Here is a 62,927-nt window from a genome sequence, read left to right on the forward strand (position 1 = left end):
GCGGCAAAGGTGCCTAAGGACACAGGAAGCACCTTCCATCCCTAGTCCAGCTTCTCCATCCCCAGTCCAGCTCATCCACCCTCAGTCCAGCTCCTCTATCCCAGACCAGCTCCTCCACCCTCAGTCCAGCTTGTCCATCTTCAGACCAGCCCCTCCGTCCCAGTCCAGCTCCTCCACCCCAGACCAGCTCCTCCACCCTCAGTCCAGCTCTCCTTCCCAGTCCAGCCCCTCCATCCCAGTCTAGCTCCTCCATCCCAGACTAACTCCGCCCATCCCCATTCCAGCTCCTCCCTCCTCAGACCAGCCCCTCCATCCCAGTCCAGCTCCTCCATCCCCAGTCCAGCTCCTTGTAGACAGCCCTTCTGCACTCTATAGGGTGGAAAAGTCTGTGTCTCCATTGTACAGATTTGGTTTAGTTGAGACTGGTCTATGGTTTTGAGGATCAGCCGCAACCTGGAGTTCTTCCCAGTGCCTATACTGTATCGTCTGATGATTAGGAGCCAGGCCCAAGGTGGTTGGAGTTTGGGGGCAGAGCCTGGTGGGAAGGGACCCTGGCATTTCCTTGTCCAGATTCTGGAACCCTCCAGAGCCTTTCCCAGTGAGGAGAACCTCAGGGACCATATAAAATTGGACTACGAGGCTTGTGTGTGTGAGCTCAGAGCCCCGCCATGGCCTGGGGAAGGCTCAGGGAAGACTGGAGGTTTGGGGGCAGTGGGAAGAGCGGCAGGGAGTCCTAACCAGGGCCTGTCTGGGAGCCCACACCTTCAGCAGCCTTGGACAACACGACAGAAGATGGCCAGGGGTCCCCTGTGCACAGGCCACACTCCCCCAGGAGGACTCAAGTGGTGGTAGAGAGTCTGTGACACTTCCTGCTTTCATAGTCTTCTGGTCATTTCAGTATCTGTGAGAACATTCCTATAAGTAGCACATCTAGTGACTACAAATGGGTATTTAAGGTGAAGCTAAAACAGATCCTAATGTTTAAAAATGAGTCAATATAAAATGATTTCTAGGACACAGGGGTATGTGAAAAGTGAAAGTGTTAGTCGCTCCGTCGTGTCTGACTCTTTGTGACCCCATGGACTGTAACCCGCCAGGCTCTTGCATCCATGAGATTCTCCAGGCAAGAATACTGAAGTGGGTTGCCATGCCCTCCTCCAGGGGATCATCCCGACCCAGGGATCAAACCCAGGTCTCCCTCACTGCAGGCAGATTCTTTACCATCTGAGCCACCAGAGGAGCCCAAGAATACGGGGAGCCTATCCCTTCTCCAGGGGATCTTCCCAACCCAGGAATCGAATGGGGGTCTCCTGCATTCCAGGCGGATTCTTTACTAGCTGAGCTACCAGGGAAGAACTAATTTTTAGGACATAGGGATATGTAGTATTGTGAAAACCACAGAGGTTAGGCTGGGGAGGCTGATGAGACAGGCTTTCTGGGGTGTTTCCCTGGAAAGTAGACAAAATATGAGAGATTGAGAACAGAGGGTGGTTTGATAGGCCTGACGTAGGCTCAAGGGACCCCATACACCTTTCTCAGGGGGCCATGCCCACCAGCTGCCCTCCCACCCGACCTTTGGACTTCAACCTGCTGCTATTTTGCTTTCCTTTTACTTGTCAACATACACGCTCCCTCCCAGAGTCTAGTCGGATAGATCAGCGTGTGTTACAAAAACACCGTTTTGCTGAGGTCACCCCCTCTGCATGTCACCTGGTCCAGGTGCAGAGCAAGGTTGACCTTTGACTCATTCAGCTCTGCTGGGCATTTGCCCAGAGCTCATTGCAGGGCACTGACCACACCCTTCATGTGGCATCAGCCCTGCAGGGAATTCTGAGCAGGTCTGCAGGGATTGAGCACCTATTGTAGGCAGAGCATGTGGGGGCGCTAGGGGCCCTCCCCCCAGCACTGTGTGTGCGTGTGTGTGTGCGTCTGTGTTTGTGTGTGTGTGTGCTGTGTGTGTGTGTCTGTGTGTGTCTGTGTGTGTGTGTCTGTGTGTATGTGTGTGTGCTGTGTGTGCCCATGTGCACGTGACAGGGTGTTCTCCCAGGGAGTGGGAATAGGATTCTGGAAGCTTCTGAAGAGGGGGTGGCATCGCCAGGCTAGCTTGTCCTGGCTCCCCATGGAGTGAGACCCTGTGTGGTTCAGGATTGTCAATGAACCCACTCATTCATTTATTTTCAGTCAACGTCCTGGTGGCTCAGAGAATCTGCCTCCAAGGTGGGAGACTCAGGTTCGATCTCTGGGTCGGGAAAATCCCTGGACAAGGGAAGGGCAACTTAATCCAGTATTCTTGCCTGAAAAATCCCGTGGACAGAGGACCCTGGCAGACTACAGTCATTGGGGTCACAAACAGTCGAACAGGACTGAGTGACTTTCATTTTCACTTTTCACTCAACATCCCAGAAAGTGTACTAGGAACTTGAAACACGACTTCTAAATTTATGGAAAGGATGAAAGCTGGACAATGGTCAGGAAAAGGTGATGAGGAAAGGTTTTGAGGGGGTGAGTTTCCTTCTGGATACTACAGACCCCTGGCTGTCTCCCTCCCAGAGAGAACACGTTGCCCTTCCCACCAAGTCTCCTGGTTGCACTGGGCATTCGGTGATGATACCAGGTCTCCAGCAGGAGGCTCCCCCTCTCACCCAGTGATGGATCACTGCTCTCAGAGCACAGGCTTAGGTGGCATTCTTCCTTTGGTTCCCTGGGGGTGAGCCCTCCATGTGACCCTGAGGACACCTGCTTGCTCCAACCTTGGGGCCAGTGGGCAGGCCTCCCTGGGAACGTATTTTCAGCCTGGGGAGACTTGGCCTGCCTCCCTGTCAATGGGACACCCAGGCCCACGTTCGATGGGGAACAGGGGGGCAAAGGCTGTTCCGAGGTCAGTGGAAGCAGCAGAGTGGCTGGGGTCCGAGGGGAGACCTTGAGGAGACTGGAAACGCTGGGGGTCCTGCCCAAGGCTTCCTCCAGGACGGTCAGTGGCCCGAGATGAGCACACAAGATCAATCTCCTGCGTGCTCCGGCAGGCTCAGGGTAGGACATCCCTGGGCAAGGGTCTCCCTCCAGGCAGCCCCGAGGGCTCTGGCTAGGAGGCCAGGAGTCACTGTCGACCACCAGCAAGGATGCTTTGGGGCCCTATGGGTGGCTGAGCACCATTCTGTGCATGAGAACATTCCAATTTAAGAAAAGTTATTTTGTAAAAAATACTCAGGAAAAGAATTGAGCAGATCTTATCTGAGGTGCAAGGAAAAGCCTCAGCACAGGAAGCTGCAACCCCTATTTCTAGAACCTTCCATCACATGAGGTTTTCAGCAGTAAGTAATAATGATAAGCTATTTATGCCCCATCCTGGAAATTGCTGAAAAGCAGCTACTGGATTGTGTCCACCTGTGAAATCTCAGCCTCTCTTGTATTATGCTGAGCAGGTTGTGGCAGGATCAGGGCAGCTGTCTCTCTTCACTTAATCACCAGATTCTTGGTTCTAAGAAAAAAAAAAAAAATTAAAGCCGAGTTAATATTCTTGTGAAAAACGAATGTCCAAGGAAAGATAAACAGCCCTAGAGAGAGCCTGCCTTCCCGGGGTGAAAACGCATGATGGACAGCATAGTGGCTTGTGCCCCGTGGCTGGCAGGGCCTGGAGAGCCCCACGTGGGGCGGGTGCCTTGGCCAGGGCGACAGGGTGCTCACTCTCCCGTGCCTCAGGCACCACTGGTCCTCCTGGAAAGGAACCAAAATTAGGCCTGTGACATGCCACTTGCAAACACACCTTGAGGAATATTCAAGATCTGAGCATAAAAATAGACAAAATTTGACCGTGATGGATATTCCACCATCTGAGAAGCCTTTTAAAAAGGATACTCTACACAAACAAACGAAGACTGCTTTAAAACAAAACCCTGAAGCTTTGAAGGAAAGACAGACAGGACGACATGAACACGTGGGGTCTTTATTCCAAAGATCATCTGGGGAGAACTGATGATGGAAAGCTACTCACCCTGGAAGGCAGTTTGTTTCTTTAAGGGGTGAAAGTCTTAGAAAGCTGTAAGGAGAAGACAGACACTCCCAGGAGGAGGAGCAAAGGCTTTGCAAAGGCAGTGACCATGTGGAAATCCGAAGGGCCAGAAACAGGAGGAGCTGGTCAGCCCTCCACAGCAGCAGGTGTCACCAGGAAGAGGCGGAGCTAGAAGCCAAGGGGACCGGGCTGCTCACAAGCTAAGACAAAGGGACTCCTTGCAGCCACGGAAGTCAGGCTTCAGGATCCAGGGAGGCAGACCTCACCAGCAGCACACTCACTACACAGTGAGACCCAGACAGAGAAGTGGACAGAACATGACCCAGAATGCTCCCTCCAGTGTCTGTGGTTTGTGCCTGATATTTCCAGTGAGGGGAAAGCTGAGGTCTGGGGAAAGAGGGGGGCCAGTGTGAGTGTCCTGGGGCAGCCGTGACCAAGGACCCCAAACAAGGGATCAAAAAAACCAAGTTTATCCTCCTCCAGTTTGGACGCCGGAAGTCCACAAACAAGGCGTCAGCAGGGCTGCAGGGAAATATCCTCCCTTGTCTCTTCCAGCTTCTGGCGGCCCTGGCGGCCCCTCAGTTGTGGCCACATCCCTCCAGTCTGTGCCTCAGTCAGCTCTGGGCCTCTCCCTTGTCTGTTTCTGACAAAGTTCTCTCTTCTTACAAGAAACCAGGCACCTTACACAGGGGCCCACGCTGCTCTAACACGACCTCCTCTTTATTTGTGGCTGCAAGGCTCTATTTCCAAGGAAGGTCACCTTCACATGTTCCGGGTGGACGTGTATTTTGAGGCCACCTTTCACCCTTCCCTGATGGATCAGTGGTAAAGAAAGTGCCTGCCAATGTAGGAGAGGCGAGTTTGATCCCTGAGTCGGGAAGATCCCCTAGAGAAGGCAATGGCAACCCATTCCAATATTCTTGTAAGGGAAATCCCATGGACAGAAGAGCCTGGTGGGCTGCAGTACATGGGGTTGCAGAGAATCAGACATGGTTTAGCGACTAATGAACAACATTCACCCCAGTACATACAGTACAGAGGGTGAGAAGAGAGAGACAGGAGTGGGCTGTCTAAGCTGATTCCACGTATGTAAAATCACATCCATGTGTGTGCACAGAACATGTGTCTCTCCAGTGACTTCTTTCTTCCTCAACTACAAATACTGTACTTATGTGAGAAAAGAAGGCTGTCCTTCTGATGGTAAATTAGAATAGAAGCAAGTTCAGAAAATCAAGGGAAGCGGGAGACAGCAGCACCAGTCACAGGGGTCTGGGGGCTGAGACTGTCCCTTGCTATTTCAATCTCTTGTTTGACCCAGAGTCTCCTGGAGTCAGGACTGGGGCTGGTCACCAATGGCCCCCAGCTCCTGGAAGCGATTCCATCCACACTTTCCTTTGCTCCTGGCCCTTCTGCCCAGCACCCTGCAAAGTGAAAAAAAGAATCAGAGACACGGAATTCAAAACCAAAGGGTACCAACTCCATGGCCTTCTGGAAAAGGCAAAACTCTGGACACAGTAAAAAGATCAATGGTTGTCAGGAGCTGGGGGGAAGGATGGATGAATGGATGGAACACAGAGGATTTTTCAGGCAGTGAAGCTACTTTTTGTTGTTGTTCAGTTGCTGAGTCACATCCCATTCTTTGTAACTCCATGGATTGTAACCCACCAGGCTCCTCTGTCCTTCATGATTTCCTGTGTTTGCTCACATTCATGTCCCTTGTGTTGGTGATACTATCTAACCATCTCATCCTCTGTGTACTACCTAATGGTAGCTACATGTCATTATGAAAAGTGAAAGTATTAGTCGCTCAGTCATGTCTGAGTCTGTCCTTGGAATGTCCCAGGAAAGACTCCTGGAGTTAGTTGCAATTTCCTGCTCCAGAGGATCTCCCTGACCCAGGGACTGAACCCTCCTCTCTTGTGTCTCCTGCATTGGCAGGCAGATTCTTTACCACTGTGCCATCTGGGAAGCCCAAATGTCAGTTTTACTGGATGCCAAAGTCTGAGATGAGCATTTGTTTCAGAGGAAGTGGAAGTTCAGCTTTCCGGACTGTAACTCACGAGTTCCACAGGAAGATGCTTTTGTTGATAAAAGCCAATCTGGAGAGTGGACCAAGTGTCCCCAAATGCCTTCCTCAGAATGCAAGAGCAGAAGAGGGGCTGGGGGCATCCAAGGTGGTCTCAGGCTGGTGTCAGGTTCAAGTGGCCACACGAGATTCTGTGTGTCACGACCCGTCTCTACAGGACATATGGCTCAGGGCGTTTTGCATGTTTTATATAAAATTCAAGATAACCCCAGCAATATAACTGGACTTGTCTCCCAGGGACCCGTTTCCTGTCTCATCTGTGTTTCTCATCTGTCTGACAGTGATCCCACTGCAGACATTATAAAGGTGTCGAGAAGGGTCATGACACAGTTGGGTCAGGGAGGAGCTTGGGGACCCTCGCCCACCCTGGCCAGGGTGCAGCCCCTCTCACAGGCTTCTGAAGGAGCCTAAGGGAATTCTGACTCATCAGCTTTCCTTCCCTCCAGGGAGTGTGCCTGAAACCAGTAAGGAGGACAAGGGACCCCTTAAAACTCATCCACGTCCTGCTGGCCATGCTGACCTCAGCATCCCCTCTCCTCGCTCCCAGGATGCTCTGGGTCCTCTTGTTGTTGGCCGCCTTCAGGAGTGCTCAGAGTGGAGGTAAGTTGCATGGTCTCAACTCTGCTGTTGGCGGGGCTCGGGTGGGGTGGAGTAGGGTGGGAGGGAATGCAGCAGGGGCAAGATGGGTGTGGGAGGAGAGACCTAGAACAGGCCAGGAGGGGCCCAGGCTCCAGGTAGTGCCAGTGACCCCAGGAAGGGCAGTCAGTGGATGTCCTGAGGTCTTGTCATAACCCACACGTGTGACTGTCCCCCCACAGTCTGGGACAACCCCAACTGCACCAAGGGTGTGGTTGTTGTGTCGAAGGGCCAGCCAGCCACCATGAGCTGCAGCATCTCCAATGCCTTCTCCCACATCGACATCTCCCTGAAAGCGAACCCCACGGCACCCTGGGAGCTCATCTTCAGTGTAAAGGCCCCAGGAAACTACTGCCAGGATCGATGGCAGCTCTGGATTCAAGAGGGTGAGGCGCAATTGGTGATTCAAGAAGCCCAGGGCAGCCAGGCAGGGCGGTATAAGTGGAGTCTGAATGGGCGCCAGAGAAACATCAGAATCACCACCCTGGCCGTCTTAGGTGAGCAGGGCGGGGTGGGGGGGAATGACCCCCAAGCTTCTCTTTTTGGCGGGCAGGAGTGGGGAGCAGCTCAGGAGGAGTGATTCCTGCCCACCTGAGGTGCCCAGAGTCACGGAGATGAGGCCTGAAGAGAATTTCCACTATGCCCCACCCTCGCCGCATGTGTGCCCTCTCTGAGATTCTCAGGGCCGTCCCTGCACGAGTGCTGCTCACTGTCCCTATCTGCTCAGGGAGCTGGCGCCTTCCCTCCCTAAACACCACCTATTCTCCCACACCTTGATTGGCTGCAAGCTCCCCAAGTCACCGTCGTTCTCTCCCTTGCACCCTTCGCCTGTTCATATGCAGTCAGTGTCACCCTGAGCGCTGAGGACAGGAAGCAGGGGTCCTGCTTTGCCCCGGACCAGGAACAGTGGGAGGGGCAGAGAAGGCACCCCTCAGCCTAGCCGGTCCCTGGGCGGGGAACCCAGTGAGGCCTTCATGAACTCCTGTATCCAGGGCTCATCTGATACCTGGGGCGGAGGGGCTGTATCAGGGTAGGCCCTGGGCAGGCCCCCACCAACCTGCCCTCTGTCTCTTTGGCATACCCGCAAGACCTGCTCCTCACACCTTCTGCAGGTAGGTGTTCCTGTCTTCATCCTGGGCTACAGGAGGGGAGCCTCCAGAAAGCCCCCTCGGGGAGCCCTGCCCAGCCCATGCACCCATCCCCCTGTCACTCTCCCACCCATGGGATTCCCAACCACAGGCCATGTCCCCCTCGAGGGAGCCCCCTAGGTGGTGGGGCTCCTGCACAGGTGAACAAAGGAGGGAGGGCCCGGCCATTTATGCAGGTCAGCAGATGAGCATACCCCGTTCTGATCTTAATCCTGAACACACTGGGCCAGATGCTGGTAATATTCCCCATGCTTTCCCTGGTAGTCCTCCTCAGCCTGCTGATCTGCACGCTGGCCTGGTTCCGAAGGTGTGGCTTTCTAAACTTCAAGCTCCAGAATGTATTGGCCTCTGAGCCTGGTCTGTGGGTGGGGCAGGGGTGGGGTTGTCTCAGACCCGGCATAGACTCTCTGCCCCATGGTCTTGTACCCACCAAGACTAGTGAGAGAGTGGGGAGCATTTGAGGTCCCCGAGAGCCAGAACACCTGCCCCAGAGGACCCCAGCCAGCAAATGCAGTCCCAGTCCCAGAACACAGATGCCCCACCGCAGACAGGCCACGGAGTCCACACCATCCCTAGGACCCACTAGGGGATGGCATGGGGGCTTCCTGCTCCTTCCAGGAGACCTAAGATGTGCGGGTGGGGGATGTTCCTACAGGACGCACTTGTAGGCAAAGGTGTCTGCGCGTGGCCCTCGTCCCTCCCATCCTCCCCACTTCCCCAAGTAAGGAGGCTCTGAGCCTGGGCTGGACTGGACTCTGCCGAGGGGACGTGTGGGGAAGAACAGGTTGAGCACTAGGAAGCTTGGCAACTTCCTGGTCTCTTCCTGATGCACATGCCAGGGAGGGCTCCTTAGCAGGTTCTGGGGCCCAAAGTGTAAAAATCTCACATTCCATAGCACTTGATCTAACAGGACCCGCCCCCTCCACCACCCCACCCAGGCCTGGGCTCCTCCCCAGGGCAGGAGAGCCATGATGCGGTCACCTGGGAGACGCCCCAGTCTGGGGTCTGCAGCTGATCATGGACACTCTTGTCTTTAGAACATGAATAAGAACCAGTTTGAGGGACCTTCCAGGAAGCACCTGTGGAACCAAAATGAAGATATCAGTGGCCTGAGATGATGCATGAGGCCTCCTCCACCACCCCCAAAGGGTAGAGCAGCCCCTCTGGATGGGAGGCCAGACAGGTGGCTGCTGGTGGAATCTGTGTCCAACCTCCCTGGTCTTCCCCAGCCCTGGGGCTCCCCTCTCTGCCACCTGCCCCACATGCTGCCCCTTCCTGTTCCCAAACAGCATCCCAAATCATATATACCAGATGTCTTTATAAGCAAAACTGCACAACCCCACTGAGTGTATTCTTTGTTGTTGTTTTTTTGGAGGTGGGGTGGGACGTCTTTTTTTCTTCCTTTTCTCTTTTGTTCCCTTATGATTTGATGACTTTAGTGCTGCACTTGAATTCCTTTTTCTTCTGTGTGTCTATATCTATGATAACAGACTTTTGGTTTGTTGTGACCATGAGACTCTGATACAGCAGTCTACACATACGTGCATGATTGTTTTAAGTTGCTGATCTCTCCTTTCCAGTGCATTTCAAATATCCTGCCTGCGTACTCTCCTCCTCTCGTGATTACTGGTTTTGCTGTCTTGTCTGTGTGTGTGGATGGTTTCCTACTTTTACTCTATGTTTGCCTTTACGGGTGAGCCCCCTTATTTCATCCTTTGCCAGTTTCTCGTTGTGGCCTTTTCTTTTCAGCATAGGCAAGTTCCTTAAAGATAGAGCTGGTTGGTGGTTCATTGCATATGTTTGTAAAAGGTACATATAATGTGATAAAAAGGAGGACTTTCTAGAAGCGCTACCTTCAGTGCTTTGCGAAACGTCCACATTGCTAATCCTCAGGATGAGTACACTAAACCGACTAGCAAACCATCGAGTGAGCTGAGAAATGTATCTTTAATGAAGAAAATAAAACCTAAAAGGAGCTGCTGTGAGTTTTACAAGCTAAAAAGTCCCAACCAGGGCTTCCCTGGTGTCCAGTGGTTAAGAATTTCCCTTGCAATGCAGGGGACACGGGGTCAATCCCTGGTGAGGGAATTAAGATCCCAAGTGCTGTGAGGCAGCCAAGCTTACATGCCACAACTAGAGAGCCCAAGAAACCCGACACAGCCAAATAAATAAATATTTTTTAAAAAAAAGGAGTCCAAATACATGCAGAAGGCCAGATATCTGGGGGTCCTCACTCACCGTGAAGCATCTCGGATGGGACACGATGCACGGTGCCTGGCGACCGTCCCCACAGGAGGGTAAACACCCCGAACAGCTTCGCTGGCCCCCAGAGTCCAGGTCTAGAACTGACTGTATTTGCATCTCCCAAGTTAAAGAAAGGTTCATGCCAAAAATGCTGGGTTTGTTCCACCTCCTGGGCCAGGCCTCTAAGACACAGTGGGCACAGCACGTGGGACCGCCATGCTTTGGGGGCTGTGTTCCATTTTGCCTAAAATAGACCAAAGGTGTTTTTGCTTTGAAAGTCATTCAAAGGTCATTTTCATATTGCTATTAGGGTGGGATGGGCTCACATTAAGTCATTCAGCCCCTGCACACCCAAGGCAGGAAGCCTAGAAAGAAGTACTGTGTCTGGGTCTTTGACTAATTTTAATTTTCGACTTGTTGCTAATCTGGACATTCAAGGATTTCTCTAAAGGAAGTTTAGCTCTGAGTCCTTGCAGTGCCCTAGAGACCCTTCCCCCCAGACACCCCTTGCTCCTTCTCAGCCACACGGGCCCTCTTGCAGGCCCTCAGAAACCCCAGGCACTCTCTGGCCTTGGGGACCATGTGTGTTTTGATGCCCCTACTTGGAACCCTGTTCCCAGATATACCACCTAACTCTCTCCTACCTCGTCAGTCCTTTACTCCTATGGCCCCTGAGGTTCAGCACCTGCCGGGGTCCATCCCTGGTGGATCCAGGGAATTCGAAGGGTGGGTGGAGTCAGCAAGGAGAGATTTATTTAATTAGAAATATAAGATTAGATTAGGAAAGAATAGTGTAGTAGGAAAATTAGTGGAGAAAAGAGGCTGAATAACTTGGTTTACATGGAGAAATAATAAAACCTCGAGACAAGAGGTTTGCACCATCTACGTTAGGACACCGGCGCCCGTTTGAATAGTGGAGGGTTTCCCGCCTTGAGCTCCCTTTCACGTGGGTCTTAGAATCCAGGGCAAGTAAGTAGACATGGCGAGCCTCCACGCCCCAGATGGGAATTCAGCCAGAAAATAAAGAAGACACGGGGAGACCAAGCTGCTTCAGTGAGCGAGGCCCCAATAACTTTATTTTTTAAAAGGACTTTTATACCTTTCCCACAAATGATGTTGTGTACATTATCTTCTGGCCTTGGAGGCCTGTGAAACATTTTAAGACCCTCTTTTGATAAAGACTGCTCAACCGGAAAACTTATTTTCCCTTGAAATGTTTTTTCTTTATATTTCTAATCTATGTTAGCCTCAGAAAGTATCAAAGTTACATTTTCAGGAAGCAAAGGTGCAGTAAGTTACAACAAAGAGAGAACCAATTAGCTCAAAAGTCTGATGTGGTCAGTTTCAAGGCTACACTTGTTTTTTCTTACATTCTAACTATGTTAACTAATGCACTCCCAGGTGCACAGTCGATAAGAGATACGGGAACTTAGCAATAAGCATTGGCTCAGCAGTGAAATCTTACACCAGCACTATTCTAATAACTTTTAACTCTTTGAAAGGCTTTATGTTTTAGGCTTCCCGTGCCTCTCACAGTTGGGGGGCTGTAAACAATCACATGCGTAGTTGTAAAAGTCCGGGTAAGGCAAGTTAGAGACCCATCAGAGGGGTTTGAGCTGAAACACTCCTTTCAAATGCAGAAGACTGAAGCCCTAAGTTAACTTTTTTCCAGAGAGTGTCAGAAGAGTGGAAAAGCACATTACAATAAAATCAGGCCAACCTTGGTTTTTTGGAGTAGATGTTCAGGAAAACTCAGGGGGAACCCCTGAAGCCAGATCACGCCTTTGCGTTTTGTCAGGCTTCCTTCCTCGTGACCTTTGCCATGGACAGGATTCCTCACGCTGGCTCCCGGCAGGCGCCCCCTCCCACCAGGTGCTGTGTGTCCTGCCGCAGGTCTGCTTGTCCATCCCTGGAGTCGTCTCCAGGCCACGGGCCTCTAGTCCGTCTCACCCTCTGCCCTTGGCATGGGCACTGGCACGTGCGGGCACCCAGGGAGTCCTGGTGATGAACAAAGGCAGGACAAGGTTGGAATGGGACGTGTTTGACAAGCCTGATGCTTTTATTGTTTCCTGCCAACAATTTTGCTAGAATCCTCTGGAACTTTGACAAGATTCTCTGCCCGAAATAGATACCCCCTCATGCAAGAAGTATCTGTAGGTAGGTGGACAGCCCCTGCCAGGGGAGGTCAGCCCAGCAAACCTAATCTGCCCCCACCACAAACCCCACCCAGGACCCCGAACCATCAGCACAGGAGTGGCTAGCCAAAGAAGGGGCTCTCCAGGGAGGAAATATCTTAGAGCTGCCTGGCCACGTGTGAGTCACGCGCAAACACCCAGCACACGCATGTGTGGCTTTGAGCCAACACTGGAAGGTTGGCCCTCTAGCCCAAGGCTGCCAGGACAGAGAAATGTCTTCTTCGTCCTGGTTGCCCAGAGTCTGTCTCCTCTTCAAGGACCTCCAAGCCCTCGGGCTCAGGGTCCAGGCATGGGTCTCCCTCTGCCCTGGGGGCTGCTCACACCTGGTGCACCAACATACTGGATGGTAGCCAGGCTGAGCGGTCTCCAACCCTTGCACCCACAGGAAGGAGAATCATGAGCCACTTGGGCAGCCACAACCTGGGCACATGCCCCAGGCATTTCCCTATGACCACACCCAGCCCCCAGGCTGCAGTGGTGACTGACTTGATACTCCAAGTTTCTGGACATAAATCAGGTCCCAGCAGAAAGTGAACCAGAAGACTGGGGCATCTGGAAGCTGACCCCCATCCCCACCTGGGGACCCCCTCGTCTTTCTCCTGGTCCTGCCCCTGCCCTTTCTTGCCCTCCTTTCTCCTTTCCCTGGTGTGCAGGTGGGGCAGAGGAGCAGGATCACGGGGCTACCAGTGTTATGCTAACTAGATACCCCTGGGGAAGGTCAGTGCTGAGCTTCTGAGGGAGTAGGGGCAGCTTGTGAGTTATTCTGGATGGTCTGGAGGGGTCTCTGACAGGGACTCGACATGAAGGCCATGTGCCAGCCCCTAGCTCCTCCCCAGGCTCACCCTAGAGTGTGGCAGGAAGGCTCGCTCCAACCTGGAGCTCATGCACACCAAGAGGGGCTCTCTGAGGACATTAACACAAAATCACCTGTACAAGTCCTGGGACAGAAGCAAATGCTTATTTGGAACGAGAAAAGAAATTGTAAATTTTTTAAAGCACCCAAAATACCCAGGAGGTAACAATATTTTAAAATAAACGGACACCACAGACCATTGTTTGTTGTTTGTTTGTTTGTTTTTGCTGCATAATTTCACTGTCTCCGCTTTGGTGGCCTCTTCAGATGACCACAAAAGAGCACAGAGAAATACCATTTTTATGAAAGAACAAGCCTGGCTGGAACAAGATGTTTATGATGGACCAGGATGTACTTGGTTGGCTGGGGATGTGAAACAAGATCTTGGCTCCCTACAAACACAGGAATTTCAGAAAATTCTATTTTTCAAGTCTCACACAAAAAGAAAGATGGGTAGCAGCGTGGGGCGGGCGGGGGGGGGGGGGGGGTGCAGTTATAATTGTGTCTGACTGCATCGTGGAAAGCAGTCCTGGAAGTGACATGTGTGTGACCAGCATGGACGAGTGCCATGGCCTCTGCCAACAATCTCCCGGTTTATACACCTCCCTGACGCTGCCAGGCCCTGAGGATATGGGTCCCTTTTGTCCACCCCTTGATCCACACATCTCACACCTTCCTGTCATGAAGCCCGAGAGCCTGCCCAGAGCAGGGGGCATGCAGGGATGAAATCTGTACCTGGAGGCCAGATTGAATTGCAAATTTAGTGGTTTAAAACAACACCAATTAATTTTTTCACCGTTCTGGAGGCCAGAAGTTCAAAACCGAGGTAGGGCTGGTTCCTCCTGGAGGCTCCGGGGAGAATCTGCCCCAGGCTTCTTCCGGCTCCTGGTGGTTCCGGCGGTGAGTGCTTCCTGGGCTTGAGGCTGCATCCCTACACCCTCTGCCCCTGTCACCACACGGTCTCCTCCCCAGCATCCAAAATCGTCTCTCGTTATGAAGACATCAGTCATATCGGGATTAAGGCCAGACAGGATGGTCTCATCTTGACTACATCTGCAAAGACCCTGTCTCCCAATAAGGTTCCATTCACAGGTCCGGGTGGATATGAATTTGGGGGAGTACCATTCCCCCTTGAGCTTCCCTGGTGGCTCAGCTCTAAAGAACCTGCCTGCAACGCAGGAGCCACAGGAGCCGTGGGTTCGATCCCTGGGTCAGGAAAATCCCCTGGAGGAGAGCGTGGCAACCCATTCCAGGATTCTTGCCTGGAGAATCCCATGGACAGAGGAACCTGGTGGGCTACAGTCCATGGGGTCACAAAGAGTCAGACATGACTGAAGTGACTAAGCACATACGTCTTCAACCTCAGCTCACCATTCCTGTCCCAGATAGATAGCAAAACCTTCATCAATCTTAGAGCCACTGGCATACCTACCAATAGACCTATTAAATCAACTAAATGTATCATCAGGTCAATTTCCTCTTAGCCAGGCCTCCGAGATGCTCTGGGCCAGACAGGCAACCTCACGCACACGCAGGCTGGAGCAACACGGGGTCTGGATCACTGAGGTTACACATCTGCAACCAGCTTCACATCATACGCAGCGCTGCTCCAGGACTTGGGAGCATCTGAGGCCTGATTGTCAGACCACATAGGAAAACCACCAGGGCCCAGTGGATAGGAGGTTTCCAGGAGATGGTGTCCACCCTGTGTTCCAGCTCAAACCACCTACACACAACTTCTAGACACCATCGAGTGGATGGCTATTCATATATAGCAGGTGCGATGGGGCCCAGATGCTTGCAGGGCAGCACAGATCCCAGGTCAAAGACCCACCTCAGCTCCACATCCTGAAGCTTCCCCAAGAGTCTGCTGCCAGTCTCTCGACATTCAGAGCTGAGCCCACCCCAAATCTCTACCCCACAGTGGGACTTTCCAGCCTTGCCTCATACCACATGGCTGTGGGGTCAGCTCTGGGCTTGACAGGAGGGCACACCCAATTCAAGGTCAGTGGGTGCTCTGCCTGAAGAACACTCTGGGCTGTGCCCTACAGATGCCTGATTGATGTAACCTCGTTAAGATCCAAAGACCCACAGATACCCCAGACTCAGTCCTGCTTAAGAGGAGATTCACCATCCTATTTTATTCACCCTGGGCCAAGAGGAAGGCAGAGGAGGGGAACTCAGCCTCTAGGCCATAGTCCTCCACCCAAGGATGGGATGCCGGCACCAGTGGGCCCAGAAGGCCTGGGGAGATCCTGGCTGCTGTGGGAGCCTCGACCCTGGGAAGGTTGCCACGCTTCCAGCCCCTCAACCCAGGGTCCCAGAACTACAGACTGAGGCCCACGTGGTCACCATTGTCCCGGCCTCCCTACAACACCAGAGGCTGAGAAGGACTGACCTCTCCACAACAGCCCCGGTAGCCATTAACAATGAATGAGGTCTTGGGCCTGGAGAGGAAGAATGCTGAGCGGCCCGGAGACTCAGAAATGGGACCCCCTGCAGCATCAGGAGAAAGGGACACAAATACCTATAAGTGGGAGGGAAGTTTCTGTCAGACAGATTCTTTAGCATCTGAGCCTCCAGGGAAGCCACAGAGTGACCCTCGAAAATGCCTTTGCATCTGTCTGATCCTCCTCCACTGTTTGGGGTTCCCAGCCACATCCCATGGCCACACAGACCAGCTGGTTTTAACGCATTCAATTCCCTGGAATGTAGCAATATTGGTGTTTTTCTTTTTTCTTTCATAAAGTTTATGTGGGCAGCTAGCAGCTGAAACCAGATATATCAAAATGTCCATCTCCCCATCATGCCTGAAAGCCACCTATTCTTGCAAAGGGTTCTGGTTTCACAACATGCCCTCCCAGTTCATGGTGAGCATGCCCATCTCCCCATGTAGGAAGAGAGTGGCTGTGGGTTCACACCCCTTGTCTCATGGGTGCCTCAGGCAGGCAGGGTCACTGCAGGCTGGGTGTGGGAGGCAAGTGAGGGTGTGGAAGGGACTGGGCGCCTGTCAGCACTGTCACTGAGAGTTGTTTGCCATCGATGGCTCCCTGCTCCCACAACTGGCAGAAAGCTCAGTCTTGTCTCTTCCAGCAAGAGTCAGGCCGTTACCTCTGCCACCAGCCCAGTGTGCCCCTGGGCGTGGCCCTGTCGGTGCTCTCTGCCCTGCTGCCTAGAGACATGTGGAAGTCGGGGTGTCTTTGGAGTTGGGGCCACAGGCTCCCCTGCTGGAAGGTTCCCAAGGAGGGAAGGCCGCAGCACGCCTCTGCTCAGATTCCCTCTGACTCTCGCCCGCTGCCTCCCCAGTGCGCAGGGGCTGGGGGAGGCTCACCTTCCAGCCTTGTTTTCAGGTCTCCGCGTGTCCCCCTGCCACCACCTGCAGGAACGGATGCTGCCCTGTGAGCCAGGCTGGGGTTCCGCTGGTTCCCGTGAGGCACAGAGGGGGCCTGAGCCCGGTGACCTGGGCCCAGCAACCCCACCCCTGCCTACCAGGCCACCGAGGGGACTTAGGATTCACGCTTCTGGGGTGCAAGGATTAAGGAAAGTCTCTGATCCTAAAGGCCTGAGTGATACTGATCCGGCGAAACCGCCCACCCTGGCCCCACCTGTGAAATGGAGAGGCGGCCCCACGGACACGGAGCCCGTCAGCCCCAGACCTTCACTCAAACACGCCAGACACCACAGGCGCAAACCTGGGACGCTGCTGGGAGAACTTCCTTTTTTCTCTCACCACCCCGTAAAAATAGCATCTCCTTCAAAACACACTTCCTAGGAGGCTAGGACAAAATGCTGAGGATTAAACGTTCTGGGCAAACCATAGCAATGCGGCCTCAGCGCCCGGCCGCCTGCCCTCGTGGAGACCGGGCTCGTCACCGTCTCTCATCTGAGTGAATGGCTGAGGCGCTCCATGAATAACACATTTGTCAGTTAATAACCATCTCTAAGATTTATTTCAGTTTAATTTATTTGTTTTGAGGTCAGAGAAAACCCAAGCTTGTTTGGAGAATGAGCTGGAAGCTTCAGCCCCGGGACGCAGGCGCGGGTGGCACGCACTCGGCTTCCGCTCCGTGACGGCCCTGCCCGTGGGCTGTGGACCGGCCTGCGCTGGGGGATCCGCGGGACGCATGAGGGCCGCTCTCGTCACCGCCACCGACCCCGCTGCTGCACACGGTGCGGGACGCCATGAGGGCACACCCCGAAGGCCATCATGAGGGGACCCAAAGAGGAGACGCTCCGAAGGGAGAAGCGTGAGAGGAGGCCGCAAGGGGACACCATGAGGGAAACAGCATCCGGGGATGTCACGAGAGGACACCATGAGGGCAGCCGTGAAGGGAACCTCGTGAGGAGACGCCATGGGGGAAACCACTGGGCACCCTACGAGGGGAACAGGCTCAGGGGACGACACGAGGGGATAATAAGGAAGAGACCCCGCGAGGAAGGAAACATCATCTGGGGAAGACAGGAGGGAACGTCCTGAGGAGATGCCCTGAGGAGAATATCAAGGGAACAGCCATGTGAGGAACTTGAGGGGAACCGTGAGAGGACTCTGTGAGGGGATATCAGGGGGCTGTGCCCTGAGGGGACATTGACAGGCACACAAAGTGCCCAACAGAGGCATAGACACGCCTCCTGCTTTACCTAATGCCTCAGCTCGCAGCTCCATGTGGGAAGAATATGCCCACCCCTGGCCGAATGAGGACCCCGCCTGGAAGCAGGAGCATAGATATGGCGAGGACCCTGCTCAGGTGCCCCCGTTCCTGCTGTGCGTTGCACTTTTGTTTAAAGACCCACAACTAGACAAAACCAGCACATAAAGACAAGACTGAATCACAGCCATAAGTCTTTGGGTGGTGAAGGATTATGGAAACTGGGGGCTTCCAAGAGCCCTTGCCCTGCCCCGCAGGCCTGTGCAGGCCCCTCAGGTTTCCGGAGATCCCAACCACACTGGGGCGCGGCTTCTGCTCCCAGGCCTGCACCTCTGGTGCTGACTCACTGTTTCCTGATGGCGCCCCCTGGCGGTGACTTCAGGCTGCATGGCCTGTGTGTCCCCACCCCAAACAGCAGCCTCCAGAAAGGAGCCCCAGCCCAGTGCCAGCCTGGCTCTCATCAGAACCGAAACTAAGAGCCTGTCCCTGAAAACGTCCAAGCACTCCGACTCTGAGCTGTCTGGCCTCTGTTCTCTGGTCTGCGGAGTCAGGGGGCTGCACCCTCAGGGTCCTTTGCTCTCTCCCGGCAGAGCCCTGTCTGGGGGGCTGGGGGCATGAGGAAGCCATCCCCGGTGCAGCTCTGCTGCTACCTTAGCCCCACAGACCTACTGTGAGTGTGAGCTGGTCATGTGTGTGAGTGCGGGTGTGCAGTGTCTGAGTGTGCCTGCATGCACCCCTGGTGGTGTGTCTGTTCCCAGGGCCTTGGAGCAGGTACCTTGGTACCTAGGTCCCTCCTGCCTCGGGCAGGTCTAGTGAATTAAAGTCAATAGGAGACTTGACTAATAACCCCAGGACCCTGAGTTGCAGAGGGCTGGACCCCAAGGCACAAACCACAAACCTAGAGGACTGAGAACCAGATGTTGGCCAAGGCCCCTTTGGGGAAGGATTTTCTGCTTATCTGCGTTTTCCAAGGCTTCTAAAATGAATGTGAACTACTGTGCAAATAATAAACACACAGCGGTAACATTCTCACCCAGTTTGTAGCCTATGTCCACAGTCTGGGTGAAGCAGAGACACAGAGAAGCATCAAGAAGGGCAAAGGAGTGGCCCATCCAGCCTTCCCCTGCAGATGGAAACCCAGGCCATGCAGAAGCCTGTGAGTGGGGTGGAGGGGTGTGGGTGTTATGTCACTGAGCTGGGTTGAACAGCAAATGGGCAGAGGGCGGTGTTAGGAATTTAAAATGGAGGAAGTCTTGTTCAGGTTTCAGCTGCTGGAGAGAAGGCCTCTCACTCACTTTTGACCTTGCCGGGAGTGTGTGCCTACTTGCAAAGACACAAATTGTTACCAGCAAGTCAAGTGGCACTTTGAATAAGAAAGGGAACGGGGCTTGGATTTTCTTGAGCCCCTGGAGTTCTGGCCAACTCCCAGGGGTCCGGAAAATCTCGTGAGTCACAAGGTGAAACAAACAACATTGTAAAAGTTAAAAGAAAACCAGAGCTGAATTTTGCACACCCACAGATGATGATATCAGCTGGCATCCTGTGATTATAAGCAGGAGCCTCCAAAAGTGCAATTTGAAGTCTCACCTGCGTGATGCGGACCTTTTCCCAGTTGGGACTCCATATGGCAGTGGTCGAGGGACTTCCCAGCTCTGTCTAAGTCTGGATGTTGGTCGGCCCCATGTGGTGATGTAAGTGCTGTTACTTTTCTCTGTTGTTTCTATTTCTCTTCTTTTAATGGCTGTATATTGAAATTAAGCCAAATAATCTAGTAAATATTGAAATTGTTTATTGTGTGACAAGTGGTTTCTTTTGTTAATGAATCCTTCGAACCAAAAACAAAGGTAAAACTTCCAGCAAAATGGTGAGGGGAGGGCACCATGCTTGAGGACTGTTCTGCCTCTCTCTGTGACAGCTGAGATTCTCTGCAGTCTCAACACTGTCCTGGCAGCACAGGTGCCCATGAACACTGCCTGCGATGCCGGGAAAAGTGATACTGTGGCGGGCGGTGGTTTCCAAATTGGGTCTTGGAGCTCATCTTTGTACTAAGACTCCAGTAACAGTCATGCTTGTGTGGGGTTCATCCTGTGCCAGGCCGCATATGATATGTGTGTGCTTACCACAGGGCATCCAACCCTGAAACAGTGCGAGGCCAGTGCCGAGAAAATTTAAAACAGCCAAGTTCATGCCAGACGCATGGGCCTCAAGGCCCCCACAGCTGGTGTGGCCCCTCAGCTGGACTCTAGCCTGGCTCAGGCCCCCTGAGACCTGGAGAAACAGAAGGTGCCCTGTCAGAATCCAAGGCCCTGAATCTTCAGCCAAAGGTCACTCTCATGTGGAGAAACCTCTGCAGCCTGTTCAGGGTCTGGTGTTGACTGGTTCACACCCTGGGCCTCTTGCCCTGAATTTGACACTCTCTGCCATAGCTTTCTGGTCGCCACCAGACACATCCACGACTGAGCGTCATTTCCGCTGTGGCCCAGTGTCTTCATTCTTTCTGGAGCTCTTAGTAATTGCCCTCTGCTCGTCCTGCTCTTGCCCAGTATCATATTGGACACCTTCTGATCTGGGGTTGGGGTGGGGTGGGGCGCTTATCTGGTATCATATCTTTTTGCCTTTGAATACCGTTCAAGGGGTCCTCATGGCAAGAATACTGGGAGGAGTTACCATTTCCTCCTCCAGTGGACCAGATTTGTCAGAGCCCTTCACTGTGTCCTGTCTCTCTTGGGTGGCCCCCTGTGGCATGACTCACAGCTTCACTGAGTTACACAAGCCCCTTCACCACCACAAGGCTGTGATCCATGAAGGGGCTAGGAAGGTGTATGTGCCGTAATCATGATGTTGGAGATTCTTAAAGGTGGTTTCTCAAACACCTCAGTAGAGGCAGTGGCTGGTGTGTGTTCTTTGGGTGGACTTTGCTTCTTGGGATTTGGCGGCAATTCCTTTTCATTCCTTCCTGATTCTGCAGAAAGAGAAATTGTAGGAGCAAGTCCTCGGAACACTCCAGCTTCTAGAAGCATAGTCTTCAGTACCCCAGCTCGTCTATGCCGCAGTAGAAAGGAGGTCACCATAGCAGTGACTTGGGAGTGGGCTGGGTAATCGGGCCTGGTGTGTTGAGGTCACAACCTAAAACACAGTCCTTTATATCCAAGCTTTTCTAACAGGCCGAGTAATGGGGCAGAATGACATGCTGTCCCTGTGATTGGATGGCGCCTGCCTGGGGAGGAGGAAACGTGCCTTGTGCCTGCCACCCCACGCACGGCCCTTGGTTAAAGCTGCAAATTCTGCTTCTCTTTGCAAAGCAAGACTCTAGATGTTGGACTCTCAGGACATTTGGGCTAAAATATACTCACATACTCAGACCCAGACGCAGGAATTCTCTGTCAATTTAAATGCCATTCTCTCAGTAATCAAAGTTTAAAAGTCATTTATATCAATGGCTTGGGGATACAGGATTTGTGGGTCTTAGAAGATGTTTCCCCTTTCGCAACAGTTATAATTAGGAAAACCGCTACGAAAGAAGCTATTAAACCATGTACGTGGTCTCCAACTAAGTTGCAGGCAAATGAGACAAGGAAGCACATTGCCTAGGTGTTAGGAAACCAAGCCCGAAAGGGCCAGGAATGTCGTGCAGGAGGTAATAGAATCATTCACTAATTAAAGCCATTGCTTCCCCCCCTCCCCCCAGGCTTGGCTTCCAAGCCACTGCTGGAGGAAACAGGAGAGACAGTGTAGAAATGGCAAAAAGGGGCCGGGCTTGCTGCTGCCCTGATTCTGGTCACCTGTGTTTGAAGGAGGAGGAGGAACTTGCTGCTTTTGGAAAAGGTTGCCAAGCTCCACATTTCTTCCCTGTGATCTTGATTTCCAATGTATCGTGATCCCAACGTATCACGGTGGATCCCGGTGGAGTCTTTTAGACCCGCATCCTAAAGCCACCCTGTCTCTGGAAACCCTGCCACACCTGTGCAGTTGGCGCCCTCTGCAGGGCGGCTCAGCGACTTACAGGTCCATCATGCCTTCGCCCGGGGGACGCTTTCCAGGTGTGCTTTCCAGGCTCCCCTAAGGAAACTGGGCAAAGGAATGTCTCAAAATAAAGCCTGGCAGGGAAAGTGCATCAGATGTCGGGGGGTGAGTTGGAGGAGGAGAGAGAGATGAAGAAAGTTTGTGGGGTGATGGCCAAAGCAGGACGGTGGCAGCAGCCAGTCCGAGGAATCGCAGACCTTATGGAGGGTCCTCGGCCCTGACAACCCCTTTTCCCTGGCCAGCAGGTGGGGGCCTGTTCCTCCAGCTCTGGTTTCCTTTTGTGTGTCCTGAGGCTCTAGTATCTTCCATCCCTCCAACCACTGGGACTCAGAACTGAAATAGAAACCCAAATCCCACTTTTCCACCATGAGGACAGGTTAACCTGAAGTCTCTCAAAGGAAACAGGAATCAGAAAGTCAGAGGCTTTAGCGCTAATGAAAGAAAAGCGCGAGTCCTTTGGGCATCTCTGGCCTTGATCCGCCCAGCCCTGTGCCGTGAACTCCCTGACTCGTGTCCTGCAGGGGGATAGAGGGAGCTCTGGCCATGATCAGCCCCTGAAGCTGGGGCCCCTCTCCCTCTGGGCTCCAGCCACAGAGGAGGGTTCTGTCCCTGGGAGGGCTGGCCACAGTGCCCACCCCCTCGACGAGCATTTCAAGCAGCCCCTGAAGAAAGGCTTTGCCAGCTCCTGCCTCCCCCAGGAACAGCTGAGGAGTCTCCCTCTGTCCGCAGCGCTCTTTCTGAGATGCCTCTCCGAAACTCCCACGGAGGGAGGGCGTCTACCGGGATCAGAATAGCCACGTCCTGGGCTCTCGTTGGTCTGGGGTTAGAGTGTTCCCAGAGAAGGGTCCTGATTCTCGGGGAATTCTGGGAATGGAGGCAGAAAGTGGAAAAGAGAGAGCAGACTCTGTGTGTGAAGGTTCCTCCACCACCTTCTCTGGGGGTCACGCGGGGTGACTGGGGCAAGAGAGAGCCGGAAGCCGGGACTTGTGGGCCACTCTCACGCTCAGTGGGATGAAGGGAAGCCTCTTTGAAGGGCTCTAACTTTTATGTATGTTTTTGTAACTGCACTGTTCCTCCTGGGCCTGCTGGTCCAGGGACTTCCCGGGATTGGGGCATAAGCCTCACCCTTCCTGGCACTGGTTCCCACTCAGCCCTGCACAAATGTTTGTTGAATAAACAAGAGTTGATTTGGGAATGAATTCACATTGTTAGAACAGAGTACTTTAAACAAATCAATAAATAACAACACAAAATCAACCAATCAACACACAAATGGACTTATCCTGCCTCCAAAATTCCCTTCCTAGGGATGCCTACCACCTTCCAGGTGAGGATTCTGTGGGGAGCAGGTTTGAACACCCCAAGTCATCTGGCACCCTGGCAGTTTCTGAGGGTGCTCCCCCAGGGCCCAGAGTAACCAGGCCAGTGTCCCAGGAAGGTCTGAGTTGGCTCAGGGACTCACGTCTTGGATCCCCAGCTCCTGTGCCTGCAGCCCCACCAGTGACTTGCCTGATGCCAGGGAGCTCGTCACGCTTGCACAGGACTTGCCTTCGAAGGTAAACACCTTACTGGGCCCCACCGGGGGCAGGACACCCACTCTCAGCTCAGAAGCACTAGAACAAGGGGGAACTTGCTCTTTGGGGACCAGCGGGAAGCGCAGGTGGTAAGCCTGTGCAGAGGCAGGGGGGACAGTAGCAGGATGGTGTTTAACTGAGGAAAGCGGGCAGGTGGTGCCTCACTCAGGGCCACCGAGGGATGGGGCCCCCAACCCCCTCACCGCACTGTGCATCGTGTACGTACCCGCAGCACTTGTGAGCACACCAGGGGATCCCTCTAGGGACACCACCCCAGGAGACTTACTCTCCGTTTACCTCTTATTCCACTTCTATACAGAGTAAATCATGTACAATGCCAGGCTGGATGAAGCACAAGCTGAAATCAAGGCTGCTGGGAGAAATACCAACAACCTCATAGTTGCAGGTGACACCACTCTAAATGGCAGAAAGTGAAGAGGAACTAAAGAGCCTCCTGATGAGGGTGACAGAGGAGAGTGAAAAAGCTGGCTTAAAACTCAACATTCCTGAAACTAAGATCATAGTGTCTGAACCCATCTCTTCATGGCAAAGAAAGGGGAAAATGGAAGCAATGGCAGATTTTCTGATCTTGGGCTCCAAAATCACTGTGGACGTGACTGCAGCCGTGAAATTAAAAGACACTTGCTTCTTTCCAAAGGAAGGACAGCTGTGCCCAACCTAGACAGCATGTTAAAAAGCAGAGACATCACTTGCTGACAAAGTTCCATATAGTCAAAGCTATGGTTTTTTCAGTAGTCATGGACAGATGTGAGAGTTGGACCATAAAAAGGCTGAGTGCAGAAGAATTGATGCTTTTGAATGGTGGTGCTGGAGAAGACTCTTGAGAGTCCCGTGGACAGCAAGGAGATCAAACCAGCCAATCCTAAAGGAAATCAACCCTGAATATTTACTGGAAGGACTGATGCTGAGCTGAAGCTCCAATACATCGGCCCCCGGATGCGAAGAGCTGACTCACTGGAAAAGACCCTGATGCTGGGAAAGATGGAAGTCAAAAGGAGGAGGCAGCAGAGGATGCGCTGGTTGGACGGCATCACTGACTCAATGGACACAAATCTCAGCAAACCCTGGGAAACAGTGAAGGACGGGGAGCCCGGCATGCTGCTGCCCATGGGCTCACAGAGTCAGACACGACTTAGCAACCCAACAACAGCTTTTGTAAATGCTGGGCAATGAACATGTTGTCATGATCAGGGGGAAAGAGTGCTCTCATGTTTAAATCACCTAGTGAGCCCTTCCCCTTCCAGGCAGAGCTGCCTCCCCCTGGCTACTGTGGCCACTGAATCTCTATTCCTGTTGCCCCATTAGCAAGGTGACCTCAAGGTACACTGACAGGGCTCCTCCCCAGAGAGGAGAGAAGAGCATCCAGTCGGCGGTGGGCTGCGCACCAGGGTCTGGGCAGCCCGGAAGCATCAGGGACCCTGCAGGGAGCTGTGGCAGCCACGTGGCTCAGCCAGACTGGCGGAGCCCGCCTCCTCCCTGACTCTGAGAGGCCACTGCAGGTGTTACACCCTGAGGACCCAGTTATTCAATGCACGTCGGGGGCGGGGCCAGAGCCAGACCTACCTCACCTTCCCTGAAACAGCAACAAGCACCCCGGTTCATAAGCACTTCCATAAGTAAAATGTTATACTATTTTGAAGAAAATAAAAGAACGTTCAGATGAAGGGAAAGGCATATCTGGGTGTTGGTTGAGGAAGGAGTAATACTGAAAATGTGATTCTTTCAAAAAAGGAAGTGTAAAGACAAATTATTCCCAAGAGCACTGAAGGCTGGGGCAGCTTGGGACAAAATAAGCAGATGGTGGAGGAATGCAGCCATTTCAGAAAGCAAACATCATGCTTCCGGTGACTCCATCCGAAAGAGAAATATTAATGGGTCAAGAATTTTAGTCTTACATTTCAAAACTTAGAAATGTCTAAAACATGAAAGTTCCCTGGTCTCTAGTGATAAAGATTTTGCACTTTGAGTGCTGCGGCCTGGGTCCAATTGCTAGCTGAGGAATTGAGATCCCACATGCCACGCGGCACGGCCAGCTTGGCTGAAAACATTCTGGACCTGAGAGTGAAAGGACTGTGAGGTGAATGCTGACATCTGGACTGCAGAAGCCCCAGGGAGATCACTGAAAACGAAGAGGAAGGATGTGCACTTCCTGGAGTTTAGAAAAAAGAAGAAAAGAAAATGCAAGATTTCGGTTTGAAAGGGGATTTAGGCACTAGGGTGAGGAAGTAAGTAAAACACTCCCCTCCCCTAAGGAAAGGCTTCCCAGGTGGCTCAGTGGTAGAGAGTCTGCCTGACGAAGCAGGAGATGCAGGAGGCATGAGTTCAATGCCTGGGTCAGGAAGATCCGCTGGCCGAGGAAATGGCAAACCACTCCAGTGTTCTTGCCTGGAGAAGCGCATTGACAGAAGAGCCTGGTGGGCTGCAGTCCACGGGGTCGCAAAACTCCAGACACGACTTAGCAACTGAGCACAGCACAGCACTCCTACCCAAAGACAAGAGGAAACGTTTAAATCTTCCCCAAATGGATGATGGACACAGGAATGAGAACAATCGGGTTCTTCCTCAGCTGCTCGGGATAGAAGACGACCCTGGACCAGGGCTTTCGAAATATCGAGGAAACGAGAAGCCAGGATTCTGGGGCTGTGAACCCAAACACAAAGCCCTGTTTAAACACACTCTTAGGCCCCTGAGCCCTTGGAGTGTCTGCACCCCGAGACCTGCCCTGAAGTGGGGGTGCCGAGTGTCTGAGATGCCAGCAGACATGTGTTCATGAACGTGGTCACGTGCCTCGGGGAAGCTGCTCAACCAGAATGAGAGAATAGAAATCTACCCGTGTCAGCACAGGGTGGGTGAGGGCTGCTCCACAAGGATCCATAATCGGATGCATGGAAAGAGGACTCACCTATCAGAGACTGTCAGGATGGATGAAAGTCTAGAGAGCTGCTACTTACAAGAGATGCACCTACCATGTGGACACAAATGGCTGAAAGTAAAAGTCTTTAAAATGACCTACCATGAAGAGTCTAACAAGAGACAGTGTTGCTGTAGCGATCAGACAAAAGAGACTAAGAGAAATTGGATGGTTAGGGTGGAGCGGGTCACTGTCTGATGACAGAGGCTCAGTTTACCAAGAAGGTCCAGTAAGTCCCCTACATACGAACCTTCCAAATGAGAGCTTTCAAAAATGCTAACGTGTGTTCACGTGTCCATTCACGGAAGCTGATTCACATCTGGCGTGCATTGTCATAAGCGAGCATCCTCTGCGAGCAGCTCTACTGTCCTATATAGAGCACAGTATCTTTATTTCAGGCGAAGACCTGAACGTAGAACAGTACGTAACATTTGCAGCAGCCCTTCAAAGCGCAGTCCGGTGTCACCAAGTCATCAATCTAGTGTCCAGACATCACTGATTTGTTTTTCAAGAGGATAGATTGAATTGAATTCGGTGAGAAACTGGAACCTACGCCCATGGGTCATGAATGAAGTTGCAGCTTGCCCTCCGTCTCCCATTGCTGATCACCCTTCATCGCTACCATCTCCCACCTCCTCTCCTTCCTTTTCCAGTTAGTAACTCCTCTTGCCTGTTCACTTGATGCCAGACCCTGTGTGCCAGTACTCTACTCCTGCACTTTTCAGCAGACTGTACTTTGAGATTTAAACGTTTCACTTTTTGTGTTTGTTGGTTTGTTATGTATTATTTGTGTCAAAAGTACTATAAACCGATTGGTCTTCAAGGGTGGCACTACGGGTAAAGAGCCTGGCTCCCAGTGCAGCCAATATAAGAGATGTGGGCTCAGTCCCTGGGTGGGGAAGAGCCCTCGGAGGAGGGAATGGCAACCCACTCCAGTATTCTTGCCTGGAGAATCCCATGGACAGAGGAGCCTGGCAGGCTACAGTCCATAGTGTTGCCCAGAGTCGGACACAACTGAAGCAACTTAGCTCGCATGCACTACAAACCGATTGCAGTATAGTAGTACTACAAAGCCATTGTGTTGGTTGGGTACCGAGGCTAGCTTTGTTGGACTCACAAAGTGGACTTGTGACTGTGCTCTCAAAACACATGTGTAGGGTTCATATGTAGGGGACTCACTGTATAACACTTTAAATATTTTTGCATCTGATAGAATAGCTTCCAAATATATGATAAATGATTGCTAGGACTACAGGGAGAAATGGATGATCCTCCGTCATCTGAGCAATTCCAACCCACCTCTCCCAACCATTGACAAATCAGCTCAAGCTGAAAACATTTGGCAAGTACATAAAAGATCACATTACCCCACCGACCACCTTGATGGGAGGGACCCCAGAAGATACAGGGATGTCTCAAGGACCTGAGGCATTTACAAAAATGGTGTGTGTGTGTGTGTGTGAGTGTGTGTGTGGCAACTGAGACACAAAATGGCAAAACGTCCCAGTGAGGGAGGCCAGAGAATGAGGACAGAAGTTAGAAAGAAGTCACAAGTTGCTAGCAAAAAGATAAGCATGCCACCACGTCTGGAATATGAAGAATGTGCTGAATGATTGTTTGTAGTTAGACAGGAAATCAGAACTAAAATCGACAAATTCCTAGAACCAAGAGAAAACGAAACTCTGCCCTTCACATGCTGCAGCAGTTGCTATGATTTGAGGGTGAAATTTTTAGGAGAAGTAAAGGGCCGATGCTGAGAGAGCCCAGTGCCCTTCAAAGACAGGGTCCCAAGTTGCACAGGAAAAGAGGCACGCCTTAGACAAGCCTGAGTGTTTGTACAGACACAAGAGCTGTCTAGCAAGCTCTAAGAGGAAGTGTCCACAAATGTTACCTTTGGGAAGTAAACAGGAGTCCCAGTGAGATACAGCAAGTTCATTTATCTTATCTTCTTAGGACATTTGAGTGGTTTCAGTTCAGTTCAGTCACTCAGTCATATCCAACTCTTTGCGACCCCATGAACCACAGCACGCCAGGCCTCCCTGTCCATCACCAACTCCCTGAGTCCACCCTAATCCATGTCTATCGAGTCGGTGAAGCCATCCAACCATCTCATCCTCTGTCGTCCCCTTCGCCTCCTGCCCTCAATCTTTCCCAGCATCAGGGTCTTTTCAAATGAGTCAGCTCCTCGCATCAGGTGGCCAAAGTATTGGAGCTTCAGCTTCCACATCAGTCCCTCCAATGAACACCCAGGACTGATCTCCTTCTGAATGGACTGGTTGGATCTCCTTGCAGTCCAAGGGACTCTCAAGAGTTTTCTCCAACACCACAGTTCAAAAGCATCAATTCTTCTGTGCTCAGCTTTTATAGTCCAACTCTCACATCCATACTGGCCACTGGAAAAACCATAGCCTTGACTAGACGGACCTTTGTTGGCAAAGTAATGTCTCTGCTTTTGAATGTGCTGTCTAAGTTGGTCATAACTTTCCTTCCAAGGAGTAAGTGTTTTTAAATTTCCTTGCCACAATCACCATTTGCAGTGCTTCACTTTCAACATAAACAGTTTCATTTTCAAATGCTTTATCAGGATACCCATTTTCATCAAGGTCCCAGGAGATCTCATTCTGTAGGTACGAGACCCTAAGTGTTCAGCCGATGCTCAAGGTCCGTCAGTGTGTGGGACTCTCCTGTCCTCCTGGTGCAACAGCCTCTTCCCAGGAGCCCCCAGGAGCTGAGAGACCCTAGGCAAGGCTGGATGTGAGGGGAAGCAAGGGCTGATTTGGAAGGTGGCCTTGGGACTAGACCCTCCTTCCAGCACAGAGGGGAATGGTGGGCAGCATCAAACACAATGTGTGGCAATTTGGTCCCCAGGCTGGATCATATGTGAGGCCCTTCTCTACTGTCTTGATGGCCCTTGGGATGGGGCCAGGGACCCAGGCCTCCGTGCCTCTTGTGGGGAGGATGAATTTCACACTGGCTTTCGTGCACCTTCCTGTGAGGACAACTGACTCGGAGGTTTATTTATCCACCAGGCAAAGGTTACTCCTTTGGCACAGCCAGGACTTTGCCCTGTTCAACCCACTACAGACACCAAGTTGTTGGTCAACGTTCAGGCCCTGAGTCCAGCTGGAGAATGGCCCTTCTTGCCCTTGATCTCCTTGAAGATCTAGAGGCTCCCCTTGTGGGGCAGCTGGAATGTTCTGTCCTGTCCAGTCTGGGCCCTTCCTCTGCCACCCACAAAATTCATGGATCCCCCAGAACTTGGTTCTGCATTTTCCTTTCCTTACATGAAAGCCAGGCATCACCCACACCAGCAACTCTCTGCCCACCTGACGAGTACTTGCCCAGCCTGAGTCCACAGCCCCTCCCCTGGTGGCCAGAGACACCTCTTTGCCCCTTACTCTGCTCTACACCCTGAAGCAGGTCACTTTGAGTTCTGGTGGAAGGGTACAGTCCACACGGCACTCACTTGGCACTGCGGGCCTCTGGGCTTCCTTACCCCACCTCCAAACCACCGATAACTGTGGGGTCTCCCTGCTCCATACACCTTCGAGGCTTCTGCACCCTCATGGAAGGACCTTCAGACTCACTGCTCCCACCGCTCTCCTTCCTTCCAGGGGGCTTTTTTGAAAGTGCAGGTCTGATGAGGGATGTCTTACACTGAACAGAAACAAACTCTTTCTCCTGCCCCCAACCCCCGCCACAGAGTCCCTGCAGGGTCTCTCTCTCCAAGCCTCTCTCCTGGGGGTGAAGAGGCAGAGCCAGGCCCAGCCCTGCACGGGCCCCTTTGTCTCAGGTCACTCTTGGCTCCTGACCGCTGCCCCAGGTGTGAGCTCCCAGCACACGCGACGCCCTCAGCTGAGGCTGCACACCTGCCCCTCTGCCACAAGGAAGACGGAGCTGGGAGGCTGCACGCAGGAGGCTAGGCAGCTGGAGTGAGGACAGCTCCTCTCTTCTGGTCTGCAGGAAATCTGGGCGCTGCTGGTGAGAGCCCGGAAGCTAGCGAGGCTGGATGTGGACCAAGGACTCTGGATTCAAGTCAACACAGCTGCTTGCCTCCAGCAATTGGAAAAAAATGCAGGCTGGAGTCAAAGAATGATTCAAACACCTCTGTCCTTCCCCACCCTTGTGACTCTCACACATTCCCCTTGTTCCCCACTTTCAGAGTCTCAAAAAGAGACTTCTGTCTTAGTGATTTTTATAAGCACCAAAAGCATTTGTACATGAGAAACGTACACATCCCTGCAAGGAAACTGCCGGCTTCCAGCACTTCTCTGAGGTCAGCACCTATTGGACTCCACCCTCTGGGAATGAAGGGTATGCCCTGGGGACACCTGTTTGGGCCACAGAGTGTCTGCTCACCCAGCCCTCTAGGACCCTCCATGGGGAGGGAGCCGGGAAGAGGGCTCCTTCTGCTCAAGGGCTAGTGAAGGACAATTTATAGTTCAAACTCTTTACCACTTGCTCCTATTCACTCTCGCTCATTACCCCTGCCTGTGTCCCCAGCATGACTTCTTTCTGGGTGGACCCAACTTGCATTTCTGAAAGTTGGAATCAGGCTCTGAGGATTCTCAATGGGCAGGCTCTGCCCAGTGTCTGTGTGTGTGGGTTTTGTACACAGCATGGGACTGGCAGGTCCCCAGATCCACACAGCGGGGTGAACACAGCCAGCTCCCCAAAGGAGGATCTCTTCAGACGGAGCTTGAAAGTGGAGAACTCCAGGAACTGGTTCTCCTGGAAAACTGCCACCTACCATTTTCTTTAGAATAATCATCTAATGCCCTGCATCTAATAAAAATATAGTAAGGAATTGACTGTCAAAAAAAATCATCTTTTCCCCTGAACTCAGGGCAGTTCCTGAAACTTGAGTGACTTCCCGTAACATGAGGTTTCCTTCCTGAATGTGGACCTGGGTGTCAGACCTCACATGCATGGATTCTGAACCCTCCTTTCAGCTGCCTCCTCCTGGCCTGGCTCCACCCTGGAATCATCACTGGGGTTTAGTCAGGCCATGCAGACCAGACCAGCCACAGACAGGCTGAAGCTGAGGACCGGCTTGGCAGGTGGAGTGCAGGAGCCTCGGGCGTGGAGGAGCTGAGGTACGGGGCGCAGGTGAGGGCTTGAGGAACGGTGGCCAGGGCTCCTGGTGTTGGACCACTCTGCGCACTCAAATAGAGGCTGGGTTGATGGAGATGAGGCGCTAAGCTCTCAGGCTCTGCGCTCTGTGCCTCCGCTGAGGGAGAGAAAAAGACAAAGACTTCGCAGTCCTGGTGGGGAACTGAGGGGCAGGCTAGGCTCTGCCCCTCTCTGGAGGGTCGGAGAGTTGGCATCTAGAGCTCCGAGAGGTCCACCCACCCACACAGAGCCTCTGCTGTCCCGGACCATATCTGCGGCGAAACACTCTCACATCCAAGCCAACACTGCGGCGCTCATACTTGACCAGCTGCTCTCTTTCGTGCACATACACACTTGTGTGCACTCACAAGGGTCACACATGCACACTCAGCTCATTCACTCACAAACACCGACTAAAACAGAGCGAAACCTCCGAGACTTCCCCTAAGGTCAGGGGAGAGGGGCAGTCCACCGCCTCTTTCTACGCTCTCCTTTCATTTTTGGTTAAGCTGCAGCAGCAATCTAAATTCAATTCACCACCCACTACTGGTGAATGATCTGCAATTTGAAAGCCGCTTTCCACTCCCAGTGCCTGAGGAACCAGAGCCTCTGGGAGGCCCTCATCCCCTGAGACTAAAATAGTGAAGGTGGTGGGGAGGTACAGGCTACACCCCTCCCCAGCCCCAGAGGGTGCAACCAGCTGGTGCAAGGAGGGGGAGGGTTCTCAGAGGAAGTGCCTTGTGAAAGAGAGAGAGAGGCAGCCCAGCTGATGGGCTGGCAGGTACTGATGGCCCATGAGAGGCGCAATGGTCTACAGACTCAGCTCTAAAGCCTGCAGGAACTTCTTACTGCCAGTAGGGATCCCTCCTGGCCATAGCAGCAGGGACAGGACACAGCAAAGGCTCCCCGGACTGGGGCATCTCTTCCCTCTGAGCCAGGGTTGGGGCTCCCTTTCAGCTCTATTCTGAAGGTGGTTGGTCGCCTCCCTCCACCCTCTTGGTGAAAGGCCTGCCTGGACAGCAGGGTGCTCACCTTCCCATGTAGATATCCAGGTACATACAAGTTACCACTGAGCCTTTGCATGGGAAACCTGGTCCAGCTTCTTCTAGCTGCTGCAAGGAATGGAGATCCCTGCTGACCGAGAACCCCTTGCCCCTGGTGGGCTGATAAGCCTCGAGCCACATACCTGCTGCCTCAGTTTCCTCAAGGTCCTGTGGCAGGACAAAGTGCTGGCCACGGCATGCACTTTCCAAGGTGTTCCACTGACTCCCAAATGCGATCAGGTCCCCAGGGACAGCACAAATCCCAGCTGTGTGCTCCAGCTTAATATATGTAGAGACCAGCAGCTGTGACAGTGATCTGAGAGAAGGATGAATTGTTGCCTCACTTTTCCCAACTCCAGAAGCCTCAGGGCCCCTCCAGGTCTTGCCCCATGGATGCAGTCTTCCTATAGCACCCCGACCCTCTCCTTTTCACCGCTCTCTTCCCCTGTTGTGCCCTGGCCTCTCTCTCTCCCATTTTCCTGTCCTTTGCAGCATCAGAGACAAGAGGAGAGACTCAGGCAGAGGAATGGAAATGCCAAATTTAAAAACCCATCTGAATTTCAGATAATGAATCACTTTGAAATGTAAATATGTGGCAGATATTACATAAAATATACCTATATTTAAAAATAACACAACAGTGGGACCCCAGACTGACGAGGGCATCAAAGGTGCCTGAGGACACGGGGAGCTCCTCCCATCCCCAGTCCAGCTCGTCCATCCTCAGACCAGCCGCTTCATCCCAGTCTAGCTCCTCCATCCCCAGTCCAGCTCTTGGCAGACAAGCCCTTCTGCACTCTAGAGGGTGGAAAAGTCTGTGTCTCCATTGTGCAGATTTGGTTTAGTTGAGATTCGTCTATTGTTTTGAGGATCTGCCCCAGCCTGGAGTTCTTCCCAGCTCCTAGGCTGTATCGTCTGACAACGAGGAGCCAGGCCCACGGTGGTTGGAGTTCGGGGGCACAGTCTGGTGGGAAGGGACCCTGGCATCCTTGTCCAGATTCTGGAACCCTCCAGAGCCTTTCCGGGTGAGGAGAACTTCAGGGAGTGCATGAAGTTGGACTAAGAGGCTCGTGTGTGTGAGGGCAGAGCCCCGCCATGGCCTGGGGAAGGCTCAGGGAAGACTGGAGGTTTGAGGGCAGTGGGAAGAGCGGCAGGAAGTCCTAACCAGGGCCCGCATGGGAGCCCACACCTTCAGCAGCCTTGGACAACATGACAGAAAATGGCCCGGGTCCCCTGTGCACAGGCCACACTCCCCCAGGAGGACTCAAGTGGTGGTAGAGAGTCTGTGACACTTCCTGCTTTCATAGTCTTCTGGTCATTTCAGTATCTGGGAGAACATTCCTATAAATAGCACATCTAGTGACTACAAATGGGCATTTAAGGTGAAGCTAAAACAGATACTAATGTTTAAAAATGAGTCAATATAAAACAATTTCTAGGACACAGGGGTATGTGAAAAGTGAAAGTGTTAGTCGCTCCGTCGTGTCTGACTCTTTGTGACCCCATGGACTGTAACCCGCCAGGCTCTTGCATCCATGGGATTCTCCAGGCAAGAATACTGAAGTGGGTTGCCATGCCCTCCTCCAGGGGATCATCCCGACCCAGGGATCAAACCCAGGTCTCCCGCACTGCAGGCAGATTCTTTACCGTCTGAGCCACCAGAGAAGCCCAAGAATACAGGTAGCCTATCCCTTCTCCAGGGGATCTTCCCAACTCAGGAATCGAACGGGGGTCTCCTGCATTGCAGGCAGATTCTTTATCAGCTGAGCTACCAGGGAAGAACTAATTTTTAGGACATAGGGATATGTAGTGTTGTGAAAACCACAGAGGTTGGGGCGGGGAGGCTGGCAGGGTAGGAAGGCTGGCGAGACAGGCTCTCTGGGGTGTTTCCCTGGCAGGTAGACAAAATATGAGAGATTGAGAGCAGAGGGTGGTTTGGTGGGCCTGACGTAGGCTCAAGGAACCCCACACACCTTTCTCAGGGGGCCAAGCCCTCACTGCTGGAAGACACCAGCTGCCCTCCCACCTGACCTCTGGACTTGAAATTGTTTCATACTTTTGATTTCCTTTTACTTGTCAACACACACACTCCCTCCCTCCTGTTGGTAGGTCAGCGTGTGTTCTCCATGTCACCTGGTCCAGGTGCAGACTAAGGTTGACCTTTGATTCATTCACCTCTGCCGGACACCTGCCCAGAGCTCATTGGAGGGGACTGACTGCACCCTTTGTGTGGCATCGGCCTTGCAGGGAGTTCTGAGCAGGTCAGTCGGGATTGAGCACCTATTGTAGGCAGAGCATGTGGGGGCGCTAGGGACCCTCCCCCCAGCACTGTGTGTGCGTGTGTGTGTGTCTGTGTGTGTGTGTCTGTGTATCTGTGTGTGTGTGTGTGTGTATGTCTGTGTGTGTGTTTCTGTGTGCTGTGTGCAGTGACAGGGTGTTCTCCTAGGGAGTGGGAGTAGGATTCTGGAAGTTTCTGAAAAGGGGGTGGCTTCGCCAGGCTACCTTGTCCTGGCTCCCCATGGAGTGAGACCCTGCGTAGTTCAGGATTGTGAATGAACCCACTCATTCATTTATTTTCAATCAACATCCTGGTGGCTCAGAGAATCTGCCTCCGAGGCACGAGACTCAGGTTCGATCTCTGGGTCGGGAAAATCCCTGGACAAGGGAAGGGCAACCTACTCCAGTATTCTTATCTGGAAAATCCCATGGACAGAGGACCCTGGCAGACTACAGTCCATGGGGTCACAAACAGTTGAACAGGACTGCGTGACTTTCGTTTTCACTTTTCACTCAACATCCCAGAAAGTGTACTAGGAACTTGAAACACGACTCCTAAATTTATGGAAACGATGAAAGCTGGACAATGAAACGATGAAAGCCAGGAAAAGGTGATGAGGAAAGGTTTTGAGGGGGTGAGTTTCCTTCTGGATACTACAGACCCCTGGCTGTCTCCCTCCCAGAGAAAGCAACCTGCCCTTCCCACCAAGTCTCCTGGTTGCACTGGGCATTCGGTGATGATGCCAGGTCACCGGCAGGAGGCTCCCCCTCTCACCCAGTGAGGGATCACTGCTCTCAGAGCACAGGCTGAGGTGGCATTCCTCCTTTGGTTCCCTGGGGGGCGAGCCCTCCATGTGACCCTGAGGACACCTGCCTGCTCCAGCCTTGGAACCAGTGAGCAAGCCTCCCAGGAAACATATTCTTCAGTGTGGGGAGACTTGGCCTGCCTCCCATTCGATAGGACACCCAGGCCCACGTTCGATGGGGAACAGGGGGGCAAAGGCTGTTCCGAGGTCAGTGGAAGCAGCAGAGTGGCTGGGGTCCGAGGGGAGACCTTGAGGAGACTGGAAACGCTGGGGGTCCTGCCCAAGGCTTCCTCCAGGACGGTCAGTGGCCCAAGATGAGCACACAAGATCAATCTCCTGCGTGCTCCGGCAGGCTCAGGGTAGGACATCCCTGGGGAAGGGTCTCCCTCCTGACAGCCCCAAAGGTTCTGGCTAGGAGGCCAGGAGTCACTCTCCACAACCAGCAAGGATGCCTTTGGGCCCTATGGGTCACTGGGCACCATTCTGTGTATGAGAACCCTCCAATTGAAGAAAAGTTATTTTGTAAAAAATACTCAGGAAAAGAATTGAGCAGATTTTATCTGAGGTGCGAGGAAAAGCCTCAGCACAGGAAGTTACAACACCTCTTTCTAGAACCTTTAGTGATGAGCTATTTATGCCCTCTCCCGGTAACTGATGAAAGGCAGGTACTGGATTCTGACCACATGTGAAATCTCAGCCTCTCGTGTATTATGCTGAGCAGGTTGGGGCAGGATCAGGGCAGCTGTCTCTCTTCACTCAATCACCAAACTCTTGTTTTTAAAAAAAAAAGAAAGTCATTGATTAAAACTATGTTTATGTTCTTATGAAAAACGAATGTCCAAGGAAAGATAGACAGCCCTAGAGAGAGCCTGCCTTCCCGGGGTGGAAACGCATGATGGACAGCATAGTGGCTTGTGCCTCGTGGCTGGCAGGGCCTGAAGAGCCCCACGTGGGGCGGGTGCCTTGGCCAGGGCGACAGGGTGCTTCACTCTCCGTGCCTCAGGCACCACTGGTCCTCCTGGAAAGGAAGCAAGATTAGACCTGTGACATGCCACTTGCAAACACACCTTGAGGAATATTCACAATCTGAGCATAAAAATAGACAAAATTTGACCCTGATGGGTATTCCACCATCTGGGAAGCCTTTTCAACAGGATACTCTACACAAACAAACGAAGACTGCTTTAAAACAAAACCCTGAAGCCTTCAGGGAAAAGAAAGACAGGACGACATAAACACGTGGAGTCTTTATTTCAGAGACGATCTGGAGAGACATGATCATGGAAAGCTACTTACCCTGGAAGGCGCTTCGTTTCTTTAAGGGATGAAAGTCTTAGAAAGCTGTAAGGAGAAGACAGACACTCCCAGGAGGAGGAGCAAAGGCTTTGCAAAGGCAGTGACCATGTGGAAATCCGAAGGGCCAGAAACAGGAGGAGCTGGTCAGCCCTCCACAGCAGCAGGTGTCACCAGGAAGAGGCGGAGCTAGAAGCCAAGGGGACCGGGCTGCTCACAAGCTAAGACAAAGGGACTCCTTGCAGCCACGGAAGTCAGGCTTCAGGATCCAGGGAGGCAGACCTCACCAGCAGCACACTCACTACACAGTGAGACCCAGACAGAGAAGTGGACAGAACATGACCCAGAATGCTCCCTCCAGTGTCTGTGGTTTGTGCCTGATATTTCCAGTGAGGGGAAAGCTGATGTCTGGGGAAAGAGGGGGCCAGTGTGAGTGTCCTGGGGCAGCCGTGACCAAGGACCCCAAACAAGGGATCAAAAAAACCAAGTTTATCCTCCTCCAGTTTGGAGGCCGGAAATCCAAAATCAAGGTGTCAGCAGGACCGCAGGGAAATACCTTCTTTGTCTCTTCCAGCTTCTGGTGGCCCTGGCAGCCCCTCAGTTGTGGCCACATCCCTCCAGTCTGTGCCTCTGTCAGCTCTGGGCCTCTCCCTTGTCTGTTTCTGACAAATTTCTCTCTTCTTACAAGAAATCCGTGCACCTAACACAGAGGCCCAGGCTGCTCTAACACGACCTCCTCTTTATTTGTGGCTGCAAGGCTCTATTTCCAAGGAAGGTCACCTTCACATGTTCCAGGTGGACGTGTATTTTGGGGCCACCTTTCACCCTTTCCTGATGGATCAGTGGTAAAGAAAGTGCCTGCTGATGCAGGAGAGGTGAGTTTGATCCCTGAGTCGGGAAGACCCCCTGCGAGGGCAATGGCAACCCACTCCAATATTCTTGCAAGAGAAATCCCATGGACAGAAGAGCCTGGTGGGCTGCAGTACATGGGGTTGCAGAGAATCAGACATGGTTTAGCGACTAAAGAACAACAACATTCACCCCAGTACATACAGTACAGAGGGCAAGAAGAGAGAGACAGGAGTGGGCTGTCTAAGCTGATTCCACGTATGTAAAATCACATCCGTGTGTGTGCACAGAACACGTGTCTCTCCGGTGACTTCTTTCTTCCTCAACTACAAATGCTGTACTCATGTGAGAAAAGAAGGCTGTCCTTCTGACGGTAAACTAGAATAGAAGCAAGTTTAGAAAATCAAGGGAAGCAGGAGACAGCACCAGTCACAGGTATCTGGGGGCTGAGACTGTCCCTTGCCATTTCACTCTCCTTGTTTGACCCAGAGTCTCCTGGAGTCAGGACTGGAGCTGGTCACCAATGGCCCCAGCTCCTGGAAGCGATTCCATCCACACTTTCCTTTGCTCCTGGCCCTTCTCTCCAGTCCCCCAAAAGTGCAAAAAAGAAATGAGAGACACGGAATTCAAAACCAAACGGTACCAACTCCATGGCATTCTGGAAAAGGCAAAACTCTGGACACAGTAAGAAGATCAATGCTTGTCAGGAGTTGGGGGAAAGGACGGATGAATGGATGGAACACAGAGGATTTTTTGGGCAGTGAAGCTACTTTTTGTTGTTGTTCAGTTGCTAAGTCGCATCCGATTCTTTGTAACTCCATGGATTGTAACCCACCAGGCTCCTGTGTCCTCCACTATCTCCTGAGTTTGCTCAAACTCATGTCCATTGAGTTGGTCATACTATCTAACCCTCTCATCCTCTGTGTAGTACCTAATGGTAGCTACATGTCATTATGAAAAGCGAAAGTGTTAGTCGCTCAGTCATGTCTGAGTCTGTCCATGGAATGTCCCAGGAAAGACTCCTGGAGTTGGTTGCCATTTCTGGCTCCAGAGGATCTCCCTGACCCAGGGATTGAACATCCATCTCTTGTGTCTCCTGCAGTGGCAGGCAGATTCTTTACCACTGTGCCATCTGGGAAGCCCAAATGTCAGTTTTACTGGATGCCAAAGCCTGAAATGAGCATTTGTCTCAGAGGAAGTGAAAGTTCAGCTTTCCGGACTGTAACTCATGAGTTCCACAGGAAGACTCTTTTTGTTGATAAAAGCCAATCTGGAGAGTGGACCAAGTGTCCCAAATGCCAATCCTCAGAATGCAAGAGCGGAAGAGGGGCTGGGGGCATCCAAGGTGGTCTCAGGCTGGTGTCAGGTTCAAGCGGCCACACGAGATTCTGTGTGTCACGACCCGTGTATACAGGACACATGGCTCAAGGCGTTTTGCGTGTTTTATACAAAATTCAAGATAACCCCAGCAATATAATTGGACTTGTCTCCCAGGGACCTGTTTCCTGTCTCATCTGTGTTTCTCATCTGTCTGACAGTGGTCCCACTGCAGACATCATAAAGGTGTCGAGAAGGGTCATGACACAGTTGGGTCAGGGAGGAGCTTGGGGACCCTCGCCCACCCTGGCCAGGGTGCAGCCCCTCTCACTGGCTTCCAAAGGAGCCTAAGGGAACTCTGACTCATCAGCTTTCCTTCCTCCAGGGAATGTCCCCAAAAGCAGTAAGGAGGACAAGGGACCCCTTAAAACTCCTCCACGTCCTGCTGGCCATGCTGACCTCAGCATCCCCTCTCCTCGCTCCCAGGATGCTCTGGGTCCTCTGGCTCGTGGCCGCCTTCAGAAGTGCTCAGAGTGAAGGTAAGTTGCATGGTCCCAGCTCTGCCAGGTGGGGCCCCAGCAGGGGAAGCCGGGTGTGGGAGGAGAGACCAAGATCAGGCCAGGAGGAGCCCAGGTTCCAGGTCGTGCCAGTGACCCCAGGAAGGGCAGTCAGTGGATGTCCTGAGGTCCAGCCATGACCCACATGGGTGACTTTCCCCCGCACAGCCTGGGAGAGCCCCAACTGCACCCAGGGTGTGGTTTCTGTGTTGAGGGGCCAGCCAGCCACCATGAGCTGCAGCATCTCCAGTGCCTTCTCCCACATCAACATCTCCCTGAAAGCGAACCCCACGGCACCCTGGAAGCTCATCTTCAGTGTAAAGGCCCCAGGAAACTTCTGCCAGGATGGATGGCAGCTCTGGATTTGGGAGGGAGAGGCGTACCTAGTAACTGAAGAAGCCCTGGACACCCAGGCAGGGCAGTACAAGTGGAGTCTGAAGGGGCGCCAGAGACACATCAGAACCACTACCCTGAACGTCTCAGGTGAGCAGGGCGGGGTTGAGGGGTTGATTCCAGGAGCTTCTCTGTTTGGCTGAGAGGGGTGGGGAGCAACTCGGGAGGAGTGACTCCTGCCCATCTGAGGTGCCCAGAGCCACAGGAATGAGGCCTGAAGAGGACTTCCACCCTGCCCCACCCATGATGCAGATGTGCCCTGTCTGAGCTTCTCAGGGCAGTCCCAGCAAGTGTGCTGCTCACTGTCCCGGTCTGCTCAGGGAGCTGGCGCCTTCCCTCCCTAAACATGGCCTGTCCCCCAGCCCCGACCCCTTGATTGGCTGCAAGCTCCCCAAGTCACCATTGCTCCCTCCCCGCGCTTCGCCTGTCATACGCAGTCAGAGTCACCCTGAGCGCTGAGGACAGGAAACAAGGGTCCAGCTTTGCCCTGGACCACAAACAGTGGGAAGAGCTGAGAAGGCACCCCTCAGCCTAGCTGAGCCCTTGGTGGGGAACCCAGTGAGGCCTTCATGAACTCCTGTATCCAGGGCTCATCTGATACCTAGGGTGGAGGGAATACGTGAGGGTAGGCCCTGGGCAGGCCCCCACCAACCTGCCCTCTGTCTCTTTGGCAGACCCACAAGACCTCCTCCTCACACCTTCTACAGGTAGGTGTTCCTGTCTTCATCCCGAGCTACAGGAGGGGAGCCCCCAGAAAGCCCCCTCGGGTCTTCCCTTCACAGACACCCTCACCCTCTGTGCCTGGAGCCCTGCCCATCCCATGCAACCATCCCCCTGCCACTCTCCCACCCATGGGCTTCCCAACCACAGGCAATGTCTCCTCGAGGGTGCCCCCAAAGGACGAAGGTCCCGCCCACTCCCCACAGGCCTGGAGAAATCGACACCCTGTTTCGATGTTAAACCTGAACACAAGAGGCAGATCCTGGTAATATTCCCCATCCTTGCCCTGGTCGTCCTCCTCAGCCTGCTGATCTGCACACTGGCTTGGTCCCAAAGGTATGGCTCCCTGAACTTCAAGCTACATAAGGTATTGGCCACTGAGCCTCGTCTGTGGGCTTGGGTGGGGTGGGGTCATCTCAGACGCGGCATAGACTCTCTGCTCCATGGTCTCATACCCACCGAGACTAGTGAGAGAGTGGGGAGCATTTGAGGTCCCCGAGAGCCAGAACACCTGCCCCAGAGGACCCCAGCCAGCAAATGCAGTCCCAGTCCCAGAACACAGATGCCCCACCGCAGACAGGCCATGGAGTCCACACCATCCTTAGGACCCCCTGAGGGGATGGCATGGGGGCTTCCTGCTCCTTCCAGGAGACCTAAGATGTGCGGGTGGGGGATGTTCCTACAGGACGCACTTGTAGGCAAAGGTGTCTGCGCATGGCTCTCATCCCTCCCATCCTCCTCACTTCCCCAAGTAAGGAGGCTCTGAGCCTGGGCTGGGGAGCTGTGTGCACTGGACTCTGCAGAGGGGACGTGCAGGGAAGAGCAGGCTGAGGACCAGGAAGCTTGGCAACTTCCTGGCCTCTTCCTGATGCACATGCCAGGGAGGGCTCCTTAGCAGGTTCTGGGGCCCAAAGTGCAAAAATCTCACATTCCATAGCACTTGACCTAACAGGACCCGCCCCCTCCACCACCCCACCCAGGCCTGGGCTCCTCCCCAGGGCAGGAGGTCCATGCTGCGGTCACCTGGGAGATGCCCCAGTCTGGGGTCTGCAGCTGATCATGGACATTCTCTTGTCTTTAGAACATGAATAAGAAACAGTTTGAGGGACCTTCCAGGAAGCACTTGTGGAACCAAAATGAAGATATCAGTGGCCTGAGATGATGCATGAGGCCTCCTCCACCACCCCCAAAGGGTAGAGCAGCCCCTCTGGATGGGAGGCTGGACAGGTGGCTGCTGGTGGAATCTGTGTCCAACCTCCCTGGTCTTCCCCAGCCCTGGGGCTCCCCTCTCCGCCACCTGCCCCACGTGTACAACCCCACTGAGTGTATTCTTTATTGCTGTTTTTTTGGAGGTGGGGTGGGACGTCTTTTTTTCTTCCTTTCCTCTTTTGTTCTCTTATGATTTGATGACTTTAGTGCTGCACTTGAATTCCTTTTTCTTCTGTGTGTATATCTATGATAACAGACTTCTGGTTTTTTGTGACTGTGAGAGTCTGATACAGCAGTCTACACATATGTGCATGATTGTTTTAAGTTGCTGATCTCTCCTTTCCAGTGCATTTCAAATATCCTGCCTGCGTACTCTCCTCCTCTCGTGATTACTGCTTTTGCTGTCTTGTCTGTGTGTGTGGATGGTTTCCTTCTTTTACTGTATATTTGCCTTTACGGGTGAGCCCTCTTATTTCATCCTTTGCCGGTTTCTCGTTGTGGCCTTTTCTTTTCAGCATAGAGAAGTTCCTTTAAAGATAGAGCTGGTTGGTGGTTCATTGAATATGTTCGTAAAAGGTACATATAATGTGATAAAAAGAAGGATTTTCTAGAAGCGCTACCTTCAGTGCTTTGCGAAACGTCCACATTGCTAATCCTCAGGATGAGTACACTAAACCGACTAGCAAATCATCGAGTGAGCTGAGAAATGTATCTTTAAGTGAAGAAAATAAAACCTGAAAGGAGCTGCTGTGAGTCTTACAGCTAAAAAGTCCCAACCAGGGCTTCCCTGGTGGTCCAGTGGTTGAGACTTTGCCTTGCAATGCAGGGGATGCAGGGTCAATCCCTGGTGAGGGAATTAAGATCCCAAGTTCTGTAGGGCAGTTAAGCTTACATGCCACAACTAGAGAGCCCATGAGACCTGACACAGCCAAATAAATACATATTAAAAAAAAAAAAAAAAAAGGAGTCCAAATACACGCAGAAGGCCAGATATCTGGGAGTCCTCACTCACCATGAAGCATCTCGGATGGGACACGATGCACGGTGCCTGGCGACCGTCCCCACAGGAGGGTAACGACCACGAACAGCTTCGCTGGCCCCCAGAGTCCAGGTCTAGAACTGACTGTATTTGCATCTCCCAGATTAAGGAAAGGTTCATGCCAGAAATGCTGGGTTTGTTCCACCCCCGTTGGCCAGGCCCCTAAGCCACAGTGGGAACGGCACGGGAACCACCATGCTTTGGGGGCCGTGGAAATCTGTTCCATTTTGCCTAAAACAGACCAAAGGTGTTTTGAAGTCATTCAAAGGTCATTTTCATATTGCTATCACGGTGGGACAGGCTCACATTAAGCCATTCAGCCCCTGCACACCCAAGGCAGGAAGCCTAGAAAGAAATACTGTGTCTGGGTCTTTGACTGATTTTAATTTTTGAAGTTGCTAATCGGTACATTCAAGGATTTCTCTAAAGGAAGTTTAGCTCTGAGTCCTTGCAGTGCCCTAGAGACCCTTCCCCCCAGGCCCATCTTGCCCCTCTTCAGCCACACGGGCCCTCTTGCAGGCCCTCAGAAACCCCAGGCACTCTCTGGCCTTGGGGACCATGCGTGTGCTGATGCCTCTGCTTGCAACCCTGTTCCCAGATACGCCACCTGACCCTCTCCCCCTCCTCAGTCCTCTACTCCTGTGGCCCCTGAGGTTCTGCACCCCCTCCCACCAGGTGCTGTGTGTCCTGCCGCAGGTCTGCTCGTTCATCCCTGGAGTTGTCTCCAGGCCGCGGGCCTCTCGTCCATCTCACCCTCTGCCCTTGGCACTGACGCTGGCACGTGCGGGCAGGCACCCAGGGAGTGCTGGTGATGAACAAAGGCAGGATGAGGTTGGAATGGGGCGTGTTTGACAAGTCAGACACATTTATTGCTTCCTGCCTACAATTTTGCTAGCATCCTCAGGGCCTTTGGCAAGATTCTGCCCCTGAAATAGATATCCCCTCACACCTGAAGTGTCTGTAGATAGGTAGATAGCCCCTGCCAGGAGCGGTCACCCAGCAAACCTAATCCGCCCCCACCCCAAACCCCACCCAGGACCCCGAACCTTCAGCACAGGAGCGTCCAGCCAGAGGAGGGGCTCTCCCAGGAGGATATCTCTTACGGCTGTCTGGCCACGCATTAGCCACGTGCACACACCTGGCACACACATGTGTGGCTTTGGGCCAACACTGGATGCTTGGCCTTCTAGCCCAAGGCTTCCAGGACAGAGAAATGTCTTCCTCTTCCTGGTTGCCCAGAGTCTGTCTCCTCTTCAAGGACCTCCAAACCCTCGGGCTCAGGGTCCAGGCATGGGTCTCCCTCTGCCCTGGGGGCTGCTCACCAGGACCCTGGTGCACCAACATACTGGATGGTAGCCCACCTGAGCACTCTCCAGCCCTTGTACCCACAGGAAGGAGAATCGTGAGCCACTCAGGCAGCCACAACCTGGGCACATGCCCCGGGCCTCTCCCTACGACCACACCCAGCCCCCAGGCTGCAGTGGTGACTGACTGACTTGATACTCCAAGTTTCTGGACATAAATCAGGTCCCAGCAGAAAGTGAACCAGAAGACTGGGGCATCTGGACGCTGACCCCCATCCCCACCTGGGGACCCCCTTGTCTTTCTCCTGGTCCTGCCCCTGCCCATTCTTGCCCTCCTTTCTCCTCTCCCTGGTGTGCAAGTGGGGCAGTGGAGCAGGATCACGGGGCTACCAGTGTTATCCTAACTAGACAACTTGTGAGAAAGTCAGCGTTGAGCTTCTGAGGGGGGCAGGGGCAGCTTGTGAGTTATCCTGGATGATCTGCAGGGGTTTCTGACAGGGACTCAACCTGAAAGCAATATGGCCAGCCCCCAGCTCCTCTCCAGGCTCGCCCTAGAGTGTGGCACGAAGGCTCACTCCAACCTGGAGCTCATGAACACCAAGAGGGGCTCTCTAAGGAAATTAACACAAAATCACCAGTACAAGTCCTGGGACAGACTCAAATGCTTATTTGGAACGAGAAAAGAAATCACAAATTTTGTAAAGCATCCAAAATATCCAGGAAGTAACAATATTTTAAAATTAACTGACACCACAGACCAATCTTGGTTTTTTTTTTTTTTTTTGGCTGCATAATTTCACTGCCTCCTCTTTGGTGGCCTCTTCAGATGACCACAAAAGAGCACAGAGAAATATCATTTTTATGAAAGAACAAGCCTGACTGGAGCAAGATGTTTATAATGGACCAGGATGTGCTTGGCTGGCTGGGGATGTGAAACAAGTGTCTTGGCTCCCTACAAACTCAGGAATATCAGAAAATTCTATTTTTCAAGTCTCACACGAAACGAAAGATGGGTAGCTGGGTAGCAGCGTGGGGCGGGGGGGGGGGGGTGCAGTTATAATTGTGTCTGACTGCATCGTGGAGAGCAGTCCTGGAAGTGACATGTGTGTGACCAGCATGGACGAGTGCCACGGCCTCTGCCAACAATCTCCCAGTTTATACACCTCACCTGACGCTGCCAGGCACCGAAGGACATGGGTTCCTTTCGTCTACCCCTTTATCCGCACACCTCACACCTTCCTGTCCTGAAGCCAGAGAGCCTGCCCAGAGCAGGGGGCGTGCAGGGATGAAATCTGTACTTGGAGACCAGAATGAATTGTAAATTTAGTGGTTGAAACAACAGCAATTAATTTTTTCACCGTTCTGGAGGCCAGAAGTTCAAAACCGAGGTAGGGCTGGTTCCTCCTGGAGGCTCCGGGGAGAATCTGCCCCAGGCTTCTTCCGGCTCCTGGTGGAGCCGGCGGTGAGTGCTTCCTGGGCTTGTGGCTGCAACCCTACACCCTCTGCCCCTGTCACCACACGGCCTCCTCCAGCATCCAAAATCGTCTCTCCTTATAAGGACATCAGTCGTATCGGGATTAAGGCCAGACAGGATGGTTTTGTCTTGACTACATCTGCAAAGACCCTGTCTCCCAAGAAGTTTCCACCCACAGGTCCGGGTGGATATGAATTTGGGGGAGTACCATTCACCCTTGAGCTTCCCTGGTGGCTCAGCAGTAAAGAACCTGCCTGCAACGCAGGAGCCACAGGAGACGTGGGTTCGATCCCTGGGTCAGGAAAATCCCCTGGAGGAGAGCATGGCAACCCACTCCAGTATTCTTGCCTGAAGAATCCGATGGACAGAGGAACCTGGTGGGCTACAGTCCATGGGGTCACAAAGAGTCAGACACGACTGAAGCGACTAAGCACATACGTCTTCAACCTCAGCTCACCATTCCTGTCCCAGATAGATAGCAAAACCTTCATCGATCTTAGAGCCACTGGCATACCTATCAATAGACCTATTAAATCAACTAAATGTATCATCAGGTCAATTTCCTCTTAGCCAGGCCTCAGAGATGCCTTGGGCCAGACTGAGGCCGCCTGACGCGCACGCAGGCTGGAGCAACACGGGGTCTGGATCACTGAGGTTACACATCTGCAACCAGCTTCACATCATACGCAACGCTGCTCCAGGACTTGGGAGCATCTGAGGCCTGATTGTCAGACCACATAGGAAAACCACCAGGGCCCAGTGGATAGGAGGTTTCCAGGAGATGGTGTCCACCCTGTGTTCCAGCTCAAGCCACCTACACACAACTTCCAGACACCGTCGAGTGGATGGCTGTTCATATACAGGAGGTGCGATACGGCAAAGATCCTCACAGGGCAGCACAGATCCCAGGTCAAAGACCCACCTCAGCCCCACATCCTGAAGCTTCCCCGAGAGTCTGCTGTGGGTCTCTCGACCACCGGAGCTGAGATCACCCCAAGCCTCTACCCCACAGTGAGACTTTCCAGCCCTGCCTCATACCACATGGCTGTGGGGTCAGCTCTGGGCTCTACAAGGAGGGCACACCCAATTCAGGGTCAGTGGGTGCTCAGCCTGAAGAACACTCTGGGCTGTGCCCTGCAGATGCCTGATTGATGTAACCTCGTTAAGATCCAAAGACACACAGACACCCCAGATTCAGTCCTGCTTAAGAGGAAATTCACCATCCTCTTTTATTCACCCTGGGCCAAGAGGAAGGCAGAGGAGGGGGACTCAGCCTCTAGGCCACAGTCCACCACCCAAGGATGGGATGCGGGCACCAGTGGGCCCAGAATGCCTGGGGAGATCCTGGCTGCTGTGGGAGCCTCGGCCCTGGGAGAGTTGCCACGCTTCCAGCCCCTCAACTCAGGGTCCCAAAACTACAGACTGAGGCCCACGTGGTCACCATTGTCCCGGCCTCCCTACAACACCAGAGGCTGGGAGGCACTGACGTCTCCACAACAGCCCCGGTAGCCATTAACAATGAATGAGGTCTTGGGCCTGGAGAGGAAGAATGCTGAGTGGCCCAGAGACTGAGAAATGGGGCCCCCTGCAGCATCAGGGGAAAGGGACACAAATACCTATAAGTGGGAGGGAAGTTTCTGTCAGATGGATTCTTTACCATCTGAGCTTCCAGGGGAGCCACAGAGTGACCCTCAAGAAAGCCTTTGCATCTAGCTGATCCTTCTCCAGCGTTTGGAGTTCCCAGCCACATCCCATGACCACACAGACCAGCTGGGTTTAACGCATTCATTTCCCTGGAATGTAGCAATATTGGTGGTTTTTTTTCTTTCATGAAGTTTATGTGGGCAGCTAGCAGCTGAAACCAGATATATCAAAATGTCCATCTCCCCATCATCCCTGAAAGCCACCTATTCTTGCAAAGGGTTCTGGTTTCACAACCTGCCCTCCCAGTTCATGGTGAGCATGCCCATCTCCCCATGTAGGAAGAGAGTGGCTGTGGGTTCACGCCCCTTGTCTCATGGGTGCCTCAGGCAGGCAGGGTCCCTGCAGGCTGGGTGTGGGAGGCAAGTGAGGGTGTGGAAGGGACTGGGCGCCTGTCAGCACTGTCACTGAGAGTTGTTTGCCATCGATGGCTCCCTGTTCCCACAACTGGCAGAAAGCTCAGTCTTGTCTCCTCCAGCAAGACTCAGGCCGTGAACTCTGCCACCAGCCCAGTGTGCCCCTGGGCGTGGCCCTGTTGGTGCTCTCCGCCCTGCTGCCTAGAGACATGTGGAAGTCGGGGTGTCTTTGGAGTTGGGGCCACAGGCTCCCCTGCTGGAAGGTTCCCAAGGAGGGAAGGCCGCAGCACGCCTCTGCTCAGATTCCCTCTGACTCGTGCCCGCTGCCTCCCCAGTGCGCAGAGGGTGGGGGAGGCGCACCTTCCACCCTGGTTTCAGGTCTCCGTGTGTCCCCCTGCCACCACCTGCAGGAACGGATGCTGCCCTGTGAGCCAGGCTGGGGCTCCGCTGGTTCCCGTGAGGCACAGAGGGGGCCTGAGCCCGGTGACCTGGGCCCAGCTACCCCGCCTCTGCCTACCAGGCCACGGAGGGGACTTAGGATTTACGCTTCTGGGGTGCACGGATTAAGGAAAGTCTCTGATCCTAAAGGCCTGAGTGATGCTGATCCGGCGAAACCACCCACCCTGGCCCCACCTGTGAAATGGAGAGGCGGCCCCACGGACACGGAGCCCGTCAGCCCCAGACCTTCACTCAAACACGCCAGACACCACAGGCGCAAACCTGGGACGCTGCTGGGAGAACTTCCTTTTTTCTCTCACCATCTCGTAAAAATAGCATCTCCTTCAAAACGCACTTTCTAGGAGGCTAGGACAAAATGCTGAGGATTAAACGTTCTGGGCAAACCATAGCAAGGTGGCCTCAGCGCCCGGCCGCCTGCCCTCATGGAGACCGGGCTCGTCACCGTCTCTCATCTGAGTGAATGGCTGAGGCGCTCCATGAATAACACATTTGTCAGTTAATAACCATCTCTAAGATTTATTTCAGTTTAATTTATTTGTTTTGAGGTCAGAGAAAACCCAAGCTTGTTTGGAGAATGAGCTGGAAGCTTCAGCCCCGGGACGCAGGCGCGGGTGGCACGCACTCGGCTTCCGCTCCGTGACGGCCCTGCCCGTGGGCTGTGGACCGGCCTGCGCTGGGGGATCCGCGGGACGCATGAGGGCCGCTCTCGTCACCGCCACCGACCCCGCTGCTGCACACGGTGCGGGACGCCATGAGGGCACACCCCGAAGGCCATCATGAGGGGACCCAAAGAGGAGACGCTCCGAAGGGCGAAGCGTGAGAGGAGGCCGCAAGGGGACACCATGAGGGAAACAGCATCCGGGGATGTCACGAGAGGACACCATGAGGGCAGCCGTGAAGGGAACCTCGTGAGGAGATGCCATGGGGGAAACCACTGGGCACCCTACGAGGGGAACAGGCTCAGGGGACGACACGAGGGGAAAATAAGGAGGAGACCCCGCGAGGAAGGAAACATCATCCGGGGAAGCCAGGAGGGAACATCCTGAGGAGATGCCCTGAGGAGAATATCAAGGAAACAGCCATGTGAGGAACTTGAGGGGAACCGTGAGAGGACTCTGTGAGGGGATATCAGGGGGCTGTGCCCTGAGGGGACATTGACAGGCACACAAAGTGCCCAACAGAGGCATAGACACGCCTCCTGCTTTACCTAATGCCTCAGCTCCCAGCTCCATGTGGGAAGAATATGCCCACCCCTGGCCGAATGAGGTCCTCGCCTGGAAGTAGGAGCATAGATATGGCGAGAACCCTGCTCAGGTGCCCCCGTTCCTGCTGTGCGTTGCACTTTTGTTTAAAGACCCACAACTAGACAAAACCAGCACATAAAGACAAGACTGAATCACAGCCATAAGTCTTTGGGTGGTGAAGGATCATGGAAACTGGGGGCTTCTAGGAGCCCTTGCCCTACCCCGCTGGCCTGTGCAGGCCCCTCAGGTTCCTGGGGATCCCAGCGACACTGGGGCGCAGCCCTTGGGCGGCAGCTTCTGCTCCCAGGCCTGCACCTCTGGTGCTGACTCACTGTTTCCCGATGGCGCCCCCTGGTGGTGACTTCAGGCTGCATGGCCTGTGTGTCCCCACCCCAAACCGCAGCCTCCAGAAAGGAGCCCCAGCCCAGTGCCAGCCTGGCTCTCATCAGAACCAGAACCGAAACTAAGAGCCTGTCCCTGAAAACGTCCAAGCACTCCCGACTCTGAGCTGTCTGGCCTCTGTTCTCTGGTCTGCGGAGTCAGGGTGCTGCACCCTCAGGGTCCTTTGCTCTCTCCCGGCAGAGCCCTGTCTGGGGGACTGGGGGCATGAGGAAGCCATCCCCGGTGCAGCTCTGCTGCCACCCCAGCCCCACAGACCTGCTGTGAGTGTGAGCTGGTCATGTGTGTGAGTGCGGGCATGCAGTGTCTGAATGTGCCTGCATGCGCCCCTGGTGTTGTGTCTGTTCCCAGGGCCTTGGAGCAGGTACCTTGGTACCTAGGTCCCTCCTGCCTCGGGCAGGTCTAGTGAATTAAAGTCAATAGAAGACTTGACTAGTAACCCCAGGACCCTGAGGTGCAGAGGGCTGGACCCCAAGGCACGAACCACAAACCTAGAGGACTGAGAACCAGATGTTGGCCAAGGCCCCTTTGGGGAAGGATTTTCTGCTTATCTGCCTTTTCTAAGGCTTCTAAAATGAACATGAACTACTGTGCAAATAATAAACACACAGCGGTTACATTCTCACCCGGTCAGTAGCCTATGTCCACAGTCTGGGTGAAGCAGAGACACAGAGAAGCATCAAGAAGAACAAAGGGGCAGCCCATCCAGCCTTCTCCTGCAGATGGAAACTCAGGCCATGCAGAGCCTGTGAGTGGGGTGCGGGGTTGAGGGTGTTATGTCACTGAGCTGGGTTGAACAGCAAATGGGCAGGGGGCAGTGTTAGGAAATTAAAATGGAGGAAGTCTTGTTCAGTTTTCAGCCACTGGAGAGAAGGTCTCTGACTGACTTCTGATCTTGCCTGGATTATGTGTCTACTTGCAAACACACAAATTGTTACCAGCAAGTCAAGTGGCACTTTGGATAAGAAAGGGAATGGGGCTTGGATTTTCTTGAGCCCCTGGAGTTCTGGGGTTTCCAGACCAACTCCCAGCGGTCTGGAAAATCTCGTGAGTCAAAGGTGAAACAAACAACATTGAAAAGTTAAAGGAAAACCAGAGCTGCATTTTTGCACACCCACGAATGATGATATCAGCTGGCATCCTGCGGTTATAAGCAGGAGCCTCCAAAAGTGCAATTTGAAGTCTCACCTGTGTGATGCGGACCTTTTCCCAGTTGGGACTCCATGTGGCTGTGGTCGAGGGACTTCCCAGCTCTGTCTAAGTCTGGATGTTGGTCGGCCCCCTGTGGTGATGTAAGTGCTGTTACTTTTCTCTGTTGTTTCTATTTCTCTTCTTTTAATGGCTGAATATCGAAATTAAGCCAAATAATCTTCTAGTAAATATTGAAATTGTTTATTGTGTGACAAGTGGTTTCTTTTGTTAATGAATCCTTCGAACCAAAAACAAAAGTAAAACTTCCAGTAAAATGGTGAGGGGAGGGGGTGGCCCCGAGGTCACCCAGCCAGATGTGATTCGGTGCCGGGGACCAGCCCCGGTGCATCCAGGGTGATTCGAAGGTGGGGACGGAGTCGGCGTCCTTGGAAAAATACATATTTAATTACAGATATATAGAGAGATTAGAAACGGATAGTGTAGTAGGAAGATGAGTGGAGAAAAAGAGGCTGAATAACTTGGATTACATGGAATAGCATCCATGCTCCAGATGGAAATTCAGCCAGAAAAACGAGGAGCAAGAAAGAACGACTGGGGGTATCAATCTTTCTGGAAACTGATCCGATTTCTTTATTTTGGGGTTTGCTTATATACCTTTTGTTACATATAGGGCTGAATACAGAGTCACGCGGGGGTCAGCAGTCCTGACCTTTATCAAAATCAGACATAAAAAGGTCTTAGGGATTTCACATCAACCTCTGGCCATGAGAGCTGCTGACATTTTATGATCCTTTCTTTCTGATAACCAAAAAAACTTATTTTTCTGCACCCCTTTTCCCTGGCCAGCAGGTGGGGGCCCGTTCCTCCAGCTCTGGTTTCCTTTTGTGTGTCCTGAGGCTCCAGTATCTTCCATCCCTCCAACCACTGGGACTCAGAACTGAAATAGAAACCCAAGTCCCACTTTTCCACCATGAGGACAGGTTAACCTGAAACCCCTCAAAGGAAACAGGAATCAGAAAGTCAGAGGCTTTAGCGCTAATGAAAGAAAAGCGCGAGTCTTTGGGCGTCTCTGGCCTTGATCCGCCCAGCGCTGTGCCGTGATCTCCCTGACTCGTGTCCTGCAGGGGGACAGAGAGAGCTCTGGCCATGATCAGCCCCTGAAGCTGGGGCCCCTCTCCCTCTGGGCTCCAGCCACAGGGGAAGTTTTGCCCCTGGGCGGGCTGGCCACAGTGCCTGCCTGTGGAGCGGGGTTGACCCACCTGAGACAAATCTGTGGCCACCAGGTTTGTGAGGTGTGGGCCCGCATGTGGCATGGCTCCTGGACACTTCCCCCCGTGTGGTCCAGGAGCAGCCGCAGCTGGTAAGCAGCGCACAGCATCACAGCTGGCCAGACCTGCAGAACCAAAGCCACATGTGACCAGGTGCTCCAGAGACGCACAGGCAGGAGACAGGGTCGCTCACACCAGCACGGTCCTGAGATCTGATGTGGTCTCCTGTGTGTTTATGAGCGGTGGACTGCCCTCTCCTCTTCAGCATGCTTAATTCTAAAATTAAACTCTAAAGTTCTCCTGACAGTTTTAACTCTGAACCTGTCATGGAGCTTAATTCATTGTCTGACTCCAGGACAGCAGAGATCGCTCCCAGCCCCATGGCTCCATGGCTTGCACCATGTGAGCATACGTGAGCCCGTGTTTGTGAGAGCGCCCGGCTGTGGTCAAGTCGAGCCCGAGGGCAGTGGCCACCGTCACGGGGCAGGTGGCCTATCGGAAGTGCACGGTGAGCCCACCAGGACTGCACCAGGTCTTGGGGGCAACTCCTGTGGCATGAGGGGCTCCAGCCACACTGAGCTCCAAGGTCAAGTCGCTCTGCAGAGTCTCAATGCTGTCTAAGCAAAGATTAAACAAAAGGCGAAAAGAAAAAGATACATGCACGCTGTGTCGAAGTCTGTTTTGAGAAAAAGGTGTAGATCTGGGTTGGAAGGAGACACATGCAAAAGTGACCCAGAGCGCTCCCTGTCCTCCGTGACCTGCCCTGCAACATGATCGCGACACACGTAGCCAGGGCAGGCCCAAGTGCGCTGCTGATGGTGTCGCCAGGTGGAGGGGCTGCTGGCTGCCTGGAGCCCTGAATGACCGTGTGGCACAGGCCCCCTGCACAGGCTCCCAGGGTGTGGGTGGAGGCCCTGTATCCACAGATCCCCCACCGCAGACCATCACCAGGAGGCCACTCTTCCAACAGAGGGCACGGGCAGCCACAGGGAGACCAGGGCAGGTGCATGTGTGCACAGGGGATCACCAGCACACAAGGCTCCCTCACCCTGAGTAGACCCTCAGATCAGGCCTCCAGGCATGCTGACTCAGACCTGCCAACAAAGGGCCCAGTTCAGAATCGGATTCCAAACCCCTCTCTGCCCGACAGCAGCTGCCTAGAAGGCCTGTCCAGTTAAAGCCAGACATTAAACAACAGACAGCTTCCTTATTTGGAAAGGAGTACGTCAAGGCTGTATAGTGTCACCCGGCTTATTTAACTTATATGCAGAGTACATTGTGCAAAATGCTGGGCTGGTTGAAGCACAAGCCAGAATCAAGATTGCCAGGATGAATATCAATAATCTCAGATATGCAGATGACAGCACCCTTATGGCAGAAAGTGAAGGGGAACTAAAGAGCCTCTTGATGAAAGTGAAAAAGAGAGTGAAAAAGCACGACATACAAAAAACTAAGATCTCACCTGCCTCCCATCATCCCAGCTTCCTGGCAGGATAGCCCTCACGGGCACACGGAGGCAGGAGGCTGGGCTGCTCCGGAGGCTGGCCGTTCTGTCAAGGCCTCTGCCTAAGTCCCTAGTCTGGTTTCTGAGACAGGATGACCTCCCCCTCCCGACAAGGGCTTTCCCCACCCACCTCCCCTCCCCTCAGCAGAGTGCAAGCCAGTGATGTGCAGAAGTGATGAGTATTCCAGGCCCACCAGGCTTCTCTGCCCATGGAGTTCTCCAGGCAAGAACACTGGAGTGGGTTGCCATTCCCTCTTCCAGGGGTTCTTCCCAACCCAGGGATGGAAACTGAGTCTCCTACATTGCAGGCAGATTCTTTACCATCTGAGCCACCAGGGAATCCCATCTGCTCCTTTAGTAGCAAACAATCCCCATATTCTTTTAGCCTCTGAATCCTTTGTCGAACCCCTTATCAGCTGAGCCAGTGAAAATCCAACGGCAAAATGGAAATGGGTGGCCGATACTCCATGTGCAAAAACAATGGAGTGAAGGAGTGTGGGGCCTCCATTCACATGCCACCAGTCAGGTCCCGAGATTTGGGCCAAATGGCAACAAACCGGGTTTTGTGAACAGTTTGCATATTTTGTGAAGCAGGTGGGACTCCGAGTTCTCCGAAAACCATACTCACCTCCTTTATTTAGCAGTCTGCCTCCAATAGCTTCCCAGGTGACTCAGAGATAAAGAATCTGTCTATCTAGCAGGAGAGGCAAGTTTGGTCCCTGGGTGGGGAAGATCCCTGGAGAAGAAAATGGCAACACACTCCAGTATCCTTGCCTGGGAAATCTCGGGGACAGAGGAGCCCGATGGTCTACAGTCCATGGGATGGGAAAAGAGTTGGCCGCAACTCAGCAAATAAAACAGCAGCAGCCACCTCCAAAGTGGGGAGGGGCTGGGGGGCCGGCTCTGTAAACACGTGTTCCTCCATCCCAGGAACACCCCTGGCTGTTGAGCAGCCTTCACGGAGAACCCACTGTGTTCGGAGTGGCTGACTTTCACAGGCTGGAAGAGCAGGGACCTCACAGAGCAAAACGCCCTTGTTTGCTGATCCCTCGAAGAAGGGAACTGCTCGCTCCCTCCCCCCCTCACCCCCACGCAAGGGGCCCAGCCTCAGCGTGGACAGTCCCCTGGGGGTCCCATGAAGCCTGAGCAGCTGGCTGGGCTCTGCTCTCAGCCTGTGGACCTCCCCCTCAGGCTGACTCTGGCACATTCCAGAAGGTGGGGACCTGAACCCTCAGGTGTGTGCTGACCAGCTGAGGCCCGGGCACCTGGACCTGTCCCCGGGGCACCTGCCCTCAGCCTCCAGCTCACAGCCCTCCTCGGGGCCCCTTGTGGGAAAACACCCAATTTTAAACTTTGACCCTCAGTCACTCTCAGACCTGGTGGCCTCTGGCCCGTATATTCTAGCCCTGGGTCAGGATGCTCTACCAGGAGGGGAGGTCAGAGTTCAAATGAACATGCAGAGGAAGAAAGAACTGTTCAGGGTTTTGGGTGAGGAGTGGGAGGACAGGAGGGGCATCTTTGCTCCTGGAGTGTCCTGAAGCTGAGGGCCAATCTTCTCAGGCCAGGAGAGTGGGAAGATCCTTGAACCTTCTGACAGCTACTCAAGGCTGAGTGAGCCTCTGAACAGGGTGGCGTTGGGGGAGGGTTTGGGGGGATGCAGTTGACTAAAAGAAAACCACACAGTGAGAGAGCTATGATGGAGTGAGAGAATGTGCCCCAGAGAGGGGAGAGGCCAGTTCGTGGGGCTTCTGGCCAGGAGAGCAGGTGGACGTTCCTGGTGGCACTAGTGGTAAAGAACCCGCCCCCAAATGCAGGAGCCGCAAGAGACCTGGGTTCCATCTCTGGGTTAGCAAGATCCCCTGGAGGAGGGCAAGGCAACCCACCCCAGTATTCTTGCCTGGGGAATTCCATGGCTACAGGCCATAGAGTTGCAGAGTCTGACACGACTGAAATGACTTGGCACACATGCACAGATGGTGAAGATACATCTGGGCGAAGGTGACTCTACTGCTTGCCACAGAGAACAGATATGGCTCAAGTTAAGGGTATCGGTGCTTTTCTTTGTGTGGGAAAATGCAAGCAGCCGGGGTCATAAATATTCTTCCTGAATCACGCATCTAACCATCTAAGGGGCTGCTTGTCCAGATACACAGAGTCCGTTAAGGTCTCTAATTCCTGTCTGAGCACAGACGTGCCCTGTGGGTCAGCGGCTGCAGAGGATCAACCTTTGCAGAGTGAGTAAGACACTCTTTGCTGCTCTTTGTGTGCAGGGTCAAGCCCAGCAGGCTGCAACCCTCAGCTGAGTCACTCAGGGATGGCCCCTCGGCCTTGGTGACCGTCCAGGAGCCCCTGGGAGCTCCCCCTCTTCTCCACATGGTCTTGGGGTGATAGTCCTCCCAGGAAAGGCAGCATGGTGGTGCCAGGGTCCCACAGCCCCTCCCCTGGGAGAGGACGGGATGCATCAGAAGGGGGTGATGATGGCTTTCAAAGAACCCATGGTTTTGCACTGAGAGCCCGTGGGCATTTCCGAGTGGCCACAGCCCTTCCACCCACCACCCCGGGGCCTTGGGGGAGCCTGAGATAGCCAAGGGGGGTCATCCTACTGTGCTTCTCCTCCCATCAACCCCACTCTCTTTAATAAAAATTGTTGTTTTTTCTTAAAGAACACAATATTCTCTGATTAGTTGAGCACAGGATCATTGTAGAAATTCTGGAGGAAAAAAAGTTGAAGAAACTGTAAAAACCTGTAGTTGCCAGACTCAGACTTATTTCCTGATGACATTTTATGTTCGTCTAGCTTTTCTGGAAGTATATGTTTCTATGGATTCAAAAGGAAGGGGCTTCCCAGGTGGCACTAGAACCTGCCTGCCAATTCAGGAGCTATAAGCACATGTAGGCTCGATCCCCAGATCGGATCAGGAAGACCTTCTGGAGGATTGCACGGCAACCCACTTCAGAATTCTTGCCTGGGAAATCCCATGGACAGAGGAGCATGGCAGGTTGCCCTCCAGTGGGTCCCAAAGAGTCAGACGCCATGGAATCGACTTAGCATGCAGCAGGTATGCATTCAAAGGGAAATTGGGAGGATGCTGTCTGCACAGTTGGGGGTTTAGACTGCCTGGTTCTGCTCATGCCCCGACAGTACTGTCAGACCTGCCCAGGCTTCACCACAGCCCCTCAGTCCACACCAGACACGTCCACACACAGGAGCTGTGTATGGAGCCTGTAACTGATGCAGCTACTGTCACAGGAGGGCCCCAACCGGATCCTCTGCTTCCCCGCAGACCCTCAGGTGGTCCCAGGAGCACTGGCTCCTCCAGGTCAGCGGCACTTCCAGGAGCAGGGCCCCTCTCTGCCACACGACGTACCCTGGGGCCCACCCCCTCGACGAGCATTTCAAGCAGCCCCTGAAGAAAGGCTTTCCCAGCTCCTGCCTCCCCCAGGAACAGCTGAGGAGTCTCCCTCTGTCCGCAGCACTCTTTCTGAGATGCCTCTCCGAAACTCCCACGGAGGGAGGGCGTCTCCCGGGATCAGAAGAGCCGCATCCTGAGCTCTCGTTGGTCTGGGGTTAGAGTGTTCCCAGAGAAGGGTCCTGATTCTCGGGGAAATCTGGGAATGGAGGCAGAAAGTTAAAAGGAGAGAGCAGACTCTGTGTGTGAAGGTTCCTCCACCACATTCTCTGGGGGTCACACGGGGTGACAGGGCAAGAGAGATCCAGAAGCCGGGGCGTGTGGGCCACTCTCACGCTCAGTGGGATGAAGGGAAGCCTCTTTGAAGGGCTCTAACTTTTATGTATGGTTTTGTAACTGCACTGTTCCTCCGGGGCCTGCTGGTCCAGGGACTTCCCGGGATTGGGGCATAAGCCTCACCCTTCCTGGCACTGGTTCCCACTCAGCCCTGCACAAATGTTTGTTGAATAAACAAGAGTTGATTTGGGAATGAATTCACATTGTTAGAACAGAGTACTTTAAACAAATCAATAAATAACAACACAAAATCAACCAATCAACACAAAAATGGACTTATCCTGCCCCCAAAATTCCCTTCCTAGGGATGCCTACCACCTTCCAGGTGAGGATTCTGTGGGGAGCAGGTTTGAACACCCCAAGTCATCTGGCACCCTGGCAGTTTCTGAGGGTGCTCCCCCAGGGCCCAGAGTAACCAGGCCAGTCCCCCAGGAAGGTCTGAGTCGGCTCAGGGACTCACGTCTTGGATCCCCAGCTCCTGTGCCTGCAGCCCCACCAGTGACTTGCCTGCCACGCCCCAGCTGATGCCAGGGAGCTTGTCACGCTTGCACAGGACTTGCCTTCGAAGGTAAACACCTTACTGGGCCCCACCGGGGGCAGGACACCCACTCTCAGCTCAGAAGCACTAGAACAAAGGGGAACTTGCTGTTTGGGGACCAGCGGGAAGCGCAGGTGGTAAGCCTGTGCGGGGGCAGGGAGACAGTAGCAGGATGGTGTTTAACTGAGGAAAGCGGGCAGGCGGTGCCTCACTCAGGGCCACCGAGGGATGGGGCCCCCAACCCCCTCACTGCACTGTGCATCGTGTACATAAGCCACAGCGCTTGTGAGCACACCAGGGGATCCCTCTAGGGACACCACGCCAGGAGACCTACTTTCCATTTACCTCTTATTCCACTTCTATGCAGAGTAAATCATGTAAAATGCCAGGCTGGATGAAGCACAAGCTGAAATCAAGGCTGCTGGGAGAAATACCAACAACCTCATAGTTGCAGGTGACACCACTCTAAATGGCAGAAAGTGAAGAGGAACTAAAGAGCCTCCTGATGAGGGTGACAGAGGAGAGTGAAAAAGCTGGCTTAAAACTCAACATTCCTGAAACTAAGATCATAGTGTCTGAACCCATCTCTTCATGGCAAAGAAAGGGGGAAAATGGAAGCAATGGCAGATTTTCTGATCTTGGGCTCCAGAATCACTGTGGATGGTGACTGCAGCCATGAAATTAAAAGACACTTGCTTCTTTCCGAAGGAAGGACAGCTGTGCCCAACCTAGACAGCATGTTAAAAAGCAGAGATATCAATTGCTGACAAAGTTCCATATAGTCAAAGCTATGGTTTTTTTAGTAGTCATGGACAGATGTGAGAGTTGGACCATAAAAAGGCTGAGTGCAGAAGAATTGATGCTTTTGAATGGTGGTGCTGGAGAAGACTCTTGAGAGTCCCGTGGACAGCAAGGAGATCAAACCAGCCAATCCTAAAGGAAATCAACCCTGAATATTCACTGGAAGGACTGATGCTGAGCTGAAGCTCCAATACATCGGCCACCTGATGGGAAGAGCTGACTCACTGGAAAAGACCCTGATGCTGGGAAGATGGAAGTCAAAAGGAGGAGGCAGCAGAGGATGCGCTGGTTGGACAGCATCACTGACTCAATGGACACAAATCTCAGCAAACCCTGGGAGACAGTGAAGGATGGGGAGCCCGGCATGCTGCTGCCCATGGGCTCACAGAGTCAGACACGACTTAGCAACCCAACAACAACAGCTTTTGTAAATACTGGGCAATGAACACATTGTCATGATCAGGGGAAAACAGTGCTCTCATGTTTAAATCACCTAGTGAGCCCTTCCCCTTCCAGGCAGAGCTGCCTCCCCCTGGCTACTGTGGCCACTGAATCTCCATTCCTGTTGCCCCATTAGCAAGGTGACCTCAAGGTACACTGACAGGGCTCCTCCCCAGAGAGAACAGGAGAGCGTCGAATCGGCGGTGGGCTGCGCACCAGGGTCTGGGCAGCCCAGACCCTGCAGGGAGCTGTGGCGGCCACGTGGCTCAGCCAGACTGGCGGAGCCCGCCTCCTCCCCGACTCTGAGAGGCCACTGCAGGTGTGACACCCTGAGGACCCAGTTATTCAATGCACGTCGGGGGCGGGGCCAGAGCCAGACCTCCCTCACCTTCCCTGAAACAGCAACAAGCACCCCGGTTCATAAGCACTTCCATAAGTAAAATGTTATACTATTTTGAAGAAAATAAAAGAACGTTCAGATGAAGGGAAAGGCATATCTGGGTGTTGGTTGAGGAAGGAGTAATACTGAAAATGTGATTCTTTCAAAAAAGGAAGTGTAAAGACAAATTATTCCCAAGAGCACTGAAGGCTGGGGCAGCTTGGGACAAAATAAGCAGATGGTGGAGGAATGCAGCCATTTCAGAAAGCAAACATCATGCTTCCGGTGACTCCATCCAAAAGAGAAATATTAATGGGTCAAGAATTTTAGTCTTACATTTCAAAACTTAGAAATGTCTAAAACATGAAAGTTCCCTGGTCTCTAGTGATAAGGATTTTGCACTTTGAGTGCTGCGGCCTGGGTCCAATTGCTAGCTGAGGAATTGAGATCCCACATGCCAGCTTGGCTGAAAACATTCTGGACCTGAGAGTGAAAGGACTGTGAGGTGAATGCTGACATCTGGACTGCAGGAGCCCCAGGGAGATCACTGAAAACGAAGAGGAAGGATGTGCACTTCCTGGAGTTTAGAAAAAAGAAGAAAAGAAAATGCAAGATTTCGGTTTGAAAGGGGATTTAGGCACTAGGGTGAGGAAGTAAGTAAAACACTCCCCTCCCCTAAGGAAAGGCTTCCCAGGTGGCTCAGTGGTAGAGAGTCTGCCTGACGAAGCAGGAGATGCAGGAGGCACGGGTTCAATGCCTGGGTCAGGAAGATCCGCTGGCCGAGGAAATGGCAAACCACTCCAGTGTTCTTGCCTGGAGAAGCGCATGGACAGAAGAGCCTGGTGGGCTGCAGTCCATAGTGTTGCCCAGAGTCGGACACAACTGAAGCAACTTAGCTCGCATGCACTACAAACCGATTGCAGTATAGTAGTACTACAAAGCCATTGTGTTGGTTGGGTACCGAGGCTAGCTTTGTTGGACTCACAAAGTGGACTTGTGACTGTGCTCTCAAAACACATGTGTAGGGTTCATATGTAGGGGACTCACTGTATAACACTTTAAATATTTTTGCATCTCATAGAATAGCTTCCAAATATATGATAAAAGATTGCTAGGACTACAGGGAGAAATGGATGATCCTCCGTCATCTGAGCAATTCCAACCCACCTCTCCCAACCACTGACAAATCAGCTCAAGCTGAAAACATTTGGCAAGTACATAAAAGATCACATTACCCCACCGACCACCTTGATGGGAGGGACCCCAGAAGATACAGGGATGTCTCAAGGACCTGAGGCATTTACAAAAATTGTGTGTGTGTGTGTGTGTGTGTGTGTGTGTGTGTGGCAACTGAGACACAAAATGGCAAAATGTCCCAGTGAGGGAGCCCAGAGAATGAGGACAGAAGTTAGAAAGAAGTCACAAGTTGCTAACAAAAAGATAAGCATGCCACCACGTCTGGAATATGAAGAATGTGCTGAATGATTGTTTGTAGTTAGACAGGAAATCAGAACTAAAATCGACAAATTCCTAGAACCAAGAGAAAACGAAACTCTACCCTTCACGTGATGTAGCAGATGCTATGATCTGAGGGTGAAATTTTCAGGAGAAGTAAAGGGACGACACTGAGAGAGCCCGGTGCCCTTCAAAGACAGGGTCCCAAGTTGCACAGGAAAAGAGGCATGCCTTAGACAAGCCTGAGTGTTTGTACAGCCACAAGAGCTGTCTAGCAAGCTCTAAGAGGAAGTGTCCACAAGTTACCTTTGGGAAGTAAACAGGAGTCCCAGTGAGATACAGCAAGTTCATTTATCTTATCTTCTTAGGACATTTGAGTGGTTTCAGTTCAGTTCAGTCACTCAGTCATATCCAACTCTTTGCAACCCCATGAACCACAGCACGCCAGGCCTCCCTGTCCATCACCAACTCCCTGAGTCCACCCTAATCCATGTCTATCGAGTCGGTGAAGCCATCCAACCATCTCATCCTCTGTCGTCCCCTTCTCCTCCTGCCCTCAATCTTTCCCAGCATCAGGGTCTTTTCAAATGAGTCAGCTCCTCGCATCAGGTGGCCAAAGTATTGGAGCTTCAGCTTCCACATCAGTCCCTCCAATGAACACCCAGGACTGATCTCCTTCTGAATGGACTGGTTGGATCTCCTTGCAGTCCAAGGGACTCTCAAGAGTTTTCTCCAACACCACAGTTCAAAAGCATCAATTCTTCTGTGCTCAGCTTTTATAGTCCAACTCTCACATCCATACTGGCCACTGGAAAAACCATAGCCTTGACTAGACGGACCTTTGTTGGCAAAGTAATGCCTCTGCTTTTGAATATGCTGTCTAAGTTGGTCATAACTTTCCTTCCAAGGAGTGTTTTTAAATTTCATTGCCGCAATCACCATCTGCAGTGCTTCACTTTCAACATAAACAGTTTCATTTTCAAATGCTTTATCAGGATACCCATTTTCATCAAGGTCCCAGGAGATCTCATTCTGTAGGTACGAGACCCTAAGTGTTCAGCCGATGCTCAAGGTCCGTCAGTGTGTGGGACTCTCCTGTCCTCCTGGTGCAACAGCCTCTTCCCAGGAGCCCCCAGGAGCTGAGAGACCCTAGGCAAGGCTGGATGTGAGGGGAAGCAAGGGCTGATTTGGAAGGTGGCCTTGGGACTAGACCCTCCTTCCAGCACAGAGGGGAATGGTGGGCAGCATCAAACACAACGTGTGGCAATTTGGTCCCCAGGCTGGATCATATGTGAGGCCCTTCTCTACTGTCTTGATGGCCCTTGGGATGGGGCCAGGGACCCAGGCCTCCGTGCCTCTTTTGGGGAGGATGAATTTCACACTGACTTTCGTGCACCTTCCTGTGAGGACAACTGACTCGGAGGTTTATTTATCCACCAGGCAAAGGTTACTCCTTTGGCACAGCCAGGACTTTGCCCTGTTCAACCCACTACAGACACCAAGTTGTTGGTCAACGTTCAGGCCCTGAGTCCAGCTGGAGAATGGCCCTTCTTGCCCTTGATCTCCTTGAAGATCTAGAGGCTCCCCTTGTGGGGCAGCTGGAATGTTCTGTCCTGTCCAGTCTGGGCCCTTCCTCTGCCACAAAATTCATGGATCCCCCAGAACTTGGTTCTGCATTTTCCTTTCCTTACATGAAAGCCGGGCATCACCCACACCAGCAACTCTCTGCCCACCTGACGAGTACT

General features: G+C 52.9%; 2 protein-coding genes across 2 annotated transcripts; both read left to right on the plus strand.

Annotated features, from left to right (window-relative positions):
* The first annotated feature begins 6,607 nt into the window (after positions 1-6,607).
* Positions 6,608-8,231, plus strand: LOC128065463 (secreted and transmembrane protein 1-like). Its single transcript, XM_052658638.1, has 4 exons — positions 6,608-6,695; positions 6,914-7,228; positions 7,820-7,843; positions 8,056-8,231. The coding sequence occupies exons 1-4, from the start codon at positions 6,608-6,610 to the stop codon at positions 8,229-8,231; spliced, it is 603 nt and encodes a 200-aa protein (XP_052514598.1).
* Positions 8,232-39,472: 31,241 nt separating this feature from the next.
* LOC128065003 (secreted and transmembrane protein 1-like) lies at positions 39,473-42,019 on the plus strand. The gene is made up of 5 exons (XM_052658062.1): positions 39,473-39,582; positions 39,769-40,083; positions 40,668-40,700; positions 40,920-41,049; positions 41,795-42,019. The coding sequence occupies exons 1-5, from the start codon at positions 39,495-39,497 to the stop codon at positions 41,799-41,801; spliced, it is 573 nt and encodes a 190-aa protein (XP_052514022.1). The 5' UTR covers positions 39,473-39,494; the 3' UTR covers positions 41,802-42,019.
* The last annotated feature ends 20,908 nt before the right edge of the window (positions 42,020-62,927 follow it).

This window comes from Budorcas taxicolor, chromosome 19, assembly GCF_023091745.1.
Source record: "Budorcas taxicolor isolate Tak-1 chromosome 19, Takin1.1, whole genome shotgun sequence".
NCBI lineage: Eukaryota > Metazoa > Chordata > Mammalia > Artiodactyla > Bovidae > Budorcas > Budorcas taxicolor.

What these genes read in the sequence shown, in the direction of transcription:
- LOC128065003 (XM_052658062.1), top strand. Translation starts at nt 39,495, where the DNA reads ATGCTGACCTCAGCATCCCCTCTCCTCGCTCCCAGGATGCTCTGGGTC. An exon ending in CACTACCCTGAACGTCTCAG is followed by an intron (nt 40,084 to 40,667) that starts GTGAGCAGGGCG and finishes TCTCTTTGGCAG; the next exon opens with ACCCACAAGACCTCCTCCTC. An exon ending in CCTCCTCACACCTTCTACAG is followed by an intron (nt 40,701 to 40,919) that starts GTAGGTGTTCCT and finishes CACTCCCCACAG; the next exon opens with GCCTGGAGAAATCGACACCC.
- LOC128065463 (XM_052658638.1), top strand. Translation starts at nt 6,608, where the DNA reads ATGCTGACCTCAGCATCCCCTCTCCTCGCTCCCAGGATGCTCTGGGTC. An exon ending in CAGGAGTGCTCAGAGTGGAG is followed by an intron (nt 6,696 to 6,913) that starts GTAAGTTGCATG and finishes GTCCCCCCACAG; the next exon opens with TCTGGGACAACCCCAACTGC. An exon ending in CACCACCCTGGCCGTCTTAG is followed by an intron (nt 7,229 to 7,819) that starts GTGAGCAGGGCG and finishes CATACCCGCAAG; the next exon opens with ACCTGCTCCTCACACCTTCT.